We start from the raw sequence: 64,288 nt of genomic DNA on the forward strand, positions 1-64,288 counted from the left end.
TAAGTCTGCACCTGTCCAACTTCCCAGCATTTGGTCCATAGCCTTGTAGGTTACATAGAACACAGAACAGTACAGCACAGTATAGGCCCTTCAGCCCACGATGTTGTGCTGACCATTTATCTTAATCTTAGATCAAAATACCCTCCACAGCCTCAATCTTCTGCCATCCTTGTGTTTGTCCAACAGTCGCTTGAATATCCCTAATGTTTCTGACTTTACTCCCACTGCCTTCCACACATCCACCAGTCTGCATAAATAAACTATCTCTGACATCTCCCCTATACCTTCCTCCAATCACCTTAAAATGATGACCCCTTGTGACAGCCATTTCTGCCTTGGGAAGAGTCTCTGGCTATCTACTCTATCTATGCCTCTCATTACCTTGTATCCCTCTATCAAGTCACCTCTCTTCCTGCTTCTCTCCAGTGCAAACAGCCCTCACTCACTCAACCTCTCTTCATAAGACAAGTCATCCAATCCAGGGAGTATCCTGACAAATCTCCTCTGCACCCTCTCGAAAGCATCTACATCCTTCCAGTAATGAGGCAACCCAGAACTGGACATAATATTCCAAGTGTGGTCTAACCAGGATTTTATAGAGCTGCAGCAAAACCTCGCAACTCTGAAACTCAATTCCCCCCATTAATGAAAACCAAAACACCATACGCCTTCTTCACAATGCTATCAACTTGGGTGGCAACATTGAGGGATCTATGTACATGGACCCCAAGATCCTCTGTTCCTCTACACTGTCAAGAATCTTGTCTTTAACCTTGTATTCTGCATTCAAAGTTGACCTTCCAAAATACTCCACTTCGCATTTATCCAGATTGAACTCCATCTGCCGCTTCTCAGCCCAGACCTGCATCTGCCAATGGCTTGTTGTAGCCTCCAACAGCACGCTACACCCACTACAACACCACCGGCATCGGCAAACTTACTAACCAACCCTGATACATCTTCATTCACGTCATTTATAAAAACTAAAAAGAGCAGAGGCCCAAGAACAGATCCCTGTGGAACACCACTGGTCACTGACTTCTCGGTGGAATACTTTCCATCCACTACCACTTGCTGTTTCATTCAGCGAGCCAGTTTTGTATCCAGACAGCCACATTTCCCTGTATCTTATACCTCCTAATTTTCTGAATTAATTGACTATCAAATGCCTTACTGAAATCCATAAACACCACATCCACTGCTCAACCTTCATCAACTTATCTCATCACATCCTCAAAGAACCCAATCAGGCTTGTGAGGCATCACCTGCCCCTCACAAAGCCACGGTGACAATCTTTAATCAAACTATGTTCTTCCAAATAGTCATAAATCCTTTCCAGTAAGTTGCTTACCACAGACATCAGACTGACAGGTTTGTAATTCCTAGAGATTTTTCTATTCCTTTTCTCGAACAGAGGAACAACATTCGCCTCCCTCCAATCATCCATTACTACTCCCATGGAGAGTGAGGATTCAGAGATCATCACCAGAGGAGCAGCAATCTCATTCCTTGCTTCCTGTAGTAACCTTGGATATAACTGATCTGGCCCTGGACACTTTCTTGATGCTTCCCAGAATTTCTAGCACATCCACTTTCTGAGCATCAATCTGATCAAGCCTATTAACCTGGTCCACGGTGTTCTCATTATCAACAATCTTGAGTGAATACTGAAGCAAAAACTCATTTCGGGCCTCCCCTACCTCTTCAGACTCCAGCCATGAGTTCCCTCCACTATCCATGATTGGCCCTACCATCTCTCTGGTCATTCTCCTATTCCTCATCTAAATATAGAATGCCTTTGGGTTTTCCCTAATCCGTCCCACCAAGGCTTTTTGTGCCACCTCCTAGTTCTCTTCAGTCCATTTTTGAGTTCTTCCCTAGCTACCCTGTAATCCTCGAAAGCTGTGCCAGATCCTTGCTTCCTCAACCTTACGTAAGCTTCCTTCTTCCTCTTGATGAGAAGCTCCTCGTCTCTTGTCATCCAAGGCTCCTTCACCTTACCATTCCTTGCCTGTCTCAATAGGACAAAGTTATCCAACACTCGCAACAAGTGCCCCTTAAACAGCCTCCACATTTCTGTTGTGCATTTCCTTTAGAAAAGGTGCATTGAGAATGTGAGAGAGAAATGTTTACACAGTGAGGGCTGACAACTGACAGTCACCAACATCAGCAGAGGGGCGTGTGGAGACAGTCATTGATCTCAGAATTAAACCTGATAGGCCCTTGAAGGAAGTGAACTGGCAGGGCTTGGGGGGGAATCGAGCAGATGGGTGGGTCTCACCTGGATTGTTCCATGTGGAGCTAACCAGGACCCAATGGGTTAAATGACCTCCCTCTTGTTGTCAATCCAATGATTGGCATTGACTGAGGACAAGGTAAGGCAAGTATCTTCCAATCCCTCACTGAGTGAGCACATTGTGAACTTCAGGTCTCATTGGCCAAGAATATGTGAAGTGCCACCTCCCTACCTCTCATTGGCTGAGAACGTCAGAGTGTTGTTACCTTCTCATCCTGATTGGTTCAGACCCAGTTGGGGGCTGCTCGTTGCTGAAGATTGAGAAGTGACTTTATTGAAACTTGGAAGATCCTGAGGAGTCTTGAGGGAGCAGATGCTGAGAGGATGTGGGTGAATCTGAAACTCATTTCACATTAGGATGGAGATGGAGAGACCCTCCCTCTTTCTGAGGATGATTAATTTATAAAGGGGGTACAGCATGGAGCTAATTCCTCCCCCTGCCTCCCCATGCATCCCAACACCACCATCCCCCAAAACTCAAAGAAGTGGTTGGTGCTGCAGGAAATCTTCAACAGACCTCAATCAAACTGTGTTAATGACATAGGTTACGGTTGGGAATTAGTGAAAGGCTATGTTCAGGTTAATATCAGGAATGTTCACCTTCACACAGACACGTGTTCAATCATTGGAATGGGATTTCAGGACAGAGTGAAGGAGCACAGACCGGAATATAGGGCTGGGGAATGAAAAACAGTCATTTTTAGTGAAGTTGGGAGGGATGTTGGGCCCAGAATAAATGAATTCATGTGGGTTCAGTCCATTTTCTAATCTGTAAGTATCCCATGAATGAGTAAATCAAAATGAGGGGATTGAGAGTGAGTGATTTTCATCATGGTGATTCCTTTAGGGAACTATAATAGCCTGGTCCAGACCTGTGAGAAATATGTGGGGTGTTTAATTACTCATCTTATTGTGAAGTTGAAAGAAATGTAACAAACTGAATTCAGAACTTCTGGGCACTGACCTCATCCATTCTGATGTTCGTCCTTCCTCAGCTGTTCAGGGAAATGTCTCAGTGGTGACTGGGACAGAGGGAGATTCAGTTACTTTACCCTGTATCTTCAGGAGCTGGGACTCGCACACCCTGACCACTGTTACCTGGATGAGGAAGGAGCCCTACCAACACATTGTTACATTTACAGCCCAATCACAGGGAACGTGGACAACTGGACACGGTGGAAATTGGTACGAGGTCATTGGGAACTCATGGGAGGGAAACGCCTCGCTCAGGATAAACCAGCTGAGAGTGAGGGACAATCACACTGACCTGTGTCTGGTGGAATACAGGTCAGAACCTGATTCTCAGTATCTGATCCTGAAGGAGACTCGGGTGTGGGCTTATGGTAAGAAATCGTTGTGGGGGGACAACAGTTGATGGTATTATCGATGGATGGTTAATCCAACACCCAGGTAATGTTCTGGGCAGAAGGATCCAAATCCTACCATGGCAGATGTGGAATTTGAAATGAATAAAATTCTCAAAGTAAGAGTCAAAAGCTGACTATGTGACCACTGTTTATTGTTGTAAAAACCCATCTGGTTCACTAATGATCCTTCATGAAGGGAACTGTCATCCTAACCTGGCCTTGCCTACCTTTGACTCCAGACACAGCAATGTGGTTTATTCTTAACTAATAGGGATGGGTAATAAATGCTGCCCTACCCAATGTCCTTCTCATCCTGTAATTGAATGAATATTAAAAAGTATTCTGTCTGTAGAGGGTGTACAGTGAGAGTGTAGCAGGTTATGCAAATGTTTAATGATTTGGTCATTGAAACTAAAATATTAACCCTGTTTCTCTCCACAGGTGGGGTCTGGCCTGCTGAGTATTTACAGCATTTTGATTTTATTTCAAATTTCCAACACCTGCAGTATTTTGCTTTTGTGTTTGAAATTTGACTTTTTAAACATTTAATGTAATTTGATGTGTTGATCCTTTTAGGTACATTCTGATGTCAGTATTGAAAGGCATTGACACACTCAGAACATTCAGTTCAATCTCCAAATGATCCAAAGTTAAGCTGACAATGAGATCATCTCCTCGAGCAGGAAGGTGCTGCAGACGAATGTGTCCCTCTTGGTTCCATTGAAAGTGTTCACACCTTCATCAGGAATAGTTCCATCAGTGCAAATACATTCCTTAAGTGTCCATCTGACTGTGTGAGGCATCACAGCCACGTGGGACCTATCCTAGCCCTGCATTCACACATGGGTTATAAAAGGAGTTGGTGGTATACTGCTACTGTCACTGGGTAACAAATCCAGACTCTCATGTCTGGGGCCATGGGTTCAAATCCTACCACAGCAGAAGGTGAAAGATGAATGAAATTTTAAACATTTGGAATTTAAATGAAAAGCTAACCTTATGGTCACATGTGACCACTGTTGATAGTTGGGAAAGCTCATCTGACTCAGTCAGGTCCTTTACAGTATGAAATTTGCCTTCCTTACTTGGTCTGGTCGACATGTAGGACACAGGACATGGTGGGATGGTAGATCAGTGCTCAGTAATGGGTGCCCTTGTGTTGGTGAGTCAAGGCTGGGTCCAGGAAATACACTGTAGAATGTTTTAAAGTATCCATCTAACCTTATATTCTGTGTCACAGAATTAAGCAGTTGCCTCCTTCAGGAGTTGTTCTGATCTGCAATGCACTGCCTGAAAGGCCAATGGAAATAAATTTAATAGAGTGATCTTTCAGGTGATAATTGGGTAAGTATTTGGAGGGGAGCAAATTCCTGGTCTGTGGGAAACAGCAGGTGAGAGCGTTGAACTGGTTTGCTCCATTGCAGAACATCCTGTTTGTACATTTAATCTCTTCCTCTGTAACCCTGCTACAAGTTTCACTGCAGCAACATGGAGGTATTCCTGAATAATGCTGTTCTTGCTGTTTTCCAGTGAAGAGGACTGAGCCCACCACTGTATATCTGCCGGTCATTCCAATGCTTCTCATCCTGCCCATCTGCTTCATAATCTTCATCAACTTCAGGAACAAAGGAGGTGGGTTCATGAAGAATGAGGTTTGATAAAACAGTATGGTTCTGACATAACAAGAGGGAGGGGTGCACAGGAGATTCACCAGGATGTTGCCTGGGATGGAGCTTTCTTGTGAGTGATTTAACATTGAGGATGTTTCACAAGGAGATCCATTCAAACCCATTCTATTGAACTCTAATGGATCAATTCCCATTCTCCTCCCATCACTGTTGAATCTCAATGCGCTAAAATGTCTTTTCATTCACTCCCATTTGACAGAATCACAACAAATCACATCTTTTGCATTCATTCCCACTTTGTACAGACTCTCAAACAGAACAGAAAGGAAGTTGCAGTTCACCACAATATTCTTGTGTGCTTTATTGTTCAAGTGGCTTTCGAGAGTTTGCTGGATAAAGGCATAGACATGGTGGCTCAGATAGTCTGAGTAACAGAGCTATATTTGGGGAGGAATGGTAACATGGACTCCTCTTCTGGCCTGTGCAGTGAGTGCAATGTTCAGGCACTGGTCTGTTTTGGGACTGCCCTCATTACTTGTCTTTGCTGTGACTGAACAAATTGAACAGGCAGGATGTCGTAGGAATATTGAAGGCCTCAGAATCCTGAGCTCAGTTATGTCAGTGCTGAAGACCTTGAGAAGTTTAAATTCTGATCCTTATCTTCATGGCCTCTCCCTCCATATCTCTGTCAGTTGTATTTTGGCATCATAGAGAGAAGTTTTGATACAGGAGCAGGAATGTCTTGCTGTAATTGTACAAGGTCTTGGAGAAACCACACCTGGAGTATTGGGTGAGGTTCTGGTCCCCTTATCTGAGTAAGGATGTTCTGGCATTGGACAGAGTGCAATGAAGGTTTCTCAGACAGACTCCTGGGATTTCAGGGCTGATGTATGAAGAGAGATTGGATTGGTTAGGATGATATTCACTGGAGTTTGGAAGAATGAAGGGGATCTCAGGGAAATGTGTGAAATTTCAATAGAACTCGATGAGGTAAATGTAGGAAAGATGTTTCCGATGACCGGGGAGACAAGAACCAATGGTCACTGTCAAAGGATATGGGGTAGGCCATTCAGGATTGACATGGAGAGCAATCCCTTTGGAGTTACTGTGATCCTGTGGAGTTCCCTGCCACAGAAAGCAGTTGAGGCCAAAGCATGGAATGTTTTTAAGAAGGAGTTAGAGTTCTTGAGGATAAAGGGATGAAAGTGTATGGGGGTGGGGGGGAAACATTTCCAATTGTGGAGACAATGTGACAAATTTGTTCATAATTTTACAAAATATTTATGAATCTTTTTTTCTCTTTAGAGTGTTCACAGCAACTCAAGAGAACGACACCTTTGAAAAGGTAAGATAGTCAGTGACTGACACGAGAGTAGTGGTGGAAATGCCCTGAGTCGAGAGTGTGGTGTTGGAAAAGCACAGCAGGTCAGGCAGCATCGGAGGAGCAGGAGAATCAATGTTTCGGGTAAAAGCCCTTCATCAGGAAGCCCTCACTTTCGCTGAGTAGAAATGCTCTAGTTCAGGGTTGTATTGAATATCTCCTTTTCATAGACAGAATGCAGCCTCCTGCCGATGAGCTCCCAATGTGTTTTTACCTTCTTACAAGTTGCTCAAACACTCACTGGGAAAGTGAGAGGTAAATGACAGATAAATAATTTCTGAACAGAATTGGTCAATTTCTGGCTGTTTGTAAATCTCCAGCTCCAGGTTCATCTGTGATCTCTCGTCTGCAAATCAATCTACAATTCATCATTGTGTAAAACGAAAGTGTTCCCCATTTTTCTCACAGTGGTCACTTTGAGTTGTAATGGCTGTTTTATGGAGGGAAAGATTGGAATGTAATCACTTGCAGTGAGTGCTGAGGATAAAAGGGACCTTTTTTGTGAATCCTACTTTTTCTCCCTTGCTCTCCGAGCAGCTGAATTTCCATTAGGTGGGAATGTGATTTCCTGATCATCCCCCACTTTCCAAGATTTCCATGTTCTGTAGCATCCTCCAAAGTTACAGGAGATGGGAAGCCCTTGCAGGAATTTTCACCTCATCTCCAACACCCTCCCTCCCTGCCTTGTAACCAGTTGCTCAAAGCTGACCCGTGGGTGCTTTGGTACATTTTGGTACCAAGGCAGAACTGTTTCTGGTGGTGAATTCTTCAAGGGTGACATGGGTGATCTGTGTCTAAATCTGAACATTTTGTTTATTCATTTACCTGTCGTGAGCATTTCTGATTGGGCCATTGACTACCTGTCTTTAGTTGCCCTTGAGAAGGTGGGGGTGAGCTGCCTTCATGAACTGTTCCAGTCGTTGTTCTGGAGGTAAGAGCCACAGAGCCCTTAGGGAGGGATTTCCAGGATTTTGATCCAGCAACAGTTCCCCACCACCTTCTCATGGACAACTAGGAGCAGCCAGACCGACCCATGACCTGTGAAAGGATAAGCAAAAAGATAGGATTCTTGTTACTGTGACCTGGGATTATGCCATTAGCTTCCTCTGAATATTAATGTTCCTTGTATGTTTTTCAGGAATGTTCCAGGGTCATCCAGCATTCCTGAACCTAATCAGGCCCAGCAGCCATTGGCCCCAGGTACTGGCTGTACTCGAACTGACCAATCAGCATCCATTTCAGACACTGTAACATCGAGTGTGTGAAGCATCAACACAGTGGACAGACATGCAGTGATAGAGTACCACCCTCACTGTACAGTCTGACCACTTTGGACTAACTTTCTTCCCATTCAATGTGACCCAGTGAAAAGCAGCATGTTTCCCATTGAGAGCATCACTCCTTTTCTTTTGGTTTCCTCACTTTTGGTTTGGAACTGTGATTTTAAAGTTGAGTATTAAAGTTTGAAAAGTAGGTTGTTTGACGAAAGATGAGAGGAGAAAAGGGAAACATTTGCTGTTGGAATATGGTCTGGAAAACTAAGGCAGGTTAATTCAAGGTCATTGTCATTGTCATCGGTGATTACTCACTCATGAGTATTGTCATCTCCTGAGGAAATTTGTGTCCCTTTTCATGGGTTCCGTTGGTCCTTGTGTGAATCCTGGAGCCACATCTCCAACCACATATTTGTTGGGTGTTTCCCAGATGTGAAACAAAGAACAAAGAAAATTACAGCACAGGAACAGGCCCTTCAGCCCTCCAAGCCTGTACTGTTCCAGATCCTTTGTCTAAACCTGTCACCTATTTTCTAAGGATCTGTACCCCTCTGCTCTCTGCCCATTCATGTCTCTGTCTAGATGCATCTTAAATGTATTGTGCCCACCTCTACCACCTCCGCTGGCAACCCGTTCCAGTAGTTCACCACCAATCTGCGTAAAGAACCTTCCGCACATATCTCCCTTAATCTTAGAACATAGAGCATCAAACAGTACAGCACAGATCAGGCCCTTCGGCCCCTCAATGTTGTGCTGACCTGTAAAATATTCAAAGCCCATCCGCGTACACTACCACATCATTATCCATGTGCTTATCCAAGGATTGTTTAAATCTCCCTAATGTGGCTGAGTTGACTACATCAGCAGGTAGGGCATCCCACTGACCTGCTCAATGTCTATCCATGAATCAATGTCTTAGAGTCACAGAGATGTACAGCATGGAAACAGACCCTTTGGTCCAACCCGTCCATGCTGACCAGATATCCCAACCCAATCTAGTCCCACCTGCCAGCACCTGGCCATATCCCTCCAAACCCTTCCTATTCATATATCCATCCAAATGCCTCTTAAATGTTGCAGTTGTACCAGCCTTCACCACTTCCTCTGGCAGCTTATTCCATACACGTACCAGCCTCTGTGTGAAAAAGTTGCCCCTTAGGTCTCTGTTATATCTTTCCCCTCGCACCATAAAACTATGCCCTCTCGTTCTGGACTCCCTGACCCCAGGGAAAAGACTTTGTCTATTTATCCTATCCTAGCTCCTTATAATTTTGTAAACCTCTGTAAGGTCACCCCTCAGCCTCCGACATTCCAGGGAAAACAGCCCCAGCCTGTTCAGTCTGTCCCTGTAGCTCAAATCTTCCAATGGTGGCAACATCCTTGTAGATCTTTACTGAACCCTTTCAAGTTTCACAACATACTTCTGATAGGAAGGTAACCAGAATTGCACGCTATATTCCAGCAGTGGCCTCACCAATGTCCTATACAGCTGCAACATGACCTCCCAACTCCAATACTCAATGCTCTGACCAATAAATGAGAGCATACCAAACACCTTCTTCACTATCCTATCTACCTCTGACTCCACTTTCAAGGAGCTGTGAACCTGGACTCTCAGGTCTTTTTGTTCAGCAACACTCCCCAGGACCTTACCATTCAGTGTATAACTCCTGCTCAAATTTGCTTTCCCAAAATGCAGCACCTCGCATTTATTTGAATTAAACTCCATCTGCCACTTCTCAGCCCATTGGCCCATTTGGTCCAGATCCTGTTTTAACCTGAGGTCACCTTCTTCGCTGTCCACTACACCCCCAATTTTGGTGTCATCTGCAAACTTACTAACTGTACCTCTTATGCTCACATCCAAATCATTTATGTAAATGACAAAAAGTAGAGGACCCAGCACCGATCCTTGTGACACTCCACTGGTCACAGGCCTCCAGTCTGAAAAACAACCTTCCATCACCACCCTCTGTCTTCTACCTTTGAGCCAGTTCTGTATCCAATTGAGTATCTCTCCCTGTCTTCTATGAGATCTAAACTTGCTCACCAGTCTCCCATGGGGAACCTTGTCGAACGCCTTACTGAAGTCCATATAGATCACATCTACCACTCTGCCCTCATCAATCCTCTTTGTTACTTATTCAAAAAGCTCAATCAAGTTTGTGAGACATGATTTCCCACGCACAAAGCCATGTTGACTATCCTGAATCAGTCCTTGCCTTTCCAAATACATGTACATCCTGTCCCTCAGGATTCCCTCCAAGAACGTGCCCACCACTGAGGTCAACCTCACTGGTCTATAGTTCCCTGGCTTGACTTTACTGCCCTTCTTAAACAATGGCACCATGTTTGACAATCTCCAGTCTTCCGGCACCTCACCTGTGACTATCAATGTTACAAATATCTCAGCAAGAGGCCCAGCAATCACTTCTCTAACTTCCCACAGAGTTCTAGAGTACACCTGATAATGTCCTGGGGAGTTATCCACCTTTATGCATTTTCAAGACATCCAGCACTTCCTCCTCTGTAATCTGGACATTTTGCAAGGTGTCACCATCTATTTCCCTGCATTCTGTATCTTCCATGTCCTTTTTCACAGTAAATACTGCTGCAAAATACTCAATTAGTATCTCCCCTTTTTTCTGCGGCTCCACACAAAGGCCGCCTTGCTGATCTTTGAGGGGCCCTGTTCTCTCCCTAGTTACCCTTTTGTCAATAAAACTAATAACTGATTGTTTGCATATTGCTGTTTGTTGAGAAATGAAAACAGAAGAAAGAGACTGAAAGGAATAAATGTTTTTTTAAACTTAAATTGGAAGTTTACAAATTGTCTGGAACAATTTAAAATCTGCAAAATAAGACTCAGTGATTTTAATTACTGCCTTTCTCGGTCAGAGGGATTGAGGACCAACCTCATTAACATGATAAATGTGAATGTTTCCATTTCTTCATGTTCCCTGAGTGATCCGGAAAACCATGATTAAAAATACCCCCCACACAGCTGGATATCCAGCACAATCTTCTCAAGGAATAAGCAATAAAAGCTGACCCACATCCTGATTGTAGGAAAAGCATCAATTGTTGTTTACTTGGATGATGTTGTAATACATAGTACAACGTGGAAAATTACAACATTTTACAAATATTCCACAGCTCCAGTCAGCTGGGTTGGTGTTAAATCAGGGAACAAGTGAATTTGCGAAAGCCAAGATGATGTTGTGGGATGTGTGTGGGACAAGGACAGGTGTCACACAGAACAAGAAAAACAAAAGCTTTCATTGACTTTCACACAAAATGAGAGAAAATGAGGCATTTGGGCACGTGTGGATTTTATCAAAATTTCGATTTAAGTTGAGGACAATAGACGCACCCTTGATGTATTGATTGGAAGGAGGTCAGCTAGGTGGACCTTATAAAATATGAGTTCCCTGATTGGGGCTGTTAATCTGGTCTAATCAAGGAGCCCTGGCTGACAGACATATAAACAGGAGTGTCAAATATCCTGTTCATTCTGAAAGCTGGCTCTGAGGGAGGATCAGTGTGAAGGACTTTCCACAAAGGGTGACTTGGTGAGGGATTCCAGTCTCTGTGGAGTTATTTCAGTGGTGTTGAGAGAGAAGTATGCTCCTGCAAAAAAAACATCGCTTGTCACAGTCATCTTTGAGTTGGGGTAAACATTTCTGACATCATCCTGTTATTTCTGAAGATTGACTCATTTTATCCTACTGTCAAAGAGTAGGCCCCAGGATGTGGAAAAAATGTGTTATTGATTCTGGCCAAATTCTTTCGGGGTGGTTGAAAAGCAATCAATAGTTCTCCTGACAGCTTGTGGAGCCACAGTTTGTTTTGTTCTGAGGAGAGTAACTTTCCCTGAGGAATCAGAGACTAAAACCTTTCAAGAGTTTGTGGATTTAGTTAAGAGAAATTATGATCCCAAGTCTCCTCTAATTCTGAAATGCTCCTGGTTTGGCAATTCAAGAACCAGGGGAATCCATATCAGGATTTTTTACTGGGCTAAGACAACTGAAAGTGGCATGTGACTTTGGTTTAACCCTTAAGGAGGTGTTGAGAGGCCATTTGGTATTTGGGATTAATGATGTAACCATGCAAAAGCCCGACTGGAGTTCAAAGTGCACAACAACTGGCTTTATCATGGAAAATGTAGCAAGTTGGGCAAGCGTGTTGCAAGGCGTCCTGATGGAAATGATCCCCCGCACCAGGCCGATTGAGCTTAGGGAACACTACTTGAGTGAAGGCAATTGCATAGCCTCACTCAGGGCATACCCTGAACAGAGGGACTCGAGATCAGCCCACAGTAAAACCCCAGAACAAAGCCAGGCCTCAGCCAAACAATTAAAATTGTCTTCAGGATCCGGGCCAACAGGCCACTATAATTGATGCCGATATTCGACTCGAAACAGAAAAAAAGTCCCACTGGACCGAAACTGGGTGAGAGAGCTCATAGTCCAGGAGAGTGCACACCTTGGGAAAATCCACCTACATCTGGTTTGGAACAGTTACGTTTATTGGTAACATCCAAATCAGAACCAATCAAAATAAACATCTGGTTAAACGGTCACCCGCTTCTAATGGAGCCCGATACTGGTGTGGGTGTTTCAGTGATGACAGAACCAGTGTTTAACATTATTCACTCTGGACTCCAACCCTTAAGTTTGTGCAAGACCTCACCTAGACTAACAAGTTACACTGGGTAACCTTTACAGATTCAGGGCCTCTTATGAGAACCAGTTGGTTCATTTGCCACTGACTATAGTATGCAGCAAGCTTGATGGGGCTAAAATTCACCGAGATTGGCTCAATATCCTCCAATTGGAAAATGGCTGCCTGAGTCCGAATGAAACACCTGACATTTTTCAGGAAGCTCTCGGGACTATCAGGGGAGACAAGGCCACTGTGCATGTTGACCTGGAAGTCATTCCAGAAGGCTGGAAGGCCCAGCCAGTGCCATTTGCCTCAAAGTGGAGGCAGAAATCAGATGGCTGGAAGGCAAGGAAGCATCAGACCAGTGCAGTTTACAGAATAGGGAGCCCTGGTCATACCAATTGTGAACCCCTTTGGTCAGTTTGCCATTTGTGGGTATTTTAAACAAATGGTAAACAGCTTTTCACAGCTGGATAAATACCCAATCCCTCACAGTGAGATATATTCACAAAGCTGGAAGGGGGCACTGTCCTTCATGAAGCTGAACATGACCCGTGTGTATTTGTAATTGCAGTTAGATGAGGATTCCCAGAAATATTCTACAATTAATAACCATAAAGGTTAGTACCAATACACGATACTGCCATTTGGAGTAACATTAGCATGGGTAGTTTCTCAATGGACAATGGAGAACATGTTACAAGTTCTCGCCACATGGTGGCATTTATCTCGATGACATGCAAATACCAGGGAAGATTAACAAGGAGCACTTAAAGAACTTGGACACAGTCCTTAGATGTTTCTCCCAGGTGACCATGTACCTTAGAAGGGAAAAATGTGAATTCCAGGAACCCCAAGGGACCTACTTGGGCTCCAGAGTCAACAAGACCAGGTCACACCCATTGGAAGACAAAGTGAGATCAAGCAATTGTGCCCTGGTGTCATCTGACTTCTGACCTTTTTCAGGGGATGAAGTTTGGTTGAGGAACCACAGGAATGGCTCTGCATGGGTAAGCTACATGGTCAACACGAGGTCAGGTCCTGTGATGTATAAAGTTCTGGTCAGTCCAATGGTCCTGAACAAGGACATGGACCATATGAAAGCTGCAAACTCACAAACAGTGCAGAAACAATCCATGCCCGGCTCCTTGGCAGTGTTTCTAATTGTTCAGGAACCTGTGCATTCTGCCTGTCCATCAAGCATGGGGCGGCACGGTGGCTCAGTGGTTAGCACTACTGCCTCACAGCACCAGGGTCCCAGGTTCGATTCCAGCCTCGGATGACTGTCTGTGTGGAGTTTGCACATTCTCCCCCTGTCTGCGTGGGTTTCGTCCGAGTGCTCCCGTTTCCTCCCACAGCCCAAAGATGTGCAAGTCAGATGAATTGGCCATGCTAAATTGTCCATAGTGTTAGGTGCATTAGTCAGAGGGAAATGGGTCTGGGTGGGTTACTCTTCGGAAGGTTGGTGTGGACTGGTCGGGCCGAAGGGCCTGTTTCCACACTGTAGGGAATCTAGCTTTGAAGATCCTTCGGAATCTGAAATGGACACAGCGGATGTCGCTGCCTCAGTGCCTTTGATGCCTGGAGAGGAGAAGGAATTTCTTCCAAGACAAGCCAGGCACAAGAGGTGAGCGGCTGGGTGTTCCACACCGCCCATATCGGGGGCAGAGTTGGAGGGACCTGACCCAGTGCTCAAACATTCCAGGAGGAGCTACGAAGAAAAGAACTGGCTTCTGTCCTCGGATTCAGGCGGGGAAGGATGGAGTGATTGTAACGAGGTCAGCCAGGTTCACCTTATAGAATATCAGTTCCCCGACTGGGGCTGTTAATCTGGGCCAATCAAGGAGACCTGGCTGATTGAAAAAACTGGAATGTCAGAGGTTCTGTTCACTCTGAGAGCTGGCTCTGAGGGAGCTGGATCAGTATCATGGATTGTCCACATGTAAATAAAGGGGGAGTTCATGATGGATACCAGCCTCTGGGGAGTTATTTCACTTGAATAATTTGTCACAAAAATGAATAAAGATGGAATAGTCTACAGAATGATGCCAGGCAGCCTTTGAAAAACAAAAAGTAATTTTAACAACTGAATCTGTATTAAGTGCGTTGAAGTGTAATGGACCATTTCAATTCATGGGAGATGTTAGTGATTTGGGGATTAGAGCAGCTCTCTTACAGGACGATGAGGCTGGAATGGAGAGGCCTATGGCCTATCTTTCAAAAACGTGGAACCAACATCAGAAATGCTGCTTGACTATAGAAAAGGAAGCATTGTGATCAGTTCTTCAACACGTTGAAGATTATGTTTGACATGGAAACACTGAGACTGTGTGTTTTTTTCCTAATCATAATCTGCTTACTTTTGAACAAAAAAATAAAAACTAAGATTCCAAGGTTGTGCAGGTGGAGCTTAGATCTGCAGCTGTCTAAAAGTTGTACATATTGTTGGGAAAGCAAAACTAATTGTTGATGCTTTATCCTGAATGTTCAGAGTGGTCTGGCAGGCTAAAAACTAAATATCCAAGGCTGGATTAAATATGTCCCAGGTTTATGTATGAGGCTAAAGAGGAAATAGTCAGGATGTTTGCAAAACATTTCACTTCTTCTCTGGCTACAGGAGAGGTATAGTAAGACTGGAGGGAAGCCAATGTGGTACCGCAATTCAAAAAGGGAACAAGGGATAAACCAAGTAACTACATTCCAGTCAGTCTCACCTCAGGAGGGGGGTATCAATTGGACACAATTTTCAGGGACACAATTAATCTACAGTTGGAGAGGGAGGGATGTATTAAAAACAGACAGCACGGTTTTGTTAAGGAGAGGGAGGCAGAAGACAAGAAAGTGTCGGCTGGTTCACCTGACCTGTCATTTGTGAGATTTTAGTTTCTATATTATCAAGAATAAGATTGCAGAGCACTTGGAAATACATGATGAAATTCACCTGGGTCAACATGACTTTGTTAAGGTGAGGTCATATCTGGCAAATCTGTTAGAATTCTTAGAGATGGTAACAATTAAGTTAGACTAAGGACAGCCAGTGGATATGGTCTATTTGGGAGGTTGCAGAAGGACTTGGAGAGGATACAAGAGTGGGCAAAGAAGTGACAGATGGATGATAATGGGGAAATGTGAAGGGTTTTGTACTTTGTTTGGAAGAAAAGAGTTGTAGATTTTGGAGTCCTGGTTCAGGATTCACTTAAGGGTAGCATGCAGGTTCACTTGGCAGTTAGGAAGGCAAATGCAACATCAGCATTCATCTTGATAGAGCTGAATATAAGAGTCTGAGATGGTCAGAGGATATAGATGAGCTGGTCTGATAGATTGAGCAGTTACAAATGGAATTCAATGTGGATATATATGAGATGATGCACTTGGGCAGGACAAACAAGGCAAGGGAAGGCATGATGAACAACAGCACCTTGAAAAGCACAGAGGATGAAAGGGACATTGGTACATATGTACTGGTCACTTAAGTTAGCAGCACAGGGGGATAAAGTGGTTCAAAAGGCAGATGGAAGGTTTGCCTTTATTATTGTCACTTCTCAGTCAGTTCTGTCCTAGTATCTCTCTGAAACCTGGGTGTGCCTGCAGTGTTCTGTATCTCCCCTCACTCTGGAAAGTCACATAAGTTTCTGTGGGCTCTGTCCCACACGGAGCTCTGATGGGAATGTTTTGGTAGCTTCAGGTAAGCGACGTTATCCTGCCTTCATTTTTTTTAAAAAGGAAGTTATTCCTCCCTGATGAAGAAACCAAGGTGGAGGAAAAGGCTCATTGTGGTGATCAGCAACAGCTTTGGGAAATAAATACCAGGCAGCAGACGGGTCATCAAGGAGGAAGCAAATCCATGATTAACAAAATAGATTAGAAAGGTCAGTGTTAGAAAATACTTAATGTTTCCCTGTATCGAGACTGACAGGAGGACTGCAGAAAGACACACATAGAGACACCTCATCATCAATACTGCAGCATTTCACCCTTCTCACTCGCTTCCTCTTGTCCTTTTCCAAAAAACTACAGAAGGTACTTGACTTCCTGTGCACTGCCAAAGGAATATTGATCAATCTTACATGAAAGGAACCAGAAAGGGAAGTCTGTGTACAGTCAGGAGCAGAGAGAGTGAAAAGACTGTTTTGAAAGTGAGGCACCAATCATAGCCACTCCAGAAAAGGAAATATTGCACCAGTTTCCAATAAATTTCTCAAAATCCTCAGTCCCAACATCAAATGCTCTGAGAACTGGGGAAGCACTGGGTTAAATACACAGTAAAGCTCCTCTGCACATTACTGCCAGCATGGTGGCTCAGTGGTTAGCACTGCTGCTTCACAGCACCAGGGACCTGATTCAATTCCACTCTTTGGCAACTGTACAAACCCTACAGAGACATTCTCCCTGTGTCAGCGTGGGTTTCCTCTGGGTGCTTTCATTTTCTCCCACAGTCCAAAGGTGTGCAGGTGAGGTGTATTCACCATGGGAAATGCAGGGATAAGGGAGGAGGTTGGATACAGGTGTGATGTCTTTCAGAAGGTCAGTGTCGACTTGATAGGCCGAATGCTGTGCTTCCACACTATAGGGATACTATGATTCCATGAGACATTGTCCCTGTCAAACACTCCCAGGACAGGAGCACCCCTGGATCAGACAAAGGATAATATGGATCCCTCTTTATTGCTGAAGACAGAGGGACTGGAGACACAGACGCTGGCTGCTGTCCTGGACCTTCTGAACTGAACACACCTCGTGGAGCTAAGGACTGACCCAGGACCAGAGATCTCTGGTGAGTTCATCACCACTCCCATGTGTAAAAAGATGCACAGAGAGTCTGGGTTGTACTGACACTGCTGACATACACACACAGAGGAACCTCAATTATCCGGCATTCAATTATCCGAATTTCAGATTATCCGAACAAGGTCGCAAAGACCTGATGCTTGGCTAAACTATGTCATCCACCATGAACAGAATCAATTAACAGAATGAAACACTCCCTGCCTGTGTCATTAGGATAGTTATTTCTGATCCATTTCGAACCAAATATAGAACTGAACAGAATGAGGGAGATTTGCAATATTTGTTGTGGCTGCTGAAGCCAGGGTGTGGTTTGCATGTTATTTCTACAGGCCCCACAATTGCCTTCTCAATGCTCCAAAGCTTGGGGGCTGTCTCTTGTGTTTCTTTGGCTCGGTCCAAGCTGCACCAAGTTTTTTGGAGTATTTTTACATACCTCTGTCATTCCAGGAGGAAAACAGCCTGGGATAGAGCAGAAAGGGTCAAGACGGAGAGTGTGCTGCTGATTATTCGGTTCCTCATCCCTTATATGGAGAGCATCCTGACTCTGACTGCCCCGAGCAGGGCCAGGACAGATCGGAGGCTGCACTCGGCTGGGTGCACCAGGGGCCCCTGAGAAAGGCTGTCTCCCTGACTCAACTGTGGATGGCTGACAACTGTAAGAAGCTTCCTGTGTCTGTGCTAAATGCTGAATGTGATTAGTGAGCATGAGATGGGCTGGAGGGCACCATCTTGGCCCACAATGACATTTTTAATTTAATTTTAAATTTGTTCTGAATTTTGTGACAATCCCCAAGTTATGGTTTGGTTCTTTATTTTTATTAGTTGTTTCAGAACCACAACTCCAGAGAAATGTTTCAGTATCAACTTGCTGACCTCCAGTCCCCACATCTGTAGTGATTGGAACCAGGTTGATCTCACTGCCCACCAGGTCCTTGATTGGGATTGTTAACCCAGGCCAATCAGGAGAACCCTGGCTGACCTCGGAGATCAGAAGCTCTGAGCTGGTTGGCCACAGCCTGTGTACTGTGCACAGGGAACTGAAGGGTGACTCAGTCACGAGATCCCGGTCTGTCGGCAGTCATTTCCACATCATTAATTACCAACCTGCTCCTTGTGGCATCCCCCACATCCAATTCTATCCCGGTTTTACCAAGGGCTATTCCTGAACTAATTCACCACTCACCCGAAAACCACTGAAAGTCTGATATCCCTTGTGCCCACATCATCTTGTGGTCAGATGGGTCAGCTAAAATAATGAACTTATGATGGAGAATAACAAACTTACCATGGAGTTCCAAAAGATGGACAATGATTAAAGCATGCTGGGTAATCGAACCCAGCCTTGACTAAAGTGACTGTGCTAATCCACATGCTGCAGGATCCAGACAGGCTCCAGCTACTTACAGACGGTTTATAAACAAACCTGACAGCTACAGACCCTGCAATACACACCTGAAGTTGGACTTGAATGGGACAATGGAATGTCACCCTCGGGACAATTGGGAGCAGGGGGTCATTCAATAGAAATGGAGGTGCCTAGTACCCTTATTTGGAGGAGGCTACTGGCAGAGATATTCCTGATGAAGGGCTTTTGCCCGAATCATCGATTTTCCTGCTCCTTGGATGCTGCCTGACCTGCTGCGCTTTTCCAGCACCACTCTGATCTAAACTCTAGTTTCCAGCAGCTGCAGGCCTCACTTTTGCCTCATACAATATGTAGATGACCGACTTGTGTAAACAGAGACAAAGAAGGAGCACATTCAGCTCCGAGGTGAATTACTCGATCTATTTCACAGGCTAGGATGCAAAATTAATCTAAAAAAGACACAAATTCTACAGCCTAGAGTCACATCCTTGTGAATGATAATCACCTACAGGAAAAGGGAAATAGACCAAAAGTGATAAGAGACCGTAGAATGACTCCCACTCCCCCGAGATGGTCGTGGACTTTGATCCTTCCTTGGGTTAGTGGGATAGTGCAGGAACCACATTGATGGGTTCACCATCAAAGCAGCCCCAGTCTCAGAGTTACTGATAAAGAACGCTGCCTGGAATTGGACTCCTCAACACACAGAGGAGTAACTGAGTTAAAACACACCCTCACAACAACACCCGCCTGACTAGTTCCCAACCCTGATTTACCATACGTCCTCGAAGCTGCAGCCACAGACCAGACGATAGCTGCTGTTCCACTGCAAGAGTGACACGGTAGGCAAGGGCCAGGAGATTATGCCTCCAGGATCCTACATCCTGTGGAGCAAGGGCTTTCCATGTGGGAATGGCACCACCACACAGTCCTTTGGGCAGGCCAATATTTTGACTACATTATTGGTTTAAACCCACTGACCATACTGACTGAACATACACCAATCTAGCTCCTGCTGGACAGTCCAATCAAAGATGGCTCAGTGAGACAGATTCGAGCCACACGATGGACTCCACTGCTTCAGAGTTGGGACATTACAGTCAAACGTACCAAGGTGCCCAGCTTCCTAGCTGATGGCCTGAATTATGGAGCAGACCCACATGACTGCCAAATCACAGCCACAAAACACCCCACCGGCCCTTTTATGACCCAAACAGCCGGGAAAACGATTAGGGATGAGACAAGGGAATAACCAAGCAGACACAGCCGTCGGAATTTATGTAGGTGGAGCCTCCACGGGACAGGATGGCATGTGGATCACCGGCTGTGGGATATACATGACCAACACTCAGGGACAGCTATTGGTTCAATTAGCCTGAAAATTACCCAGACAGCTCAGTGCCCAGGCTGTGGAACTAGCAGCTGTGGCTTATGTAGTTCGCCCACTCCAACCTGGTCCTCCACCCACAGGTATATTTTCCAACAACATGTGTGTGTGCAACAGCCTCACTGAATTCTTACCACTCTGGGAAGCAAAGGGTTAATTTCTGCCAATGGGAAATGACTACCAACAGCCCCCTTTATTTCAGTACGGACTGCAGTCTGCCTGTGGAAGGCAACACAGTATAATTAAAGTGAAACACCACCACAAGACATCCCCAGAAGGTAACAACAGAGCAGGTGAATTCTCCAAAAAAAGGACTCATATAGGAACATTGTGTTAGTTACCTGTAGGTGAGCAGGCCAATGCAGTCACTGTAAATCAGACTAACGTAGAAGACCTTAGACAAGAGCAGCATCGTGATGACCCGTTAAAACAGATTGTGGCAGGGATTTGTCCAGATGTCTAAGCCTGGTGGAAAGATTCCCTGCAAGTCCATGATGGGTTAGTCCAAAAGGCAGGATTCTATGTGGTCCTGACTCAGGACAGGAACCACATTATTTACCAATTCCATGATGGGCATGGGCACCAGGGAGGTAAAAACAATGACTGCAGATGCTGGAAACCAAATACTGGATTAGTGGTGCTGGAAGAGCACAGCATCCAACGAGCAGCGCAATTGACATTTCGGGCAAAAGCCCTTCATCAGGAATAAAGGCAGTGAGCCTGAAGCGTGGAGAGATAAGCTAGAGGAGGGTGGGGGTGGGGAGAAAGTAGCATAGAGTACAATGGGTGAGTGGGGGAGGGGATGAAGGTGATAGGTCAAGGAGGAGAGGGTGGAGTGGATAGGTGGAAAAGAAGATAGGCAGGTCGGACAAGTCCGGACAAGTCAAGAAGACAGTTACTGAGCTGGAAGTTTAGAACTAGGGTGAGGTGGGGGAAGGGGAAATGAGGAAACTGTTGAAGTCCACATTGATGCCCTGGGGTTGAAGTGTTCCGAGGCTGAAGATGAGGCGTTCTTCCTCCAGGCGTCTGGTGGTGAGGGAGCGGCGGTGAAGGAGACCCAGGACCTCCATGTCCTCGGCAGAGTGGGAGGGGCAGTTGAAATGTTGGGCCACGGGGCGGTTTGGTTGATTGGTGCGGGTGTCCCGGAGATGTTCCCTAAAGCGCTCTGCTAGGAGGCGCCCAGTCTCCCCAATGTAGAGGAGACCGCATCGGGAGCAACGGATACAATAAATGATATTAGTGGATGTGCAGGTGAAACTTTGATGGATGTGGAAGGCTCCTTTAGGGCCTTGGATAGAGGTGAGGGAGAGGTGTGGGCGCAGGTTTTACAGTTCCTGCGGTGGCAGGGGAAAGTGCCAGGTTTGGAGGATGACTTGTTTGGGGGCGTGGACCTGACCAGGTAGTCGCGGAGGGAACGGTCTTTGCGGAAGGCGGAAAGGGGTGGGGAGGGAAATATATCCCTGGTAGTGGGGTCTGTTTGGAGGTGGCGGAAATGTCGGCAGATGATTTGGTTGATGCGAAGGTTAGTAGGGTGGAAGGTGAGCACCAGGGGCGTTCTGTCCTTGTTACGGTTGGAGGGGTGGGGTCTGAGGGCGGAGGTGCGGGATGTGGACGAGATGCGTTGGAGGGCATCTTTAACCACGTGGGAAGGGAATTTGGGCACCAGGGAATCGAGGCTGTGACAGAACACTTGAAGAACTGTGTTGGCACACACGTCCAGTGGAAGGGCCCTGGACAAACCTCCAAGTTGACTCTATAGGTGCCCTGCCTCCATGTGAAAACAGATACACCTCCATCCATGACATCATAGACACTTTTACAAAATGGATCGATGCATTTCCCATTGGGACAAACACAGTGAGAACAACAGCCCAGATCCTCACACAACAGGTGTTCACGAGATGGGGTTTACCCTGCAGTATCGAGTCAGATCAGGGAACCCCATTTCACCAGCTGAGTAATGCAAAATGTGATGACCATGTTTGGTATCAAACAGGAATTCCACATCACTTAGACCCCCAATCCAGTGGGATCACAGACAGAATGAACCGCAGACTGAAAGGGATGATGAGGAAAACAATGCAACAGAATAACAAAACCTGGGAGACAGTGCTTCCATTTGTCCTCATGGTGAGGAGATACCACCCCCCCACTCCCCAACAATGAATGACAGGCTGACCCATGAAAGGGTTGTCTACTTGTTCGGACTTGACCTATCAGAGCCTGCCCTCATTGCCCTCCCCCACAAAAAGCCAGACAGCACCTCCCCCACAAAATCAAAGGCACTTAGCTGGCAGTAGCCGTCCAGTTAGGTACGAGAAAGAAACTAAGTAAGGCTTACTTAAATCGCAAAGTTAACCGTGTCGAGAACCCCACAGGAGAGCAAGTAATGCTCCAGGTCTATGAGCCAAATTCCTTCCTTTCCCCCTAAATATTCCAATCCACTTATGGTGGTGGATAAAGCTAGCCCCTCAGTCTATAAGATTCTACTAGCCACGGGTAAAACTGGCTGGTACCACAGAAACCAGTTAAAAGCCTTTGGCACACAACACAGCCACTCTCACCACCTTAGTATATGGAAGGCAGATGACACAGTTTCAGACCAAATAACAAGACCAAGGACATCCCATAACACATCCTCAGGGCACCCACCCCTGATGGAAATGATACACTTCCATCACTGTCACCGGCAGCAGATTCCACATCCAAGGGACCCCCGACCAGTTTAAATGACCCAATAGGAGAGTGTCCAAAAGATTGGCATCACACACTACTCAGTGACAACACGGACATGTCACAGATTCCCGAGACCCCCTGACAGATCGGCAAACTGAACATTCCCGACTCAGTATAACTCAGACACTTAACGGTATCCCCGCACCATGGACATGAGACTCACTCAGAACAGACTCACTCAGACTGTCAGGCAGCAGTTCCTGATGACTCCAAAAGGGGGAGTGACAGTAAACCAACAGGGAAACCCAGAGCAGACGAGCTCAGACTCCCAGACGGTAATTCCAGATGTCTCCAATAGGGGGCATGGCATGGCCCATGTCTGGGAACCGACAGAATGCCAGATGAAACAAAACTGACGCAAACTCCCAGGTGGCAATTCCACATTTCTCCAATAGGGGGACTGAGAGCACACCAACAGGAGAACAGAGAGGATTTGATACAGACACCCCAGAGACAGAGGATTCAGACTCTCTGTTTGGTGTCTCTTTGACAAATGCACAGATTCAGTGATCCAAGTGATGAAACAGCTCCTGACAGCCACTCAAGGGAAGGTGCAACTGTTTCTGGTGATCAAAACTCTCATGCAGCTCACACCTCTTCCTGCTTTATTCCTCTGCACGCTGAGGAATTTAACCAAGTTATAATTCTTCAATTTTCTGCTCATTGGATAGAATCTCCAAGTCAGATTCTTCATGGTACCTTCACTTTCATCTTCATTTCTATGACCCACATTTAAAGTGGTCTCTGTCAGTCAGGCCAGCTTCATTTTGGTTTATATTTCAATGATTGATCTCTTACAATCCCCGACACATTCACTCGTCTTTGAAACGTTGGTCTTCATGACCACCTTGTTTTTCTCCTAACCACATCATGGTCAGGTCATTTAAACAGTCCTAACCTCTACCGCTAGAAACCAAGGTTGGAGCCTAATAGGCCTCGAAACCCAATCTAACATTCCACCTGGGATTCACATTACCATGTTTTGTTTTTGTTTTTAAAAAAAGTGGGAGAGGGTTAGGTCACATACATCCTGAGCATATCCATTGTATTGTGTCAAAACAGTTCAGCTATTAAACAAGGATAACAACAGATCTCTCCCCAGGGTAACCACGGACCGCAAGCAACAGCAATTTCATCACATCAAACAATCCAGGATGCACTTATCAATTCATTGCCGCTTTCAGTGGTTGGGATAGTTTGTTTGTTTTTATCATAAAGTACTTAAACTGACCCATTAAGGCAAGCACTTGAGAATTCTTTGTTCAGTTAAGTAGATTAGACCAGTGTAGACATCCTGTGGTTACCCCCCTGCTGTGCACTCTGTGCGGTAGAGTACTTGAAACTGACCCTTTAAGGCAAGTCCCCAATGACTCTGCTTCCACCACCACAACTGGCAATGCATTCCATACATTCATAACTCTCTGCGTAAAGGACCGGCCTCTGACGTCTCCTTTATACCTTCCTCCTAATATCTTCAAACTATGACTTCTCGTACCAGTCAATCCTGCCCTGGGGAAAAGTCTCTGGCTATTGCCTCTGTCTATTCCTCTCATTATTTTGTTCACCTTGATCAGGTCTCCTCTCTTCCTCCTTCTCTCCAGAGAGAAAAGTCCGAGCTTTTTCAACCTTTCTTCATAAGGCAAGCTCTCCAGTCCAGGCAGCATCCTGGTAAACCTTCTTTGCACCCTCTCCAAACCCTCTGTATCTTTACTATAGTAGGGCGACCAGAACTGGACACAATATTCCAAGTGTGGTCTATTACATATGGATGGATACTATTATGCCTCACTGAGGTAGCATGTTGGAAATCAAGTTGCATTATTCCCTGAGTTGTCACAAAAGTTAGTTTCTCCTGAGTTTTAGACTAAAGATGACAGAAAGCACAGACTAGGTTTCTGGACTTCACAAGGATTACTATTTATCACACATAAATAGACTCTAATTCCACAGAAAAATGATGGACCATTGAGCTATAACACCATTAGTTCAAACTCTAAGATGCTCATGAAGCAAGTCCCCTAAAACGCAAGCACATATTGTACACACACACACATACACACACACACACACACAGAAACACACACAGAAACACACACAGACACAGACACACACTCACACACACAGACATACATACACACAGAGACACATACACGTACACGTGCACACACACACACACACACACAGAGATACACACATTCGTGCACGTGCACACACAGACACACACACAGAAACTCAACATCAATCTTTGAGTGGAAGGAACAGAAAGGAAACAGTTTCGTCGATCCCTGTTCACGGGATTCGCTGAGATGATTCTTGAGCTGATCAGAATGCTGCTTCCCCAGATGCTGTCACTGGTTTACTAGAGATACAGTCTGTGGTTTATAAAAGGTCTGGCTTACTCATTAAAGGTCAGAACTTTCTGCAACTGCTGAAGGAAAAGACAATCAGCTGGTTATCCTCAGATTTAAAGTAGCTTTTCCTGCCAGGAACAGAGCTGATGATGAACAGGTCCTCAGATGGTGGAGGTCGGATGGCTTCTCCCTGTCATGTTCATATCCACAAACTGTTCAATTACCTGGGAACCAATCACATCGTCATTGGCAGCAAGACGGTCTTTGTCATTGATTACTGGTCTTTAGTACAAAGACCAATCAGATACTTGTTTCTGGCTGAATCGCCATTGGTACATAGGCATGTCTCCAGTTCGTCTGCACCTTCTTCTGCTGCTATCTGACCCAGCAGCTGTGTAAACAATACTTACAATGAGCGTCAGGTTACTTGCTTTCAAAAGTGTGCAGTATCCCTTAAACAATCCTTGGTTTTCAACAATTCTGATGCGTTTCAGTCCACAATTAAAAATACACTAAGATAAAAAGGCACAAATTTTTTAAAAAATTTAAAAATCACTTTTGAAGAATAATAATGCCAAGTTTCTGAGCTGGTAAGTTCCATGATGTTCCTTGAATTTGATCTGAGAAACAATCCAACCTCAGTTACACAGGTTCAGTTCTTATTCGCTCCTAATGAGTCTTCACCACAGCTGCATAGGTTACATCCGCTAGAAAGAGACAGAAATCAGAGCTGATGATCATTATCAATTCAGTTTGAAGGTAAATACAGGAAAGGGGCATATTTACCCAAATATCAGTCCCATCACTATCAGAGTAGTTACAGGAAAGGGAAATATTTACTCCATCAGTTGTACATTTTCCCCCTCATTCTCTTTATGACGCTCACAAATACATTGGGAGAGAAAAGCCTTTTGAGAGACAGTCAAGTATCATCCAATGGGATAATGGAGAGACTGTTTACTTTCTGATTGGTGGAGTAAAGGAACACCCTAATAACGATGAACAGACTGACGGGCCAATGACAACAGCATCGTGGTGAGGGATTGGGACTTTAAGGTCATGTGATCAAATCTCCATAATGGTGCCACCCAACGTTGGGGTCTCAAATAACAAGGAAATGGATCATCCAGGCCCAACTAGCACTGTCCCACACATTGGAGAATGGGCTTCAGGGATTGGGAAATGAGAAAGGATTAGAATTAGGATTCTGAAAGGACAAACCTGACTCACTCTCTTCTGAATCAGCAACCCGGAGAGTCTTGCCACCTTGAAATGAAAGAGAATAGTCTGTTAGTGAGGAGGATGTATTTTAAATGTTTAGAAATACCACTATGTGGGCAAAAAGTATGTAGCTGGTTACCTTTTCTGTTACTGTCAAACACGATGCTGGCATAGGTACAGGAATCAGGCTGAGCTGTAATACAAACAGTATTCACTCTGAAACTGCCTTACTGCATCAGCTTTCTGACTCTAGAATCAAAGAATCATACAGAATCCTGGATTCACATCACAGCTTTACCATTGGAAAATGTTCAGTGAACTGCATGAGAATCAGACATCAAACCATATTCGGAGTTATTTGGACAGGTGGTGTTCCAACACGCATGTCTTAAGGAGCGACTTAAGAGGGGGAAAGAGAGTTGGAGAGGTTTGGACAGGGATTCTCACAGTCTTGGAGATTGAAAATTAGACCCCAGTGATGTTACTATTACAGTCCGGTGAATCCACCACCACACATCTCTCTCTAATGAGTGTAGATCAGAGTGGTGCTGGAAAAGCACAGCAGGTCAGGCAGCATCCGAGGAGCAGGAAAATTGACATTTCGGGCAAAAGCCCTTCATCACTCTAATCTCGACTCTGATCTCCAGAACCTGCAGTCCTCACGTTTGCCTAGCTTTTACTCTCTAATGAGAGAACAGCCCGATGCCCTCTGGGACGATGGTGAGTTTACATTTACAGGAAGGGATATGGAGGAGCCAGATTTGGAAATATTGTGAGTATATGAGGATGACAGACCCAATGCCGTGGAAGAATTTGAACTTGAGAAGGATAATTTTTATTTTATTTCTTTTTCAATTCAGGAGCCGTTCTGGGCACCACACCTTGGGAAGGATATTCTGACCTGAGAAAGAGTGTGGTGCAGAATGATGACATCAGGTCTCACAGAGTTAAATTACAAGGTGTGGGATCACAAATTATGTTTGTATCTTGTTGTACTGGAAGGTTTGGGATGATTTGATTGAAGTTCTCAAGAAAAGAAGAGCAGAAACGATCTTTCCACATTCTCCAAGTCGGGAAGTCTCAGATGCCTTCCCATGGGGGTTCCTGATTCCATGATTCCCAACCCTATCCCAGGGTTTCCAATTTTCCCACAGTCCCATGGTTCAGGTTATAAAACCCTGCACCCAGCACTCTGAGCCAATCCCCTCCATTGCAGAGGGAAACACATCCTGCTCCTCCACAATGTACACCCAGTCGGTCCATGATTTTAAAGAATCACGGTTCACAGTGTCTCAGAGATATTGTGGATCACAGTTTACATGAGGGAACTTATTGGGAGTTAAATTCAAAGTGTGCCCCTTGCTAAGGCATACCTTTTATGCTCTCCCTTCCAGAACGCACTTACCATCCCCTCACCATGCTAAGATGTGGCACTTTGATGCCCATTGCCAGGTATTTCAAGTGAGTCATACTTTCCTGGAGATATTGTCCAAACACATTGATGAGAGATATTATTACACACTTGAGGATCAAGTGGGACTTCACGGAGGTCTCCTGGCTTTGAAGGAGGAACATTACCACTGTACCACAAGACCCCTAATGGTCTTAATCATAGAGTCATAGAGTTTTAGAGCACAGTAAAAGGCCCTTTGGCCCATTGAGTCCATGCTGGTCAAAACCAACCATCTTGTTAAAAATAATGTCTGCAGATGCTGGAAACCAGATTTTGGATTAGTGGTGCTGGAAGAGCACAGCAGTTCAGGTAGCATCCAAAGGAATTCCTGATGAAGGGCTTTTGCCCGAAATGTCGATTTTGCTGCACTTTGGATGCTGCCTGAACTGCTGTGCTCTTCCAGCACCACTAATCCAAAACCAACCATCTACCCATTCCAATTCGATTATCGAGCAGTTGCCCCAATGCCTTATACATCGACAATGCTAGTGCACACCTAAACAAGTCTTTAACATTATGAGTGTTTCATGTCTTTGTCACCCTTAAAAGCAATGCCTTCCTGATTCCCACCATCCTCCGAGTGAAAAGGTTTCCCTCACATCTCCGATAAACCTCTAACATTCATCAAAGATCCTCAGACATCACCTTCCCAACCCACGACCATCTCCAGCTAAACGTTCAGTGGCAGCAGATAAATGGGAACACCATCACCTGCAAATTCCCCTCCAAGGCACTCACCATCCTGGCTTGGAAATATATCATCACTCCTTCACTCTTGTTCGGTCAAAATCCTGGAATTCACTCCCTCAAGGCATTATGGGTCTACATCCAGCACGTGGACTGTAACGGTTTAAGAAGGCAGCCCATCGCCATCTTCTCAAGAGATCAACAAGGGATGGGCAATGAATGCTGGCCAGCCAGTGATATGCATGTTTCATGAATGAATAAAAACAATCGGCCTGCCCCGTACATTAAATTAATGTCCCATGGTCACTAACCACTCCATCATGGGAAAACAATTTTCAATTCAACTGTATTTATGTCCCTCATAATTTTAGGCATCTCAATCATGTCTCCTCTCAATCTCCTCCTCCCTGGAGAAAACAATCTATCCAAATTCTCTTCAGAATTGAAACTCTCCAGCCCAAGTAACATCCTGGCAAATCTGCTCTATACCATAATGTGGATTCCTGAACTTCACACAATTCTTTAGCTGTGATCTAACCAATTTTGCGTGCAGTTCCGACATAACCTCACTGCTCTGAATTAAACTCTATGCTTTAACTAATAAAGGGAAGTATTCCATAGGGGTTTTTATCCATGTTATCCACCTGTCCCGATACATTAAGGGACTGGTGTACATGCACACCAAGGTCGCTCTGATCCTTGGTGTTTCCCAGGGTCCTATTGCTCATTATATCTTCCCTTGCCTTTTCTGTCCTGCCCAAGTGTATCACCTCACACTTATCCATGTTGGATACTGTTTGCTCCTGATCAGTCTATCTGACCAGCCCGTAAAGATCCTCTTGTTGTCTAAGGCTATCCTCCTCAATATTTACTACCCCAACTATTTGTTTATCATCTGGGACCATATTGATCAACCCCTCTTCATTCAAGTCTAAATCATTTACGACAAACTGCAAATATCAAGGGCCCCAACAGTGACCCCTGTGGGATCCCCCAGGACACACACTTCCAGTCACAAAAATGTCCCTCGACCATCATCCTCTGTTTCCTGCCAATCAGCAAGTTGTGCATCCAATTTACCCCAAATTTCCTTGGATCCCATGGGCTCTCACCTTTGCTATCGTTCTCCCATGTGGAACCTGATCAAAAGTTTTGCCGAAGTCCAAGGAGACACAAGAACATAAGAAATAGGAGCAGAAGAGGGTTATCTGACCCCTCAAGGAGAATGTGAGGACTGTGAATGCTGGAGAGTCAGAGTCAAACAGTGTGGCACTGGAAAAGCACAGCAGCTCAGGCAACATCTGAGGAGCAGGAGGGTCGATGTTTTGGGCACGAGCCGTTCATCAACCTGACCTGCCACACGTTTTGACACAGAGTTGAGACTGACTAGCCTGAAGTTTCCTGGTTTATCCCTTGTTCCCTTCTTGAGGTAAGACACTGGCTGTCCTCCTGTCCTCCAGCACCTCTCCTGCAGCCGGAGAGGAATGGAAAATTATTTCCAAAGCCCCTGCTATTATCTCCCCTGCCTCACTCAACAACCTGAGATACATTTCATCCTGCCCTGGAGATTTATCTACTTTTTGCTGCCCATACCACTCAGCAGTTCCTCTCTATGTTAATTTCTTTCATCTTGTCACTGACTATCTCCCCGATTTCTACACCAAAATCGTCCCTCTCACGCCTGAACACCAACATAAAGTTGTCAATTACAGCCTGACGTACATCCTCTGGGTTCAAGTTTCAATTACAACCATGGTCTTTGTTGTCTTTTTACCATGAATATTCCTTTCAATATTTTGGATGCTTCTTTATATTAACTGTCAGTATACTTTCATATTTCCTTTTAGCACTCCGAATCTCCACTTTAATTTCCCACTTGCACATTTTATAATCCTCCAGAAATTGCTACTGTTTTGAATTCTCAGTGTCTGCCATAAGCCTCCCTTTTCCCTTCATCCAGTGCTGTGTATTCCTCAGTATTCAAGATTCCCTGGATTTGTTGGTCCCACCCTTTAACCCTGGACTCTCCTTATTTCCTTCTTCAATGCATCCCATTGCATACCTGGTCTGGCCTACATGTGACTCCAGTCCCACAAAAGGACACTGGTGTAAGGTACAGTAATTGTTGAAGAATGAGAGGGGCTGTCAGTGAGCAGATTTATACAGGGCTACAAGGTGCCACATGCTCAAAGAGGAAGCCAATGTTATCAGGAAGTGATGGAAAGCAACAGCCAGTCTCAAAGATTGCACAGCAGCAAGTCTGCATTGAGAAACATTGTACAGGATGATTTTCCATTTATTTTGGTAAATGGAGGGTACAGAAACAGATATTTTAATAGAAAGAAACAGAGATTTGCCTCCTCTGACTCATCGAGGTGAGGAAGCACATTGTTGGGAGCTTGTACAGAATCCTTGGATTCTGTTTAGTCACAGGACAGGTCCCAGAGCACTGGAGAAGAGCCCAACATCGTCCCTTTGTTTGAGGGCAACAGGGATAATACAGGAACTTACAGGCTGGTGAACCTTACGTCCGTGGTAGGGAAAATATTGGAGTAGATTCTTAATGACTGGCTTTTTAGATTAGATTAGATTAGATTACTTACAGTGTGGAAACAGGCCCTTCGGCCCAACAAGTCCACACCGCCCCGCCGAAGCGTAACCCACCCATACCCCTACATCTACATTTACCCCTTACCTAACACTATGGGCAATTTAGCATGGCCAATTCACCTGGCCTGCACATCTTTGGACTGTGGGAGGAAACCGGAGCACCCGGAGGAAACCCACGCAGACATGGGGAGAACGTGCAAACTCCACACAGTCAGTCGCCTGAGGCGGGAATTGAACCCGGGTCTCAGGCGCTGTGAGGCAGCAGTGCTAACCACTGTGCCACCGTGCTTTACTCAATTTGAAAAAATATCTTCTTATTAACACGAGGCAACATGGTTTTGTGCAGGAAGGTCATGTCACAGAAACTTGTTTCAGCCTTTTGAGCAAGTTTCATGATTGACAACGACAGGGTGATAGATATTGTCCACATGGACTTTCATAAGGCCTTTGACAAAGTTTTTCATGGCAGGCTGATAGTGAAATTGAAGTCACATGGATCTGTGGAGAGGTGGTAAGATGGATGCAGAATTGGCTTAGTCATAGAAGACAGAGAGTAGTGGTGGAAGGGTGTTTTTCTGACTGGAAATCTTTGACCATTGGTGATCCACGGGAGTCAGTGTTGGGACCCCTGTTAGTTCACAACATTTATAAATATTTTGGAGAATATTGTAAGTGGTATGATTAGTAAGTTTGCAGATGACACAAAGATTGAGGGAGCTTTGGATAGTGAGGAAGATTGCCAGAGGATACAGCAGGACATATAAAGGTTGTAGACTTGGGCACAGAAATGGCTGCTGAAATTTAACTTTGAGAGACATGTGGTGATGCGTAAGGTCTAATGCAAGAGGGAAGTATACAGTAAATGGTACAACCCTTGGAAGCATTGAAGAGATCTAGGGTAGTTTACTCACTCCTGGTTCAATCCTTCCCTCACTCCTGGTTCAGTCCTTCCTTCACTCCTGGTTCAGTCCTTCCCTCACTCCTGGTTCAGGCCTTCCCTCACTCCTGGTTCAGGCCTTCCCTCACTCCTGGTTCAGGCCTTCCTTCACTCCTGATGTGGCCCTCCCTTAATTCCTGACATCTCACTGCAATTATATCGATCTTTGGTGAGATCCCATCTGGAATGTCGTGAACGGATCAGATTTCCATATCAACAAAAGGATTCACTTGTTACAGAGTGAGTGTCATACACTGGCTTGAACCAGGGAATACAGTCTCAGAATGAGGGATAGGTGGTTGGAACTGAGATAAGGGGGAATTTATTGTTTCGAAGCAGTTAATCTTGGGAATTCTCTCATCAGAGAGCTGTGGAAGCTTAGCCATTGAGTATATTCATGAATGAGATTGATAGATTTCCCGGCATTAAAAACATTGAGGGGTAAGGGGATAGTGCAGGAAAGTGGTGTTGAACTACAAGCTCAGACATGATCCTCTTGAATGGTGGAGCATCTTGTCCTTAGTGGAGAACATCCTGATCCACATTCTCCCGACTCTCCTACTTCCTGTGGCTGTGGGAATCCTCCCAAAGACACACTACAGCTTTAAACCTTCCAATGGAATCTCCAACGTGGCCTTTGTTGTCAGACAAATCCAAGTAAAATGTCAAACACAACACCAGGAACTCTGTATTACATTTCCCAACCTGATCACAGCAGATGGCTCAGTAAATCACTTGATGAATCATACTCTTAAAAGTTGGAATGTCCAGAAACTTCTTCCAAATTCTGCAACTGCTTTGGGATGACTTGACATCTTCAGGAACGGATGTCTTCAAGGAACAGGACCAGAGTAAAGCAACGCTGTGTGATAGCTCCATATTATCTATAATCTACCAAACAGCAGCTTTGACCTCTGGTGTCAGGATTAAACACGGCCCAGATAGAAATTTCTTCAACCTTAGTCTCATCCATGCCAATAATAAAATGACCGCAACAGACCCACATAAGATGCAGTATGCACTGATAACATCACTGTTGTTTTCACATTCTGCACCCGACTAGCAAGCCACCCTTGGTCTCGTCAATGCTGCAAACAAGGGACTTGGCCAATGCTTGAGTGTTGCCAAACCAAACCACAAATCACTGGTCAGTTCAATATTCTACCTCTTGTATATGCTATGACTCCTAGATACATTTAGCACTCTCGATAGTTTGGGAGGCACCTCCCTCAAAAGGGTGACCAGGGCTGACATCACTGACTCTGCCCATCATTGCCAGTCTCAGTCCAGCCCATAGGTGATCACGAGGGCACTCTGCTTCTCAATGCCCATTGGGGAAGAGGTCCAACACTGGATCAGCTGAGACAGCTCAACCTTCCAGAAACTATGGCAGTGACTGTTTGACAACAAAGCTCTCCACAAGGCAGCAAAAAGTCCTTGCTTTCATCATCAGTCCGTGTAAATGTTGGGAGACCCACAATGCCACTGGGGAGGGAATTCCAGGATTGTGACCCAGTGACAGTGAGCGAACGACAATATATTTCCATGTCAGTACAGAGTGGGTGGCTTGGAAGGGAACTTGGAGGTGGTGGGGATCCCATGTAACTGCAGTAAGGAACAGGAATGTAGTGACTGCATCCTCACGGTCAGGAAACTGAACAGTGTTTGGACACATTCTCTGTTCTTCCAAAGATAAAAACTTCAAAATCTTTTGCCTCTGTATTTTTGAATCATTTCATTGTTTGTGTGTGTTTGGGACTTCTTCAATTCATTAACCTACTACTGCAGCTTGTGAACATTTGGTCATCTTGCAGGATGTTTTATAATGTTTCAATTCACAATCACCTTGTTAAATACAAATGGTTCTGAGACTCAGAGCTCATTAAGGGGTGGCACAATGACACAGTGGTTAGCACTGCTGCCTCACAGCGCCAGGGACCCGGGTTCAATTCCCACCTCGGGCAACTGTCTGTATAGAGTTTGCACATTCTCCCTGTGTCTGTGTGGGTTTCCTCCAGGTGCTCCGATGTCCTCCCACAGTCCAAAGATGTGCAGGTTAGGTGAATTGGCCATGCTAAATTGCCTGTAGTGTTTGGTGAAATGGGAATGGGTCTGGGTGAGTTGCCCTTTGGAGGGTCGGTGTGGACTGGGTGGGCCGAAAGGCCTGTTTCCACACTGTAAGTAATCTAATCTAATTAACTGTTCCAGTCTCTGACAGGTACAGATCAGAGTTAATTCTCTCATATCACATGTGTCTCTTATGGAATGCCACTCCAGTGTGGCAGCAAAACAGGAAATATTGTCTTCCCGTTGTACAGTATCATACGTAACAGGAGGAGACCACTCAGCCCCCTGTGCCAGGGCTGGCCCTTTGAAAAAGCTATTGAAATTCGTCACACACCTCATGTCCTTCCTGGGTCTGGATTTAATCTGTCATGTGACCTCTGGTTCTTTCATCAACACCTTTACCTGGATCCATTTACTAACTGACTGTCCTGCCATTGGAAACAGTTTCTCATGACTTACTTTTAAAAGACTGTTCTTGAATTGGCACAGCCCAACCAAATCTCCCCTGAATCTTCTCTGCTGTAAAGACAACACCAGTTCCTCCAAAAAAACTGAAGTCTCTCTTTCCTGGAACCATTCGATTCATCTGCTTTGCACAAAAACATCTTCCTTAAAGGATAGTGCACAGAAGTGGTCATGTGTCTCTCGCTGGGCTCGAACTGATGTTTTGGAAATGTCCATCCTTGCTTTTCTACTCCATGTGCCATTCAATAAAAACAAACATTTCTTTTGCCTTTTTTGATCCATTTCAATGAAACCTCCAAGCTTCAAAGACTTCTCAATGTGCATTTCTGCTAACTTTCTGTTCCTGTAACCATTGTAAAATTACACCATTTATCACACCTCTCTTTGTTCTTCCTATCATGATGTGTCACTTCACTCTTCCCAGTGTTAACTTTCATTTGGCTGGCCATTTCACCAGCCTATATGGCCCAGAGCCTGTGAGCACTTTCCTCACTCTTCACTGTGTTTTTGAACTTTGTGTCATCTGCAAACATTGGAGTTTGTCCTGTATCCCTGAGTGCAGATCATTCACAAAGATCAAGAAGAGAATAATATCACCAGCTCTGCACACTTCCCTCCAGTCTGAAATAAAACCACAGACCACAGCGCTCTGCTTCCTGGCCCAAAGCCAATTTCCAAACCACACAGCCAGTAACTTTGAACCTCATCAGCTTCAATTTAAAGAAGATATGTACATTGTACTTCACAGCAGGAGCAAGCCCTATGGCCCATCAAGTTGTCTCCACAATTCATTAAGACCATAACTGATCTGGTTCTGTCTCAGTTCTGCTCTCCTACCTTGTCCCCACTACTCTCGATAAGGCCAAAGGCTGGTAGTCAGACAGCATGTGTTAGCACCAAAGCTTTAGGGATGAGAGGGATTGATGGGACGGGATGGGGTCATTCGTTGACACAGACAGTGAATGAGTTTCATCCTTTGTGTTTTGAATCCAGTCAGGATCACAGCTCTCTCCATGATGTCCATCACTCCTCAGACAGCTGCCCTCACCACATCCTGAGACCCACACTCAGTGCTATGTGCCATCATATACACACTCTTGACCTCTCTCTCCATCAGCACCCCTTCACACTGTCTCAAAGCTGTCCTCAGCCCCAGTTCAACTTAATTCTCCAGCGCATTCACCCGATACCATGTACCCCCACCCCTCTGGAACCTTCCTCCACCCACTCTCCCACTTGTCTCTCCCCATTCTCCTACCTCCACCTCTTGTTGGACATTCACTCTCCCTTCTCCGATACTGAGTACAGAACATTCAGCAAAGGTCTCAGTTTTAATCACTTTGCACTCCCACCTCACCGAAGTTCAGACACGACATGATGTTGATCTCTTCTTCCGTTGCCTTTGCCTCTGTGCCCATTTCTTTGGACAGGAGTCCTCTGTCCATCCCACAGACCCCTTCACCCACCTCCAACTCTCTTCCTCCACCTGGACCCCTCCCTCTGGCCCTGTTTTGACCTGTTCATTGAGAACTGACACTGGTCTTTGTATTTCTCTGCCCTCCTCCATTCACTCCTATCTCCCACTGAACTGAATACTCTCAGGCTGTTCTGTCCACAACAGTCACTCATCTCATCTCAGATCGAGACAAAAGCTCAAAACCACCAAGGTGCAGCCATTTCCCTGTTCTGTTGCTGTCAATCTTGGCACTGAGTCTGGAATTGTCCTGATCTGTAACACAAACAGGAATGATAAGGGGATATTTATTGGTCAGTTTGTTGTTAGGTATCAGCAACAGCTCAGTGGACACCACATACCCCTTGGGGTTAGAAGGTTGTGGGTTCAATTCCCCATTCTAGTGGCTACATCGTAAGATCAATGCTGAGACTTCGGAGCAGTTCAAATGGAGCGCTGCAATGTCTAAAGTGTTATCTTGTGGCTGAGATGTTAAAGGTTGCAGTGGTCTGCTCTCTCAGGTGGATGTGAACAATTCCAAATGCGTTACTTCAATGAAGAACAGAGGAGCTCTCTACTGTGTCCTTGTCACTCATCCCTCAACCCAGATTATTGTGTCCTCAACATCACTCATCCCTCAGTCTACATCATGAAAATACACAGACTAACTGATCGAACTCAGTACTGTTTGTGGGACATTACTCTTCAAAAACTGGTTGTTGCATTTCTAATTATCAGAATGAAAATAAATGCATTTACGCCTAACTTTTCATGATCTCAGGGCACTGAATAACCCCTTACAGCAGATGGAGCTCTATTTTTATGTTTGCAGTCAACTAATTTCTTACTGCAAGCTGCCACAAACCACAATGTGATCATGATGTCATAATCTGGTTAAAGCACTGAACAGGAGAGTTGGATTAGCTTGTATTGATCACAGAGTACAGACATTGGGCAGGGCAGAAACACTAAACACAGGGAAAAAGTAGAGAAATATGTGAATGGAGAACCACTGCAGTATTCTAACATGTGGTGGGAATCTGGTCACAAAGGTAGGTACACTCTTACACCATGGAATCAGGAAGGTTAATAAAATGCTATCCTTGAATAAAAGAGGAATTGGATATTAACGTAAACATGTTATTTTAGATATACAAGGCAGTTCTGAGATCACATCTCAAATGCTGTACATAATGAAGGATATTGGTGCTGGCTCAAAGAAGGTTTCTGAGATTGAGAAGCAGGTTGTCTCATGAGGAGAGGGAGGACAGGCTGGGTTTGTTTCCCCTGGAGTTTAGAATAATGAGGGGCTGTGAGAATGTAAACTTCAGAACTTTGATAATGATTCAGAGTTTGAATGAATCAACAATGATTTTTTCTGAAATGCAGTGGTACTGAGATGAAAGGGACAAGGAGAAACTGTAATCAAGGAATTAAAAGCAACATGTTAATTAGCCGTCCCTGAGAAGAAGGAGTCAATGCAACATCAAGGATCTGTTCCTGGGAGACAGGAGAGAGTTAACACTGAATGTAACAAGGAACAAGGGAGCTACTCCTGATAAGAAGACAAGCTACAGACTGAATGACTCAAGAAGAGTAATCTATGTTGTGGTTGAACGAATTGAAATGATCATCAATAATCTCACACCGGAAATTTTGCCTGTCCATCGAGAACTGCTAACATTACATGGGTCATTTTAATTTCTCTGCCCTCCTCCATTCACCCCTATGTCCCCTAAACTGACTGGTCTCAGGCTGTTGTGTCCACAACAGTCACAAAGTTCATCTGATCCAGGCTCTCCCCACTGCCCTCACAGCCTCCAAGCTCACATTCCCCCAATCCTGACCTGCCCACTTCTACCTTCTCCCCAAAATCTATAGCTGGACTGCCCGGGCAGATCCAGTGTTCTTGCTTCTTCCTCCCTGAGGGAACTTATCTCTGCTGACCTTGACTGAATTTTTCCTCCCCTTGTCCATCCCTTCCCAACTGCATCCATGATACTTTTGCCATTTATGTCAGTGTCAGAATTACTGGTTAGTGATCTCCAGCCACCTCCTCTTCACTGGTGTGGCCACCGATACCCACCTGGGCCCCAGTTATGCCTCTCTCATTGTGGGGCAAGTGGAACATTCCTCATTCCAGGCCTCCTCAGGCCACTCCCACAACTCTTTCTTCTGTATGTCGATGACATCATCAGTGCTGTTTCCCTTTCTCATCCAGAATTGGAAAATTTGAACAATTTCACTTCCAATATCCACCCAGCTCTCACCTTCACCTGATCTCTGACTCCTCCCTTGCCTTCCTTGACATCTCTGTTTCTATTTCTGGGGATAGGCTGGCCACCAATATTCATGACAATCTCAGTCTCACACAGTTACCTTGACTCCCCATCCTCACACCCTGCTTCCTGGAAAGACTCTGTTGTATTCTCCCAGTTTCTCCAAGCCCACCACATCTGTCTGATGGGGCCACATTCTGCAAAGGGGACCTCCGAAATGTCAAGCTTTATCCTCAACCAAGGATTCTCCATCACCATGGTTGACAAGGCCCTCAGCCGTGTCCAATCCATCTCCTGCATTTCTGCCCTCATCACTTCTCTTCCCTTGAGGTAAAAACAATGACTGCAGATGCTGGAAAGCAAATACTGGATTAGTGGTGCTGGAAGAGTACAGCAGTTCAGGCAGCATCCAACGAGCAGCGAAATCGACGTTTCGGGCAAAAGCCCTTCATCAGGAATAAAGGCAGTGAGCCTGAAGCATGGAGAGATAAGCTCGAGGAGGGTGGGGGGTGGGGAAAGAGTAGCATAGAGTACAATGGGTGAGTGGGAGAGGAGATGAAGGTGATAGGTCAAGGAGGAGAGGGTGGAGTGGATAAGTGGAAAAGAAGATAGGCAGGTCGGACAAGTCCGGACAAGTCAAGGAGACAGTGCTGAGCTGGAAGTTTGAAACTAGGATGAGGTGGGGGAAGGGGAAATGAGGAAGCTGTTGAAGTCCACATTGATGCCCTGGGGTTGAAGTGTTCCGAGGAGGAAGATGAGGCGTTCTTCCTCCAGGCGTCTGGTGGTGAGGGAGCGGCGGTGAAGGAGGCCCAGGACCTTCATGTCCTCGGCAGAGTGGGAGGGGGAGTTGAAATGTTGGGCCACGGAGCGGTTTGGTTGATTGGTGCGGGTGTCTTGGAGATGTTCCCTGAAGCGCTCTGCTAGGAGGCGCCCAGTCTCCCCGATGTAGAGGAGACCACATCGGGAGCAACGGATACAATAAATGATATTAGTGGATGTGCAGGTAAAACTTTGATGGATGTGGAAGGCTCCTTTAGGGCCTTGGATAGAGGTGAGGGAGGAGGTGTGGGCACAGGTTTTACAGTTCCTGCGGTGGCAGGGGAAAGTGCCAGAATGGGAGGGTGGGTCGTAGGGGTGTGTGGACCTGACCAGGTAGTCGCGGAGGGAACGGTCTTTGCGGAAGGCGGAAAGGGGTGGGGAGGGAAATAAATCCCTGGTGGTGGGGTCTTTTTGGAGGTGACGGAAATGTCGGCGGATGATTTGGTTTATGCGAAGGTTTGGAGGGAAGAAGGTGAGCACCAGGGGCGTTCTGTCCTTGTTACGGTTGGAGGGGTGGGGTTTGAGGGCAGAGGTGCGGGATGTGGACGAGATGCGTTGGAGGGCATCTTTAACCACGTGGGAAGGGAAATTGCGGTCTCTAAAGAAGGAGACCATCTGGTGTGTTCTATGGTGGAACTGGTCCTCCTGGGAGCAGATACGGCGGAGGCGGAGAAATTGGGAATATGGGATGGCATTTTTGCAAGAGATAGGGTGGGAAGAGGTGTAATCCAGGTAGCTGTGGGAGTTGGTGGGTTTGTAAAAAAATGTCAGTGTCAAGTCGGTCGTCACTAATGGAGATGGAGAGGTCCAGGAAGGGGAGTGAGGTGTCAGAGATGGTCCAGGTAAATTTAAGGTCAGGATGGAATGTGTTGGAGAAGTTGATGAATTGCTCAAATCCCTTGCCCTCATCTATCATCGCACCAGCTTCCACATCCAGAGGATCATTAACCACATTTCCACAGCACTCCAGCGGTGCTCAGTGCAAGTTGGAAGAACAGCATCTCATTCTCCACATAGGCACCCTGCAGCTTCCTGGCCTCAGTATTGAGTTCTAAATAATTTTACAGCCAGAATGAGGTGTTTTATCCATCCTCACACCTCAGGCCCTGCCGTGACATGAGTTGTTTTCAGCACAGCCAAACCATTTTCACCAACTTATTGTCCCCACTACCAGCTTTTCATTCTCCCTGGCATCCTTTTGATGATCTGACTTCCATTCACTCTCTCTGGGCTCCATCTCCACCTATCTGCTCACTCCTTTTCCCCTCCCCCACCACCTGTCTTTACCATAGATACCACTTTTCCCCAGCTACAGGCAGTTCTGAAGAAGGATTTGAAATTTTAACTCTGATTTCTCTCCACAGATGCTGCCAGACCTGCTGAGTTTCTCCAGCAATTTCTATTGATTTATATTGGAAGGTTTCCCGAACAAGAGGAGGAGGCTATTCAGCCCATTGTAACTGTGTTGATTGATAAAGAGCTCTCTAGAACATCCCACTGCCCAGCTCCTGGTCCATAGCCCTGGAGACTCATGTTCTTCAAATCCTTATCCAAGTGAGTTTTAAATGTCAGGGTCAAAAAGGTTGGTGCTGGAAAAGCACAGCCGGTCAGGCAGCATCCGAGGAGCAGAAGACTCATTCCTGATGAAGAGTTTATACTTGAAACATCAACTCTCCTGCCTCTCGGATGCTGCCGAACTAGCTATGCTTTTCCAGCACCACACATTTTGAGTCTGATTTCCAGCATCTGCAGCACACATTTTCTCCTGGGTTTTAGATGTGTTGATGGTTCCTGTCTCTCTAAACATAGAATACAGAACATGGGACAGTACAGTGCAGGAACATGGTCTTTGGTCCACCATGTCAGTGCAAACCATGATGCCATTCTAAACTAATCCCATTTCCCAGCACATGGTCCATCCCTCTCTGTTCCTGTTGTTCATGGGCCTGTCTAAATGGCTCTTAAATGTTGCTAACGTATCTGCTTCTATCACCTCCCCTGGTAGCCTGTTCCAGACGTCTACCATTCTCTTTGTTGAAAGCTATCCTCACAAATCACCCTCAAATTTTTCCTCATTCACCTTAAATTTATGCCGCTTGTATATGACATCTCCACTCTTTGAAAAAAAACTGACTGTCCCCCCTATCCCTGCCTCTCATAAATTTATGTATTTCTATTAAGTCTCCCCTCACCCTCCAATACTCTCGCAAAAATAAATCCAGGTTTGACCAAGTTCTCCTGATAGTTAACACACACCAAATCAGGGAACATCCTGCTCAATCTCTGCTGCACCTTTGTTTTGTGCACAAGTACCCCTAAGTCCCTTCATGTTGTAGCTTTCTTCCATTTCTTTTCTCCAGACCTGCTGAGTTTGTCTGTTTGTTTCTCAATCATGACTCCTACATACATGTCCAAACTTTGATAGAACCTGAACACTGAGGGAACTGGTTCTGAGTGGCACTCGGAGCAGCATCGCAGTCACAAAACTACCCGCTCACAATAACTCAATGTCTCCTGATTTGGATCAATCTCGCCACTTTCCCCTGGATCCCATGAACCTTTGATTTTGTGACCAGTCTGCCTTGTGGAACTTCACCAAACACCTTGCTAACATCCGCATTGATGGTCAATATCAAACACCCAATCAACCATCCTTCAATACTCCTTAAAAATTCGATCATGTTTATCAGACCCGACCACCCTTCAACAATCGTCTTCTGAGGGAATGGTACTGGGTCAGACTCGCATCATGAAGACCTCATCAGGGGAGAATTCAAGGTCAGTTAAAACTGAACTGGGAGTTCTCATTTGGGATGATTCTCTGACGGTGGCCAGGCACGAATTCTATGAGTTGACCAGTTTCCCACTGCAGCTTCAAACATCAACACTGCAACCCCTCCTCAGGAAACCAGACCCACAGTGAAATCAGCTCTTAAAGATATGGGGGAGTGGGAGTGATCTCAAACGATACACTTTCTCAATATAGAAACAAATGTTGACTCACGGCCTTCTGACAGATTGTTTGTGAATCTCTTGCCACCTTTAACAAAGACAAAATGTTCTCTTAGTTTGATTATAGAATCTGATTATCAATTAGACAATTGCTCAAAACCATTAAGATACAGCCATTTACCTGTTCTGTTGCTGTCAATCTCAGCATAGAGGATGGAACTGTCCTGATCTGTAACACAAACAGGAATGATAAGGGACCATGCATCGACAGGCTTGTCCTTAAATATCAGCAATGGCTCAGTGGACACCACATCATTCTCTGAGTTAGAGATGTGATTGGAGCAGGTGAAATATTGGGCTTGCAGCATGGGTTGGTACCTGGGACTTCGATGTTGTGCTTAAAAATGTGTTGCTGGAAAAGCGCAGCAGGTCAGACAGCGTCAAAGGAACAGGAGAATCGATGTTTCGGGCATAAGCCCTTCTTCAGGAATCAAACATCCTGAAGACGGGCTTATGCCCGACACGTCGATTCTCCTGTTCCTTTGATACTGCCTGACCTGCTGTGCTTTTCCAGCAACACATTTTTAAGCTCTGATCTCCAGCATCTGCAGTCCTCACTTTCTCCCACTTCGATGTTGTGACCATTTTGGAGATATAGGTAGAGAAGGGACAGGAATGGTTGTTGCAGTTCCAGGATTTAGATGTTTCAGTAAGAACAGGGAAGACGGTAAGGTGTGGGGAGGGGGTGTGCAGTGGCATTGTTAGTCAAGGACAGTATTATGATTGCTGAAAGGACATTTGAGGACTCTCTACTGAGGTAGTATGGGCTGAGGTTAAAAACAGGAAAGGTGAGGTCACCCTGTCAGGAGTTTTCTATAGGCCTCCAAATAGTTCCAGAGATGTAGAGGAAAGGATAGCAAAGATGATTCTGGACAGGAGCAAGAGTGACACAGTAGTTGTTATGGGGGTCTTTAACTTTCCAAATATTGACTAGGAATACTATAGTTCAAGTACTTTAGATGGGTCAGTTGTTGTCCAATGTGTGCAGGAGGATTTCCTGACACAGTACACAGACAGGCCAACAAGGGACGAGGCCACGTCAGATTTGGTACTGGGTAATGAACTTGGCCAGGTGTTCAATTTGGAGGTAGGTGAGCACTTTCGTGATAGTGACCACAAATTAGTTAAGTTTATTTTAGCAATGGAAAGGGATGGGTATATATTGCAGGACAAGAGTTGTGCGCTGGAGGAAAGGCAACTACGATGTGATTAGGCAAGATTTAGGATGCATGGGATGGGCAAGGAAACTGGAGGGGATGGGCACAATTGAAATGTGCAGTTTATACAAGGAACAGTTACTGTGGGTCCTTGATACATATGTACCTGTCAGGCAGGGAGGAAGTTGCTGAGTGCGGGAGCCATGGTTTACTCAGGAAGTTGAATCTCTTGTCAAGAGGAAGAAGAAGGCTTATGTTAGGATGAGATGTGAAGGCTCAGTTAGGGTGCTTGAGGGTGACAAGTTAGCCAGGAAAAACCTAAAAAGAGACTTAAGAGGAGCCAGGAGGGGACATAAGACACCATTGTCAGATAGGATCAAGGAAAACCCTCAGGCTTTTCATAGGGATATCAGGAATAAAAGAATGACAAGAGTAAGACTAGGGCCAATCAAGGATAGTAGTGGGAAGTTGTACATCGAGTCAGAGGAGATAGGGGAAGCGGTAAATGAATATTTTTCCTCAGTATTCACACAAGATAAAGATAATGTTGTCGAGGAAAATACTGAGATACAGGCCACTAGACGAGATGGGATTGATGGTCACAAGGAGGAGGTGTTAGCAATTCGGGAAAGTGTGAAAATAGATAAGTCAGATGAGATTTACCATGGGTTCTCTGGAAAGCCAGGGACGAGATTGATGAGCCTTTCGCTTTGATCTTTATGTTGTCATTGTCGACAGGAATGGTACAAGAAGACTGGAGGAGGGAAAATGTTTTTCCTTTGTTCAATAAGGGGTGTAGAGACAACCCTGGTAATCATAGACCAGTGAGTAACGAGGGTAACGTGTTGCAAAAGGTTATAAGAGATAAGATTTATAATCATCTGGAAAGGAATAAGTTAATTAGGGATTGTCAACATGGTTTTGTGAGGGTCGTGCCTCACAAACCTTATTGAGTTCTTTGAGAAGGTGAACAAACAGGTGGATGGGGGGGAAAGCCCCACCAAATATACATATTTGGTGTATATGGATTTCAATAAGGCATTTGATAAGGTTGCTGCACAAAATACAAAGGCATGGGATTGAGGGTGATTTCGTTGTTTGGATCAGAAATTGGCGATCTGAAAGGAGACAGAGAGTGGTAGTTGCTGGGAGATGTTTGTCCGGGAGTTCAATTACTAGTTGCGTACGCAAGGATCTGTTTTGGGTCATGTTTGTGGATGACCCGGGTGAGGGCTTTGATGCATGGGTTAGTAAATTTGCAGATGACACTCAGGTTGGTGGAGTTGTGGATCATGTTGAAGGATGTTGTAGGTTAAAGAGAGACATAGATAAACTGCAGAGCTGGGCTGAGAGGTGGCAAATGGAGTTTAATGTGGAAAAGTGTGAGGCGATTCACTTTGGAAGGAGTAACAGGAGTACAGAGTACTGGGCTAATTGTAAGATTCTTGGTAGTGTAGCTGAGCAGAGAGTTCTCCGTGTCCATGCACATAGCTCTCTGAAAGTTGCTCCCCAGGTTGATAGAGTTGCGAAGAAGGCATATGATGTGCTAGCTTTCATTAGTAAAGGGATTGAGTTTTGGAACCATGAGGTCATGCTGCAGCTATACAAAACTCTGGTGTGGCTGCACTTGGAGTATTGAATGCAGATCTGGTCACCGTATTACAGGAAGGATGTGGAAGCTTTGGAAAGAGTGCAGAGGACATTTTGAGGATGTTGCCTGGTATGGAGGGAAGGTCTTACAAGGAAAGGCTGAGGGACTTGAGGCTGTTTCCATAAGAGAGAAGAAGGCTGAGAGTTGACTGAATTGAAACATAAAATAATCAGAGGGTTAGATAGAGTGTACAGTGAGAGCATTATTCCTCAGATGGTGATGGCTAGCACGAAGGGGCATAGCTTTAAATTGAGGGGGGAACGATATGGGACAGATGTCAGAGGCAGCTTATTTACTTAGAGAGTCGTATAAGAGTGGTACACGCTGCCTGCAGCAGCAGTAGACTCGCCAACTTGAAGAGCATTTAATGGTCATTGGATAAACATATGGATGAAAATGTAATAGTGTTTGATGGGCTTCAGATTGGTTTCACAGGTCGGCACAACATCGAGGGCCAAAGGGCTGTGCTGCACTGTAATGTTCTTTGTTCAATGTTGGACGCTGGTGGAGAGTTGAGGTGAGGTGGGGGGGAACATTGGAGGATGCAGGGATTGAGAAGAGAATGAGAACAAATTCAGTAGTTTTCATATCCTTGCAAGGCACGTTGGACTCACAGGCAAGGCCAGCGTTTGTTGCCCATCCCTGAACACCCTTGAACTAGGAGGCTTGCTTGGCCATTTCAGAGGGCAGCAGGTCAGAGTCAGACACATTGCATTCAATCGGTCCTAAATAGACACACTGAGGTTTGAAATGGGGATCTGAAGTCACCTGTCAGGCAGATTGGGTAAAGATGGTAAGTTTGCTTCCCTGAAGGAGACTGCCAAACAGAAATTTTTTTGAAGATAACAAACTAATGTTAATTCAGATGGCCCCCATCACAGAGTTGAGTTTATGCTTCCAGATTTAATAATTAAATGTAAATTTTACAAGTTGCCATGGTGAAAATTGAACCCCTCTCCCCAGACCATGAACCTGATCCTCAGGTTCCCCACAGCAGCCCAGCGACTGGGAGTCATTTGAGACGTGTGACACCCAACTGGACTGTTTTCCTTGACCCATACCGAAGCAGCAGATAGACTGGCCGTGAACAGCTCGAGGCAGCAAGGACCGGGCCGAGCCAGTTACTCAGCCAGATGATTCAGGGAATCGGAAATGGTTATTGTCCAAGAATCCATCCAGGGTCAGTGACAGAGGAGAAGATTTCCATCTTCATTGCCCGGACAATAATCCAGAGTCTGGTCAGCTCCCTAATGGAAACCCATAGCTTTTCATTCATTTACATTGAATGGTCTGAAAGTTAAAAGGTTCATCTATCAAAGACGTCAATCTATGCAATAAGTGTGAAGGGTTAAGGATGCGGGTGGGGATAGTTTTCAACTGATGCAGACTCAATGGGCCGAAGGGCTTTATTCTGTGCTGGAGAACGGTTTAACTCAATGTAACAGTCTGTCCCTGAATATCTCTCCAGGATTCACACTGTCTCCATTAGAGTCTCTGAAATGGACAATGATCGGTCAGTTAGAGTACAGACAGTACCTGGAGCAGTGAGCTGCGGGGCCTGATCAGTCCTGGGAATGCTGGATGAACCTGGATCATTCCTGAAAAATACACAAGGAAGATGAATATTCCAAGGAATCTAAATGCATTCTGTCAGGTCACAGAAAGGAACATTCTAACTGTACATCAATCTCTTGCTTTGGTTACACAGAGAACAGATTCCAAAGATTGATAAACACAGTTAATAGAATGAACTTTGCTAGAAATCACAGATACTCAGATGTAGACACAATCAGAAAAGTCATCCTTGAATAAATTGTCATGAGAAACAGTTTTGCCTTGGCATCAGAATATGGCTGGCACCCAGGGAACCCAAGGTGTAGTCAGCAGCTGTAACACAGGGAGGGCTGTGCAGACACTGTCAGGAATCACAGTGACAGATCATTCCAGGCAGCTCTGGCTCAGCTTGGAGCAACTAGTCACAGGGCAGGGAGGGAGGGTGTTGGAGATGAGGGGAAAGTGCTTGCAGGGGCTTCCCATCTGCTGTAACTTTGGAGGATATTACAGGGCATGGAAATCTTGGAAAGTGGGGAATGATCAGGAAATCACATTCCCACCCAATGGAAATTCAGCTGCTCGGAGAGCAAGGGAGAAAATAGTAGGATTCACAAAAACATCCTTTTTATCCTCAGCACTCACTGCAAGTGATAACAGTTTAACCTTTCCCTCCATAAAACATTCATTACAACTCAAAGTATCCACTGTGATAAAAATAAGCAACATTTCAGTTTTGCATAAGGATAAATTGCAGGTTAATTTGGAGACGGTGAATCTGGAGCTTGAGATTTACAAACAGCTGGAAAGTGACAAATCCTGCTCAGAAATCATTAACCTGTCATTTACCTCAGTCTATTGATTACTTTCCAACTCTGAGTGCTCTAGCAGCTTCTCAAAATTATAAATGATAGTAAAAGTTTCTTTCAATACATAAGAAACAAACGACAGGCAAAAGTAGACATTGGGCCACTTCAAACTGATGCTGGAAGCCGAGTGATGGGAGAGAAGGAAACAGCTGGAGAACTTAATAAGTACTTTGCGTCAGTCTTCACAGTGGAAGACATGAGGAATATCCCAACAATTAAAGGGAGTCAGGGGGCTGAGATGAGTATGGTTGCCGTTACAAAAGAGAAAGTGCTAGAAAAGCTAAAAGGTCTTAAAATTGATAAATCTCCTGGCCCCGATGGGCTACATCCTAGAGTTCTCAGGAAGGTGGCTGCGGAAATAGCGGAGGCGTTGGTTGAGATCTTTCAAAAGTCACTGGAGTCAGGGAACGTCCCGGATGATTGGAAGATCGCTGTTGTAACCCCACTGTTCAAGAAAGGATCAAGACAAAAGATGGAAAATTATAGGCCAATTAGCCTAACCTCGGTTGCTGGTAAAATTCTAGAATCCATCATTAAGGATGAGGTTTCTAAATTCTTGGAAGAGCAGGGTCAGATTCAAACAAGTCAACATGGATTTAGTAAGGGGAGGTCGTGCCTGACAAACCTGTTGGAATTCTTTGAAGACGTGACAAGTAGGTTAGACCAGGGAAACCCAGTGGATGTGGTCAATCTAGACTTCCAAAAGGCCTTTGATAAGGTGCCACACGGGAGGCTGCTGAGCAAGGTGAGGGCCCATGGTGTTCAAGGTGAGCTACTGGTATGGATTGAGGATTGGCTATCTGACAGAAGGCAGAGAGTTGAGATAAAAGATTCTTTTTCGGAAGGGCAGGTGTGTGAGGTGTCAGTGAGGGAGCACTTTGTGGCCAGCGACCATAATTCTATTTATTTTAAAATCGTGATGGAAAAGGTTAGACCAGATCTAAAAGTTGAAGTTCTAAATTGGAGGAAGGCCAATTTTGACAGTATCAGGCAAGAACTTTCGAAAGCTGATTGGGTGGACAGATGTTCGCAAGTAAAGGGACGGCTGGAAAATGGGAAGCCTTCAGAAATGAGATAACAAGAATCCAGGGAATGTATATTTCTGTCAGGGTGAAAGGGAAGGCTGGTAGGTATAGAGAATGCTGGATGACTCAAGAAATTGAGGGTTTGGTTAAGAAAAAGAAGGAAGCATATGTCAGGGATAGACAGGATAGATCGAGTGAATCCTTAGAAGACTATAAAGGAAGTAGGAGTATACTTCAGAGGGAAATCAGGAGGGCAAAAAGGGGACATGAGATAGCTTTGGCAAATAGAATTAAGGAGAATCCGAAGGGCTTTTACAAATATATTAAGGACAAAAGGGTAACTAGGGAGAGAATCAGGCAGCTCAAAGATCAGCAAGGTGGCCTTTGTGTGGAGCCACAGAAAATAGGGGAGATACTAAATGAATATTTACTGGGGAAAAGGATAAGGAAGTTATAGACTGTAGGGAAATAAATGGTGACGTCTTGCAAAATGTCCAGATTACAGAGGAGGAAGTGCTGGATGTCTTGAAATGATAAATCCCCAGGACCTGATCAGGTGTACGCGAGAACTCTGTGGGAAGCTAGAGAAGTGATTGCTGGGCCTCTTGCTGAGATATTTGTATCATCGATAGTCACAGGTGAGGTACCGGAAGACTGGAGGTTGGCAAACGTGGTGCCACTGTTTAAGAAAGGCAGTAAGGACAAGCCAGAGAACTATAGACCGGTGAGCCTGACGTCGGTGGTGGGCAAGTTGTTGGAGGGAATCCTGAGGGACAGGATGTACATGTATTTGGAAAGGCAAGACTGATTAGGGATAGTCGACATGGCTTTATGCGTGGGAAATAATGTCTCACAAACTTGACTGAGTTTTTTGAAGAAGTAACAAAGAAGATTGATGAGGGCAGAGTAGTAGATGTGATCTATATGGACTTCAGTATGGCAATCGACAAGGTTCCCAATGTGAGACTGATTAGCAAGGTTAGATCTCATGGAATACAGGGAGAACTTGCCATTTGGATACAAAACTGGCTCAAAGGTAGAAGACAGAGGGTGCTGGAGGAGGGTTGTTTTTCAGACTGGAGGCCTGTGACCAGTGGAGTGCCAAAGGAATATTTGCTGGGTCCTCTAGTTTTTGTCATTTACATAAATGATTTGGATGCGAGCACAAGAGGTACAGTTAGTGAGTTTGCAGATGAGATCAAAATTGGAGGTGTAGTGGACAGCGAAGAGGGTTACCTCAGATTACAACAGGATCTGGACCAGATGGGCCAATGAGCTGAGAAGTGGCAGATGGAATTTAATTCAGATAAATGCGGGGTGCTGTATTTTGAGAAAGCAAATCTTAGCAGGACTTATACACTAAATGGTAAGGTCCTAAGGAGTGTTGCTGAACAAAGAGACCTTGGATTGCAGGTTCATTGCTCCTTGAAAGTGGAGTCACAGGTAGATAGGATAGTGAAGAAGGCGTTTGCTATGCTTTCCTTTATTGGTCAGAGTATTGAGTACAGGAGTTGGGAGGTCATGTTGCGGCTGTACAGGACATTGGCTAGGCACTGTTGGAATATTGCGTGCAACTCTGGTCTCCTTCCTATCGGAAAGATGTTGTGAAACTTGAAAGGATTCAGAAAAGATATACAAGGGCGTTGCCAGGGTTGGAGGATTTGAGCTATAGGGAGAGGCTGAACAGGCTGGGACTGTTTTCCCTGGAGCGTCGGAGAATTATACAGGTTTACAAAATTATGAGGGGCATAGATAGGATAAACAGACAAAGTCTTTTCCCTGGGGTCGGGTAGTCCAGAACTAGAGGACATAGGTTTAGGGTGAGAGGGGAAAGGTATAAAAGAGACAACGTTTTCACACAGAGGTGTTACATGTATGGAATGAGCTGCCAGAGGATGTGGTGGAGGCTGGTACAATTGCAACAGTTAAGAGGCATTTGGATGGGTATATGAATAGGAAGGGTTTGGAGGGATATGGTCCAGGTGCTGGCAGGTGGGACTAGATTGGGTTGGGATATCTGGTCGGCATGGATGGGTTGGACCGAAGCGTCTGTTTCCATACTGTACATCTGTATGACTCTATGGCCCAGCGCATTTCTACAACCACGTTTATATCAGTCACTGATGACCTTACCTTTTCAAAGCTGTGGTCGGATCCATTTGCTGTGAACCCCCTAAAGAGATAAAAATAATTCGTAAATATTTTGTTAAATTATGAACAAATTTGCCACATTGTCTCCACAGTTGGATGAGTCTCAAGCAAAACCATCCCTGACCAACAATATATATATTTTGCACGGTTAGATACAGTGATCTCTCGAATCTTATCTGATTGCTAAAGCTTTACTTAGGGGTGTCCTCCTTAGCCCAGTCCAATATCAATAATGGACCAACAACAAAAACAGACGTTGCTGGAAAAGCTCAGCAGGTCTGGCAGCATCTCTGAAGAGAAATCAGAGTTAATTAAATTACCTACAGTGTGGAAACAGGCACTTCGGCCCAACAAGTCCACACCGACCCGCAACCCACCCAGACCCATTCTCCTACAATTACCCCTTCACCTCACAATACAGGCAATTTAGCAAGGCCAATTCACCTGATCTGCATATTTTTGGATTGTGGGAGGAAACCGGAGCACCCGGAGGAAACCCACACAGCTACGGAGAGAAAGGTATTAATATTGTTCTGGTCCCAGTTGATGTTATTCCTGGACAAGTCAGGTCCCAGACTGAAACAGGTTTGCTCGAGCATATTTTGAGTTGTTTTTGTTTCTGATGAAATGGTCTCTCTCTGAAAGATAAGCGCACGATGCTGCAGAGTTTGCTGTCATACTATAGCAGAAGCTCATTCCCAAAAGAAATGAAGATAAAACATGTGTCTACTGAAGACATAAGTTCAAAAAAGTTTAAAAATAGAGTTAAACTTTATCGTATTAATGCCAAAATACTTCTTTATAAATTAAAAATAATAAAAGCTCTGTGTCAACCCCAGCACTCATCCCCAGTACAGTACTCAAAAATACATCTTGTTTTATACCCAGAAAGACTACTTGGGCAAGACTAACCCCAGGGTACCTGTTTCGAACACACTGGGAGATTTAATTTTGATCATAAGCAGTCAATGAGCTAAAGTTCACTTATAAATTATGTGAAGGGAATGGTCAAGAGATACAGATATCTCACGAGGAGTAATAGATAACTGTAAAAAAATTAATGACAGTGTCAAACTGAAAGAAAACACAAATATTTACACAAAATAAAGGAACAGGTGAGAAGATTGGACAGGATATAAAAATCATCAATCAAAGGCAACAAAATTCAAAAGGAGGGAAATCTTACTGTCCAGAGAAAGTTAGGCAGTAATGTAAGAGTGGATAGTTAGAGTTTCTCGAGACATTTTGCAGGTATGTTGGTGAGACAGCTGACTTGGGATGTAAAGCATGGATTCAGTTACCACATTAGCTGATCTTACCACAAAGGTCCCACTTTTTCAACTTCAACTCTTACTTGAGATAAGATGATTATCAGGTTAAACACACCACCAGTCATCTGTCTCTCTCTCTCTCTCTGATCAGAGAACACCACTGTGGTCCTCTGGGAATATGGCAACATTACATGAAGATGGTTTAAAAACAACAGGAGTTTGTAGAATTAGTCATGGAAATGCCAATTGCATTAAATGGGTATTTTGCATCAGTCTTCAGGATAAGGGATAAAAATAACATTCCAGATCATTATAAATCTGGAAATGAAAAGGAAGGAGCAACCCAGAAAATTCCAAACACCAGAGAAGTGGTCCTGAGTAAATCATTGATGCTGTGGACTGACAGTTCCCTGAGTCCCTGATGGACTTCATCCCAGGGTCTTTAAAGAGGAGCTGCTGGGAAAATTGAACAATTGCTTTACATTTGCCACGATTCCCAAGGTTCTGGGCTGGTCCCACTGCCTTCTACAATAGCAAATGTAACTCCTGTATTCAAAAAGAGACTATGTTTTTAATTTGATCAACCAGTGCAAAGGGAGGTCACGAGGTCAGCCCCAAAACAGATCAGTGCCTGAACATAGCCCCCACTGCACAGGCCCGAACAGGAGCCATTGTTACCATTCCACCCCGAGATGTCTGTTACTCAGACTATCTGAGGCACCAGGTTGTCTTTTTGCAGCAAATTAATTTTAACAATAAAAACACAAAAAGGAATTGTTTCAAATTGCAGCTTCCTTTATGTTCCATCGAGATTCTGTACTGAGTGGGAATGAATGGAAAAGGTGTGGTCTGTTGGGATTCTGTCAAATGGAAGGGAATGAGAAGACATTTTGGTGCATTGAGAGTTGACAGTAATGGGGAGAAGAATGGGGATTAATCCATCAGAGTTTAATAGAATGGAGTGGAATGGCCTTGCTTGTGAAACAGCCTCAATCTTCAATCACCCATGAGTCAGACATCAGACAGTGGGTGATACTATTGAACAGGCCACCTTCGCCCACCCTCCACCACCCACCAAAGACAAAGCCAGCGTTTTCAGAGAATGTACTGAAGAGGAGAGAGTCGGTGAGGGAAAATTAATCCAGGGCCATTGTTTATTGCTGTTTCAAAAACAGAACCATATTGTTTTATGAACCTCGTTCTCGACAGAACCCACCTCCTTTCTTCCTGAAGGTGATGAAGATGATGACAATGACAATGACGATGAGGAGGAGGAGGAGGATGAGCAGTGGAATGACCAGTGAATATACTGAGACATACTGAGCAGGCTGAGTCTTCACTGTAAAACAGCAAGAACAACATTGGTTAGGAATATCTCAATGTTGCTGCAGTGAAACCTGTAGCAGGGTGATAGAGTGTGAGATTAAATGTACACATTGGGCATTCTTTGACAGAGCAATCCAGTTCATCCCCCTCCCCCTGTCCATCACTATAACCCTGTAACTTGCTCCTTTCTGAATACTTATCCCTTGTTTCTGAAAGATGCCCCTGTTGAATCTGTTTCCATCGCCCTGTCAGGCAGTGCTTTCCAGATCAGGACAATTCTTGAAGGAGGCAGCTGCTTAATTCTGTGACACAGAATAGAAGTTTAGATGGATATTTCACATCATTCCACAGGGCAGTTGTTGGATCCGGTGATGACTTGCCTGGTCTCAGCTGGATAATGGGAAGGACAGATTTAGCTCCAGCTCCCCCGGACTGAGGGAGAGAAGAATTGGTAATAGTGACTGCCCTTGGGATTTCGGCACACCAGATGTTGTTATGAAGGAATCAATAACAAATATTGCTGGAGAAACTCTGCAGGTCTGGCAGCCATCTGTGGACAGAACTCAGAATGAAAGTTTTGAGTCCAGTGATCCTTCATCAGAACTGACAGCTGCTAAGGAAAGGTGGTATGGAAACTGTTGACAGGGGATTGTGGGACCGGGGTGGGAGTGGGGGGGAAATGAGTGAGAGGCTGGGTGGAGACTGAGCCCAGAAGGTGAGAAAGACAGTCACATAGACAAAGGGACACTGAATGGCCCTCCAGGGAGAAAGACAATGTGATAATGGGAACCAGGAAATAGGTGAAAGCAACTCATGTCATTACCAGGCCAGAGATGTGCTGTGGTGGGATTTGAACCCATGATCTGGGTTTCTGGATTGGTCACCCAGTGACAGTAGCAGAAAACCACCACCTTCCTTTATAACCCATGTGTGAATGCAGGACGTGGTTTGGTTCCACATTGTTGTGCTTCCTCACACAGTCAGATGGACACTGGGGGAACATACCAGCATTGATGGAACTATTCCTGATGAAGGTGTGAACACTTTCATTGTCACCAAGAGGGACACATTAGGCTGTTGCACCTTCCTGCTCGAGGAGATGATCTCAGTGTCAGTATAACTTTGGTGCATTTGGAGATTGAACTGAATGTTCTGAGTGTGTCAATGTCTTTCAATACTGACATCAGAATGAACCTAAAAGAATCAGCACATCAAATTACACTAAACATTTAAAAAATCAAATTTCAAACACAAAAGCAAAATATTGCAGATGGTGGGAATTTGAAATAAAAATCAAATAGTCAGCAGGCCAGCTCATACCTGTGGAGAGAAACAGTTTCATATTTTAGTTCAATGACCTTTCACTAGAAAATCAAATTGTAAAAAGTTCACACAATCTGTTCCACCCACACTATCGACCCTTTACAGACTAAAGCCTTCATCATGGTCATTAAGTTATGAGGGTGTGACTGGCTCAGTCAGCCTTTATTGCCCATGCCTCATAGTTAAGAATCAGCCACATTACTGTGGGGTATGGAGTCACATGTAGGCCAGGCCAGGTTAGAATGGCAGTTTCCTTCCCTGAAGGACACCAATGATCCAGATGGGGATTTACAACAATCAACCTTGGTCACACAGCCATCTTTAGATTCTTACTTTGACAATTTATTTGATTTCACATTGTACCATCTGCCAAGGTGGGATTTGAACCCTGGTCCCCAGAACATTACCTGGGTCTCTGGATTAACAGTCCAGCAATAATACCATCAGCTGTTGCCTTTTTTGCAGAATGATTTCGAACATGTACCAGTAGCCGGGTTTCCTTCGGGATCAGATACCGAGAATCAGGTTCTGACCTGTATTCCACCAGACACGGGTAAGTGTGATTGTCCCTCACTCTCAGCTGGTTTATCCCAGTCGAGGCGTTTCCCTCCTCTGAGCTCGTACCGATTTCCATCGTGTACAGTTGTCCAAGTTCCCTGTGATTGGGCTCTAAATGTAATGACGTGTTGATAGGGCTCCTTCCTCATCCAGGTAACAGTGGTCAGGGTGTGGGAGCCCCAGCTCCTGAAGATACAGGGTAAAGTAACTGAATCTCCCTCTGTCCCAGTCACCACTGAGACATTTCCCTGAGCAGCTGAGGAAAGGACAAACATCAGAATGGATGAGGTCAGTGCCCAGAAGTTCCAGATTCAATTTTTTACATTTCTTTCAACTTCACAATGAAATGAGTAATTAAATACCTCACGCATATTTCTCATGGGTCTGGACCAGGCAATTATAGTTTCCTGAAGGATGCACCGTGTTGAAAATCACTTACGCTCCACCCCCTCATTTTGAGTTTCTCATTCGTGGGATAGTTCCAGCTTAGTAAATGGACTAAACCCACATCACTTCATTCATTCTGGGCCCAACATCCCTCCCACCTTCACTAAAACCTTTTGTTTTTCGTTCCACAGCCCTATACTTCAGTTGGTGTTCCTTCACACTGTGAAGGAGGGGTGGGGCAGTGGTTAGGATTTAGACCCATCCTGTACCACATTTATACTTTAATAATCCCATGAAAGGGGTAATCTCCCCCATCTCCATCCTAATTTGAAATAGGTTTCAGATTCACCCACATCCTCTCAGCATCTACTCCCTCAAGACCCCTCAAGATCTTGCAAGTTTCAATAAAGTCACTTCTCAATCTTCTGCAACGAGCAGCCCCCATCTGACTCTGAACCAATCAGGATGGGCAGGTAACAACACTCTGACATTCTCAGCCAATGGGAGGTAGGGAGGTGGCTCTTCACATATTCTCGGCCAATGAGACCTGAAGTTCCACCATGTGCTCACTCAGTGAGGGATTGGAAGATACTTGCCCTATCTTGTCCTCAGTCAATGCCAATCATTGGATTGACGACAAGAAGGAGGTCATTTTACCCATTGGGTCCTGGTTAGCTCCACATGGAACAATCCAGGTGAGACCCACCCATCTGTTCGAGACCCCCAAGTTCTGCCGGTTCACTTCCTTCAAGGACCTATCAGGTTTAATTCTGAGATCAATGACTGTTTCCACATGCCCCTTCGTTGATGTTGGTGACTGTCAGTCATCAGTACTCACTGTGTAAACATTTCACTCTCACATTCTCTCTGTACCTCTGCCCCAAAATCTAAGGCCTGCATCCTTGTGCCAACAGCGAATGGATAGACCTTTTACTTGTTTACTTTCTCTTCACTTGTCACTGTCTCAATCAAATCTCCCCTCAATCTCCTTAGCTCCGAGGAGAATGACCCTTGCTTCTCAAAACTTACAACGAAAACCAGTCTCTGATCCCCTCCCTGAAACACCCCAAGCCCATCCCTGGAATAATTTGGGTCACTCTGCACTCTCTCAAGGACATTCACATTCCTCTTAATAGGTGGTGACAGATCTGGACACAATACCCTCATTGGGGACCAGTTGGAGAGTTAACAATGTCCACAGTTGTTCGGCCCCTGAACTGCAAAGTCAGGAATGATGGGGCATAATTTTCATGTGAAAGCAAGTGTGATGAGAGGGGCTTTGCAGAAACGGTGATGGGAGTTTGGAATGCACTCCCTTGGGAGGGTAATAGAGGCGGAAAACCTGGCAACATTTAAAAAGTATCTGGATGAGCAGTTGAACCATCATAACATTCCTACCAGGGGAAAGCCATAGTGGCCAGGCCTCTGGCACTGAGCCTGGATCTGTGGCTCAGAAGGGAACGGGGAGAATAGAAAAGTGCTAGTGGTAGGAGACTCAATCATTAGAGGAATGAATTTTGATTTGAAGACAGGAGCTATGTTTAGTAAGTTTTCAGATGACAGCAAAATCGATGATGTCGTGAACAGCGAAGAAGGTTATCTCAGAGGACAACAGGACTTTGATCAGATGAGATGATGGGCTGAGGAATGGCAGATGGAGTTTAATTTAGATAAATGTGAGATGTTACATTTTAGTAGGTGAAACTTAGTGCAGGGCTTACACACTTAATGGTCAGGTCCTGGGGAGTGTTGACGAACAAAGAGGTCTTGGAGTGAAAATTCATTGTTCTTTGAAAGTCGAGTCACAGGTAGACAGGGTACTGAAGAGGGTGTTTGGTACGCTTGCTTTTCTTCATCAGTGCATTGAGTATAACAGTTGGGGGGTCATGTTGTTACTCAACAGGTCACTGGTAAGGCCACTTTTGGAATATTGCATTCACCTCTGGTTTCCCTGCGATCGGAAAGGTTTTGTGAAATCAGAAAGGGTCCAGGAAATATATGGGAGGATGTTGCCAGGGTTGGAGTATTTGAATATAAGGAGAAGCTGAATAGGTTTGGGCTATTTTCCCTGGTGCATCAGAGGCTGAGGGCTGAGTTTTTAGAAGGGGCATGGAGAGGGTGATTCGTCAAGGTCTTTTCCCCAGGGTATGGGAGTCCAAAACTAGAAAATAGACAAGGCCTTTTTCCTGGTGTGGGAAAGTGTAGAACTAGAGGGTATAAGTTTAGGGTGAGAGGGGAAACATTTAAAAGGGACATAAGGGGCAACTTTTTCACACTGAAGGTGGTGCATGTATGGAATGAGATGCCAGAGGAAGTGGTGGAGTCAGGTACAATTACAAAAATTAAAAAGGCATCTGGATAGGTATATGAATAGGAAGGGTTTAGAGAGACATGGCCCAAGCACTGGCAAAAGGGACGAGATTAATTTAGGAAATCTGGTCAGCATGGATGGGTTGGACAGATGGGTCTGTTTTCGTGCTGTACATCTTTATGATTCTGTAGACCAATTAGTGAATGTCTGTTATTGGGAAAATGTGAGATCAAAATTAAGATGTCTTGGCAGAACATTTAGAAATGTATAATATGATCAAGCAGAGTCAACATGACTTCATAAAGAGGAAATTATCTTGAAATCTTTGAGGTGGTTACAAGTTGGATAGATAAAAAGGAATTGGTGGATTAGATTAGATTTTTTTTTTAGATTAGATTATTTACAGTGTGGAAACAGGCCCTTCGGCCCAACAAGTCCACACCGCCCCGCCAAAGCGCAACCCACCCATACCCCTACATCTACCCCTTACCTAACACTACGGGCAATTTAGCATGGCCAATTCACCTAACCTGCACATCTTTGGACTGTGGGAGGAAACCGGAGCACCCGGGGATGTTTCATATGTTTTTAGAAGATATTTCAGAAGGTGTAACAGATTAAACTCCTTAATGCGATTAGATTCTATGGTGCTGGTGGTACTATACAAACATGGATAGAGAATTGACTGACTGATAGAAAACAGAGAGTTGGGATAAGGCAGGAGTGATATCCAGCCTGCAAACTGTAATTAGTGGTGTATCACAGGATCTGAGATGGGGCCACATTTACTATAATATACATTAATGATTTGGATGAGGTCAGTGAATGAGGTCAGTGTAGCCAAGTTTGCTGATGACAAAAATGTAGGTGAGAAGGCAAGTGATGATGATGAAACAAAGAAGCTGCAAAGAAATGTCGACAGTTAAATAAGTGGGAAAAACTTGGCAGTTGGAATATAATGTGGAAAAAGTAAGGTTATACATTTGGCACAAAGAAAAGAGAGGCTGAATATAGTGAAACAGAGAAAGCCTGCAGAAAGTTACAGAACAGAAGAATATGGAGGTTTCTCAAAAACATTCAGCAGAGAGTAGGGAAGGTCAATGGAATGCTGACCTTTATTTCAAATGGAATCGAAGTTTAAAGTGGGGAGGTTTTACCAGACACTAGTTAGCTCACAGCTGGAATATTGTGGATAGTTTTGGTCCCTTATCAAAGGAAAGTGAAACTGGCATTGGAGGCAGTCCAGAGAAGATTCAATTAGTTGATGCCAGGTCGGGAGGGGCTGTCTTATGGGCAGCGTTTGACAAGATTGAGCCTGTACTTGATGGATCACAGAAGAATGAAGAGTGACCAAACTGAGACATTAAAGATGCTTCGGGTGCTTGATAAGGTGGATGCAGCGTGGTTGTCCCCCTTGTCAGGAACAGAGAGCATCAGCTCACAATGAGGGGTTACACATTTCAGATGAGAGGAATGTTTTCTCTGAGTGGGTAGTGAATCTCTGGGCTACTTTACCACAGACAGCAGTTAATGTTGGGTCATTAAGTATAGCCAAGGCTGAGATAGACAAATTTTTAATCATTCATGGAATCGAGAATTGTGAAGATAAAGCAAGTATGGGGAATTGACGTTTGTCATCTCAGTCACGATCTCATTGAATGTGGAACAGACTCAATGGGCTGAATGGCCTTCTACTGTTCCTATGTCTTATGGGCTACCTGCCTCAGTTCTCAACACCTCCATTTCTGAAACCTGTAAATCCCATTTGCTTTTCCAACCACATTCTCAATATGTCCTGACATCTTCAAAAACCGATGCACTCTGACCACCGACTTCCTTTATCCAGATCCATCCTTGAGATCCCTGTCATTGACTCCATATTGCCCATAGGGAACATGGAACCAGGTGGATCTTGGAGCTTGCATCCTTGGTGATATTTTCTCTGGTCCTGACCTCAGAACACTGAAGCCAGTTTGAACACAACAAATTAGGGAGTTGATGGGAGACTCTGGGAAGTTTAAGACACAGTGGTGGAATGGTCCATAAATCCCAGCCTCATTTCTCTCTCTCTCCTTCTCACTGACTCCTGCCTGAGACCAACTGAAAGAGCCCAAGAAAAGGAGCCAACCCGAGTGCTCCCGGTCCAGGTGGACACTGTTCCCATTGAGCTATCGGGACAGTGACACCATCCAAACATTGTTCCTTCCCTTCAACTTCCTACGTTGTTGGAGGCTTTGTTTGAAAACTATCAATATTGCGCTCCACACGACACTGATAGGGACCAGCATCCTCCTGGCTCAGTCCCTCCATCATTACTGAGACAACTTTGTTGGTGAGACTCCCCACAAATCTGAATCAATTCCCACAGTCCCGCTGTCTCACATTCTCACACAGCTCACCCTGGGAATGGTCTGGACCAGGATATGTACAGGTAAAGATAGCTCCTGTGCCAGATTTAATCCGTATGATGGATCCGGTCACTGTGAGGTGAGTGTCAGGGTAGGTGAAGCTGCAGGGTAAGACAGCGGAGCCTCCTTCCTCAGCCCTCACTCCATCCACGACTGTCATTGACCAATCAAGGGCCAATCAAGGACAGTAGTGGGAAGTTGTGTGTGGAGTCAGAGGAGACAGGGGAAGCACTAAATGAATATTTTTCAACAGTATTCACTCTAGAAAACGACAATGTTGTCGAGGAGAGTACTGACATCCAGGCCACGAGACTAGGTGGGATTGAGGTTCACAAGGAAGAGGTGTGAAAATAGATAAGTCCCCTGGTCCGGATGGGATTTATCCTGGGATCCTCTGAGAAGCCAGGAAGGAGATTGCCGAGCCTTTGACATTGATCTTTAAATCGTCATTGTCTACAGGAATAGTGCCAGAAGACTGGAGGATAGCAAATATGGTTCCCCTGTTCAAGGAGGGGAGTAGAGACAACCCTGGTAATTATAGACCAGTGTGCCTTACTTCAGTTGTTGGTAAAGTGTTGGAAAAGGTCATAAGAGTTAGGATTTATAATCATCAAGAAGAGAATAATTAGATTAGGGATAGTCAGCACGGTTTTGTGAAGGGTAGGTCGTGCCGCACAAACCTAATTGAGTTCTTTGAGAAGGTGACCAAACAGGTAGATGAGAGTAAACCGGTTGATGTGGTGTATATGGATTTCAGCAAAGCGTTCGTTAAGATTCCCCACAGTAGGCTATTGCACAAAATGCGGAGGAATGGGATTGTGGGAGATAAAGCAGTTTGGATCAGTAATTGGCTTGCTGAAAGAAGACAGAGTGTGGTGATTGACGGGAAATGTTCATCCTGGAGTCCAGTTATTAGTGGTGTACTGCAAGGGTCGGTGCTGTTCATCATTTTTACAAATGACCTGGATGAGGGCGTAGAAGGGTGCGTTAGTAAATTTGCAGATGACACTAAGGTGGAGTTGTGGATAGTGACAAAGGATGTTGTAGATTACAGAAAGACATAGATAAGCTGCACAGATGGGCTGAGAGGTGACAAATGGAGTTTAATACGGACAAGTGTGAGGTGATTCACTTTGGTCGGAGTAACCGGAATGCAAAGTACTGGGCTAATGGTAAGATTCTTGGTAGTGTAGACGAGCAGAGAGATCTCAGTGTCCATGTACACAGATCCTTGAAAGTTGCCACACAGGTTGACAGGGTTGTTAAGAAGTTATACAGTGTTTTAGCTTTTATTAATAGAGGGGTCGAGTTCTGGAACCATGAGGTTATGTACAAAACTCTGGTGCGGCCGCACTTGGAATATTGTGTACAATTCTGTTCACCACATTATAAGACGGATGTGGAGACTTTGGAAAGGGTGCAGAGGCGATTTACTAGGATGTTGCCTGGTATGGAGGGAAGGTCTTATGAGGAAAGGCTGAGGGACTTGAGGCTGTTTTCGTTAGAGAGAAGAAGGTTGAGAGCTGACTTAATAGAGAGACATAAGGTAATCAGAGGGTTAGACAGGGTGGACAGGGAGAACCTTTTTCCAAGTATGGTGATGGCGAGCACGAGGGGGCATAGCTTTAAATTCAGGGGTGATAGATATAGGACAGATATCAGAGGTAGTTTCTTCACTCAGAGAGGAGTAAGGGTATGGAATGCTTTGCCTGCAACGGTAGTCGATTCGCCAGCTTGAAGTGCATTTAAGTCGTCATTGGACAAACATGGACGTACATGGAATAGTGTAGGTTAGGTGGGCTTCAGATTGGTATGACTGGTCGGCGCAATATCGAGGGCCGAAGGGCCTGTACTGCGCTGTAATGTTCTATGTTCTAAGTTCTAACCCTGAGCAGACACTGCTGTGAGGAGAAAGACAGGGAGAGAGAGGATATGAACACAGCACTGGGACAGATATCAGTGTGTGGGACTGAAACTTGGAGACTCTATTCTGAGTATGTTATATAGTAAAAAATAGGGTTCGCAGCTATAATGAGAGGTAGTGAACAAATAGTAATGTAAATTCATGAGCAATGCAATACACTGGGGACAGAGTTTCAGTTCCCACCATGGCAGCTGCTGGAAATTCAATTCAGTTATTACATCAGGAATTAAACACCAGTCTAATGGGAACCATGAAACCATGATCAATTTTGGAAAAAATTCATCTGGTTCACTGACGTTCTTTAGAGAAGGGAAATACCGTCCTTACCCAGTCTGACCTGCATGTGACTCCAGTCCCACAACAACAGATTAGACTCCGAAACTCCCACATCAATGGCAAAGGGAGACACTGAGTTGGACAAAACCAGTACAAAATGTGAAAGGAAAGTTATAGGTATGTGCAGCATAGAATCAGACCCTTCAGTCCAACTTGTCCATGCCCATCAGATATCTTGAATATCTTTTCTGAACTCTTTTGAGTTTCTCAACATCTTTCCTACAGCAGGGAGGCCAGAAATGAATGGAGTATTCCAAAAGTGTCTAACCAGCATCCTGTACAGCCATGACAAGACCTCCTCATTCCTATACTCAGTGCATTCAACAATAAAGGTGAGTTTACCAAATGCTTCCGTCATTAACCAGTCTAACCTTTGACTCCACTTTCAAAGAACTGTGAACCTGCACTCCAAGGTCTCTTTGTTTGGCAACACTCCCCAGTACCTTATCAGTAAGTGTATAAATCCTGCCCTGATTTGCCTTAACAAAATGCAACACCTCAAATTTATCTAAGTTAAACTCCATCTGCCACTCCTCAGCCCATTGGCCCACCTGATCAAAGTCCCATTCTACACTGAGATAACCCTCTTTGCTGTCAACTCCACCTCCAATTTTGGTGTCATCTGGAAACTTACTGACCATTTCTCTGATATTCCCATCCAAGCCATTTATATAAATGTCAATAAGCAGTGGATCTAGCCCCGATCCTTGCAGCACACCGCTGGGAACAGGCCTCCAGTCTAAAAAGTAATCCTGCGCCACCACACTCTGTGTCCTATCTTCAAGCCAGTTATGTATCTAAATGGCTAGTTCCCCCTGTATTCCATGTGATCTCACCTTGTTAACCAGTCTATCATGCAGAACCTTGTCAAAGACCTTGCTGAAGTCCATTGAGGCCATGTCCACCACTCTCCATTCATCAATCATCTTCATCACTCCTTCATAAAACTCAATGAGTCATGCTCTGTCTGAACATGTCCTACTGCTCTACACATTATCAGGAGCTACACAAATGGACAAGAATCCCAGTAGGATCACCCTAACACCCAAAGTTCCTGACAGACTGCTCCTCAGGACAGAAGTGAGCCACACCAGGATTCTTCAGTAACAGTTAAAATAATTCCATTAATTAATAATTCCAGTAATAAGAACAGTGAAAGAAAAGGATTTTTAATTAATGCTCCTGAACTGCGCCCCTTCAAAACCACACACACACACACACACAGACAACCACAATTAAGACAGAGAAAAGATAAATCATTTCTATTTCGACCATGAGTGCAAAAAGAACATAGACAGGGTAACAGGCTAAACAAAATGCTGAAAATAAAAGTCCTGACCACAAGATGGAAGGATTGCTCTCTCTCACAGTCCTTGTGTTGTTTCACAGCAATGAGATGCTGTGTTCTGGACAGTGATGGGCAAACTTCAAATCCAACGGCCAATCAGGTGAACTCAGGACTTTTCTTTCCAGATTACTTGTGGTTTCTCTGCTTTTCTCTACAGTGATGGGGGAGAGGCAGAGCTGGCTGCTTTCACTCTGTAGGCTCTAGATACTTTACACTTTCAGACACTCCAGGAACGTATAGCTTTGTAACAGCACAGTTCAACCAATCAGACAGCAGTTGCTAAGCAGAATTTTCTTAACTCGAAACATTATGATGAAGTCCAATGGCATCAGGTCAAACATGAGCAAGGGAATCTCCGGATGACTACCCACTGCCACAATCCCCCCACTCCCAGGCTTCCGATCATGTTTATCATCATTTGGAGGAAGCACTTTGGTCAACACTGGCAC

The 64,288-nt window shown here is 44.9% G+C and overlaps 2 long non-coding RNA genes across 3 annotated transcripts; both read right to left on the reverse strand.

Annotated features, from left to right (window-relative positions):
* Nucleotides 1–24,781: 24,781 nt before the first annotated feature.
* On the reverse strand, nt 24,782–26,509 carry LOC140492678 (uncharacterized). Its single transcript, XR_011963623.1, has 2 exons — nt 26,471–26,509; nt 24,782–25,947 (listed from the first exon to the last, which is right to left on the reverse strand). It is a non-coding gene; the product is annotated as an uncharacterized lncRNA (long non-coding RNA).
* A 103-nt stretch (nt 26,510–26,612) lies between these two features.
* LOC140492680 (uncharacterized) lies at nt 26,613–54,191 on the reverse strand. 2 transcript variants are annotated; one of them, XR_011963624.1, is made up of 5 exons: nt 53,135–54,191; nt 50,630–50,669; nt 46,588–46,649; nt 42,365–42,412; nt 26,613–26,654 (listed from the first exon to the last, which is right to left on the reverse strand). It is a non-coding gene; the product is annotated as an uncharacterized lncRNA (long non-coding RNA). The 2 variants fall into 2 exon arrangements; XR_011963625.1 differs by lacking the exon at nt 26,613–26,654 and adding an exon at nt 42,236–42,271.
* Nucleotides 54,192–64,288: the final 10,097 nt, after the last annotated feature.

This window comes from Chiloscyllium punctatum, chromosome 2, assembly GCF_047496795.1.
Source record: "Chiloscyllium punctatum isolate Juve2018m chromosome 2, sChiPun1.3, whole genome shotgun sequence".
NCBI lineage: Eukaryota > Metazoa > Chordata > Chondrichthyes > Orectolobiformes > Hemiscylliidae > Chiloscyllium > Chiloscyllium punctatum.